This window comes from Taudactylus pleione, unplaced genomic scaffold (genome assembly GCF_031769625.1).
Source record: "Taudactylus pleione unplaced genomic scaffold, aTauple2 ptg000699l, whole genome shotgun sequence".
Lineage (NCBI taxonomy): Eukaryota > Metazoa > Chordata > Amphibia > Anura > Myobatrachidae > Taudactylus > Taudactylus pleione.
The window spans coordinates 2,779,625-2,851,713 of NW_028285101.1; the positions used below are offsets into that span (position 1 = coordinate 2,779,625).

Genomic DNA, 72,089 nt, shown 5'->3' on the forward strand with positions numbered 1-72,089 from the left:
GGGTATGGCATGGCGTTGCAAAATGGAGTGATAGCCTTCCTTATTCAAAATCCCTTTTACCTTGTACAAATCTCCCACTTTACCAGCACCAAAGCAGCCTCAGACCATCACATTACCTCCACCATGCTTGACAGGTGGCATCAGGCACTCTTCCAGGATCTTTTCACTTGTTCTGCATCTCACAAATGTTCTTCTGTGTGATCCAAACACCTCAAACTTCGATTAGTCTGTCCATAACACTTTTTTTCCAATCTTCCTCTGTCCAATGTCTGTGTTCTTTTGCCCATATTAATCTTTTCCTTTTATTGGCCAGTCTCAGACATGGCTTTTTCGTTGCCAATCTGCCTAGAAGGCCAGCATCCCGGAGTCGCCTCTTCACTGTATACGTTGACATTGGTGTTTTGTGGGTACCATTTAATGAAGCTGCCAGTTGAGGACTTGTGAGGCGTCTATTTCTCAAACTAGAGACTCTAATGTACTTGTCTTCTTGCATAGTTGTGCACCGGGCCTCCCACTTCTCTTTCTACTCTGGTTAGAGCCTGTGTGTGCTGTTCTCTGAAGGGTGTCGAAGCTGTATCAGTGGCTGAGACGGAATCAGCGTAAAAATTAGCTTGCGCGACGCCATCTTGCGAATGGCAGCTAGACTCCATTTTAGAAACAAGAATCTGCAAGACGCCATTTTGCGAATGACCGCCCAGCGCCATTTTAGCTAAACTCACACTTAAGTACATATGGCGATGCTACTGTTAGCATCATGCGATCGCATATTTTACCATACCTCATACGCACATTAATACACACAGTTGCGCTGTTAATATGTCGCACATTAGTAAATACATAATAGCCTACATGCGAACGCTGTTTAGTAGCTGCATGCGTGCGCAATCACATAGCAAAGTAGCGTCTTTTTTCATATCCCTAATACTTACATAATGCACACTTACACAAAAGGTTCCATAGCTATAAAGTAAAAGATCCAAGTTTTATTCATTTATTACAAATGCTGTGAAATAAAGACTATTTGGTATATAAGGTTTAATACATGATAAGTAAGCCATGTTAGGTGTTATACTGATCTGCACTTTATCCACAGCTTCCTGGTATCATCGGGGTGAAGATCGCAACATGCATTCTCAACTTATGGACCGTAGAGAGTTAAAACACCAAAATGTACCTTGTAAAATGTTAGCAGCTTAGTTATGCATGCAGGGGGGCAATAAGGGGCAGCAAGCTTTTGCAGGCTGATCTGTGGCCATTTGAAGTGACCTGTTTAGCATTTGTATCACACTGGTGGGATAGTAGTTTCAAGGTGGGGGTTTGGAAAGCCCTTTTCACAGGTGAGGGGAGGAGTATGGCTTTTACACTGTGGACACCCTTACAGGGACACACTGGGAACACACATTCTTGCAAGGAGACACCAGAGACACAGGCAGAGCAGCCCCCCCCCCAGAAGGAGGCCAAAATGCAGCTTCATTTCCCAGGAGGCCTGGAGATATCTACTCATAATGGCTAAGTAAACTGTACATTAGTTAGCCTATTTGGATATTTGTAACAAGTTTGTATTAATCTATATATAGCTTATATAGATTGTGTGTAGTGTTTAATATGGTGATTAACAGCAAGGTTACCAAGCTGTAATGCTTTGAATATCCCTTGGGTAGTTAGTGTATTTGTAGCAAGTTTGTCTCAATCAGTAGTAGACTTTGAGGGGTAATCAATATGAAACGTTAACTTCACTGCCGAAGTTAACGTTTCATATCGGAGTTTTTACCTACGTTAAAGTCTGGTGCGCGCTCCCGCTTATCCCCGTATTCTATATAAAATTAACGAAAACGGGAAACTCCGAAGTTGGATTTGCTTAAAATAATTGTAAGACCCCCCTAAAGTTGTAAAAACATGGGGGAACACCATGGGTACCCCCGTTTTAGCCTTTAATTGAAAGTCGGGGATTTAAATAGCCGCAGCAGGTGTTTTTTTCCCGACATTGAAGAAGTGTTGCAGAAGAGCACTTAGGTTTTTTTTTTCGTTTTTTTAAGTGGTCCCATCAAATTTGGGGTACATGAGAATCGGTACTAGCGTATTTTGATGTCCCTAAATTAAGTTTTTAAAAATTCTGCATTTGTGCACCTGCCGCTATAAATCTATTCTAGAAAACACCTGCCGCATACTTGCAGAATAGCCCTGAACCTATTTCCCTATTGTTAATAATTTTTTTCCCTTTTTTTTTTTTCACCCCAATTTTTAAACTAATTTTTTGGGATGTCCCTATTTTTTTTTAAAACTTTTTTTGACACAGTTCTTTTTTAAATGTCAGTCCCAGGGGTGCAGGCTATTTTCTTTAAGCCTGCGCCCCTAAACCCCAATTCTGCACTTTTTTTCAACATTCAATGGTGAAAAGTTATCCCCGTTTTATATCAAAGACTTTTCAAAACTGCGATAAGTCTTTGATATTGAATACAGTGTAAAACTAAAACCTGCGATAATGACGTCATAGCTCCGATATTAACGCAAAAACGATGTTATCGCTCACATATTGAATACCCCTGTATATGTGTAACTCGTTTGTATTGTAGTCTGGTAAAGGCTGTGTTAACATTTAATAATGAAGTGAATTTGTAATAGTAGTATTCAATATGGGTCTGACTGAGATATACATACATACTTGGTTCCATGTGTTGTTCCTTTTGTGATATGGGCCTGGTACCATGTACTTGATTCATTGGAATGGTGAATTATTAATAGTGTGATTATGGCAATAAGACTGGCATGGGTTTGGTGTTATTTCAGTATTATGATAGAATTGTGTATTGTGAGTACTGGTATTTTGGCTACTATATGATAATTACTATCTGAATAAGTTTGTATAGTATCATGAATGTAACCATAGGCTGGTATCAGTGTTATATCATGGAAGTTTAATTAATAACAGCTTTGAATGGTACAAGTAATAATCGTGTATAAGATAGACACTGCAGTTTTTGTTAAAGATGGCTACCAGCACGTGGGTTAGACAATGGCATTACATGTGATACTCCCCTCCCCCCCCATTGAAACGTGCTTGATTCATGGAAGTTGTCAATTAATAGTTTTGTTATTATAGTTATAATTCTACTCAGTTTTGTTGTTGTATAGTACAAATAGGTTGTTGTAGTTATTATAAGTATGATCATTAATGGATATATGATTTACAGAGTTACAACATTATGTGAGTTTTCTTACATTCAAAATGGAGTTTGTGTTCGGAGACCATGCGGTTTGAACAATAGGACGGGCCCTAACAACCCCCCCCAAACACACCCCCTCATCAGCCATCTTGGAAATGTGCTCACAGCAGACATCTCTCCCTCTCTCCCTCTCTCATTGTTTGAAGTTTAATCACTGTTTTTTTGCATATGTAATAACTGTATCGTGGGTCTGTATAATTTCTTTGCACTAAATTGTACTTAGATCACAGCGTGTATTATCTGTACTTTGGTTTAATAATACTTTGTGCTTTGGAAACACAGGTTCAAGGTCTAAAGTCTTTATTTTACTGTATGACTGCGTATGCAAATAGCGTCAATTTTAGAGGTTTATAGGCAGGTTTTAGAAGGTATAGGTAGGAGCGTATAGAGTTTGAAATCCAGAATCCTTAAGGGTGTAGCACACAACGTTGTAGGAAATGTTCCGTTTCTTGGCAATTTCTCGCATGGAATAGCCTTCAATTCTAGGAAGAAGAATAGACTGTCAAGTTTCACATGAAAGTTCTCTTTTTCTGGCCATTTGGAGAGGATAATCGAACCCACAAATGTCGTGCTCCAGATACTCAACTAGCAAAAAGGGAGGCCAGTTTTATAGCTTCTCTAACGAGCAAACCCATTTTCAGCTGTGCTAACATAATTGCACAAGGGTTTTCTAATCATCCATTAGTCTTCTAACGCGCTTAGCAAACACAATACACCATTAGAACACAGGAGTGATGGTTGCTGGAAATGGGCCTCTATACAACTATGTAGATATTCCTTTAAAAACCAGAAGTTTGCAGCTAGTATAGTCATTTACCACATTAACAATGTATAGAGTGTATTTCTGATTAATTTAATGTTATCTTCATTGAAAAAACAGTGCTTTTCTTTCAAAAATAAGGAAATTTCTAAATGACCCCAAACTTTTGAACGGTAGTGTATATGTGTAAGAGCAAAGACTAAGAAGAAGTAGGAGTCAGGAATAGTAAGTTGAGGATTCTACACCTGGGGCCAAATGCTGACGCCAAGGTGGGCCAGTATGCTTTAAATGCCAGGGCCTATTTTTATTCCCTGTCTGGCCCTGGTGGCATTTTACGTATAAGTGCATTATTGTAAGGCATTTTGGGCAAAGGACAAAGGACCTCATTCAGACCCGGTCGCAAGTGCTGAGCGCTCGCAACCGGGTCGATGTTTAGGCCCTGCGCATGTGCAGCGGTCGCACTGCGCCAGCGCAAGCCCTGGAGCGAGAGAGAAATTCTCTCGCTCCGGAGCTCACTACAAAAGGGCCAGCTGTCGATGTTGATTGACAGCTCGGCCCATTTTGTAGGCGGGGCCGGGGTGTGGTTTCACAACGCCTGCCGTTTTGTGGGCGAATGCACTGACATCAGCAGTGATGTCAGTGGGGAGCTTCCTGCTCGATCAGAGCAGGAAGCTCCCTGGCGCTTGCGGCTGCCGAGACCCAACCTTAGGGTCTCGTCGCAAGCCCCGATGGTCGCGATGGTCTTGACCATCGCGACCATCAACCTGGTCGGTCGCTAAAGCTGTGGGTGGTACTTATAAATAGAAGCGGCCGTCCTCATTCAGAATGAGCCGTCGCTTCTTGCGAGCGCCTCTGAATGAGGGCCAAAATGCCACATCGTAATGCACTTATATGTATAATGCCACACATTATATGTCCAGCGTTGGCATCTTATTCCACACAATACTGCACTAAACAACAACACGGCACACAAAAAAGATGCGATTCTAAAATACCTTTTGCATCACCAGTTTATCTGACCTACTTGCAATTTATTTTCAATATATAAATGTGTTACCTATGAGACTGCAAGTGTGCTTTTTTTACTTAAATCATGTGATTTTATACATTTATTCATATATTTAAAACAAATAACAAGTATGTCAGATAAACTGGTGATGCAAAAGGTATTTTAGAATCACATCTTATGTTGTGTGCCTTGTTGTTGTTTAGTGCAGTATTGTGTGGAATAAGATGCCAAAACTGGGCATATATAATGTGTGGCATTATATGTATAAATGCATTGTGAGCCATTTTGGGCAAAGGACAACCACCTTTGCCCAAAATTCCACACCGTAATGCACTTATATGTATAATGCCACACATTATATGCCCAGCTTTGGCAACTTATTCCGCACAATACTGCACTAAACAACGTCACACAAAATAAGATGTAATTGTAAAATACCTTTTGCATCACCAGTTTATCTGACCTACTTGCTATTTATTTTTAAATATATGAATGCATTACCTATGAGACTACCAATGTATAAAATCTCATTATTTAAGTAAAAAAAACACATTTGCAGTCTTATAGATAACACATTCATATATTTAAAATAAATAGCAAGTAGGTCAGATAAACTTTTATTTTAGAATTACATCTTTTTTGGTGTGCCATGTTGTTTAATGCAGTATTGTGTGGAATAAGATGCCAACACTGGTCATATAATGAGTGGCATTATACGTATAAGTGCATTACTGTGAAGCATTTTGGGCGAACGACAACCACCTTTGTCCAAAATGCCACACCGTAATGCACTTATATGTATAATGCCACACATTATTTGCTCAACGTTGGCACCTTATTCCACACAATACTGCACTAAACAACAACATGTCACACAAAATAAGATGTGATTCTAAAATACCTTTTGCATCACCAGTTTATCTGACCTACTTGATATTTATTTTAAATATATGAATGTGTTACCTATGAGACTGCAAATGTAAAAAAATTAGAGAAGTGCGCCCACCCTCGTGTTTTGGTTTTGGGTCTTGATTCTGAATCTGGTTTTGGATTTTTTTCCTTGGTGTTTTGTTTTTCGGTTTTGGTTCTGGATTTTCTCTTAAAATATCATAAAAACCACTAAAATCACATAAAATGGGCCTGTTTTTGTTCCTACAGTATTATTAACCTCAATAACATTTATTTCCAGTCATTTCCAATCACATTTGACCACCTCACAATATTCTTTTTTTCATCTAGTTAAGGCCTAAAGGTTTCATCCAGCTAGCTAGCTGACTAAGCTAAGCGACAGAGTGGGCGGCACTATCATGTGGCAGTTCAGCTTCCAATTTCCAACATACAGTGTGCTATACAGTGTGGGTTGGATACACCAATAATGCACTTACTGTGACAACAGTGTCGGCAGAGCAGGGTTGCTGACGGTGTCCTTAGTACATTGAATGGCAGTGCTGCGGTGCTGGCATTGTCCTCAGTGCACTGTACCGGCGGTGTCAGCAGAGCGGGGGTGCCGGTGGTGTCTTCAGTGCAGGTTTGCTGGCTGTGTCGGCAGTGCGGGGTTGCTGTCGGTGTCCTCAGTACATGGAATGGCAGTGTAGGAGTGCTGGCAGTGTCCTCAGTGCAGGGTACAGGTGGTGTCAGCAGATCGGGGGTGCCAGCGGTGTCCTCAGAGCAGGTTTGCTGACTGTGTCAGCAGTGCAGGGGTGTTTTCAATGCAAGGTGCCGGCGGTGTCGGCAGCATGGGGGATTCAGTGGTGTCAGCAACGAGGCTGCCGGCGGTGGGGGTGCCGACAGCTGGTGTGTTGGCAGCGGAGGGTGATGGCCGCAGGAACCAGCACCATCTTCTTTTTTCCCTGCATTCAACGGGCTTATGCAGATTGGCTGAGAGCCGTGACAGATGGCTCTGTCAACCTATCAGTGCTTTGCCCATTGAAGGCAAAAGGATTTTTAAAGATGGGCGCTCGAGGCAAAACCTCGAGATCGGACAGAGGATCGTGAGGTTTTACCTCGATTAGGGATCCATGGCAGAAGGAGAGATCCGAGGGGCGCCTCTGATCACCACGGATCTCCGAAGTTCGGGTGCCGAACCCGCTCATCTCTTAAATCATGTGATTTTTTTATTTGATTTTTTTTTTTTTTAAGTAAAAAAACACATTTGCAGTCTCATAGGTAACACATTCATATATTTAAAAATAAATAGCAAGTAGGTCAGATAAACTGGTGATGCAAAAGGTATTTTAGAATCACATCTTATTTTGTGTTACATGTTGTTGTTTAGTGCAGTATTGTGTGGAATAAGATGCCAACGCTGGTCATATAATATGTGGCATTATACATATAAGTGCATTACGGTGTGGCATTTTGGGCAAAGGTGGTTGTCCTTCACCCAAAGTGCCTCACAATAATGCACTTATATGTATGATGCCACACATTATATGCCCAGCATTGGCATCTTATTCCACACAATACTGCACTAAACAAAAACATGTCACACAACTAAGATGTGATTCCAAAATACACAAAGCTCCGCCCCTTTTTGGATGCACGCTCCTACGGCGCCCCAAATAGATAGACTTAAAAGTTGAGAGGTATGGCTGTCTGAGGAAGAGACATGTTGGCAGGAACAAGGAGAAGCCATCGATATCTGTGCACTTGCCTCACTGATGCTGCCCCATTGTATTATCAGTCAGGCAGCACGTTGTCAGACAGCGGGAGCTGGCATAGCAGCAACGGGAGCATTGAGGCAACTTTACACAACTTATACACTGGATCCCAGACAAGTAACCTCAGGGACTGGTTTTTATTCCCAATATACCATGGATATTTATACATATTGCACTACTTTTATATTGTATACTGAAAACAAAATAAGGTATCGTGCATGACTTTGGCTTATTAGGCCAATAGATAGCACTTTCCTCTTTACCAACAGTATATTAATTGTCCCACATAAGTTCTGCCATAGTATGTGATCTTCTACATGAGCAGCTTTGAATGTTGTATGATGTATTTTGGCAATTTTCCAGTCTATATATTTAGTGGCCCTATTACATGTTGTTTCTGTTGTATAATTCCTTTGTACCATGTCCTTTGCAGCATTGACAAAATCGCCAAGGTGACCTGTCCTGTGCTCATCATACACGGCACTGATGACGAGATTGTGGGCTTCTCCCATGGACTGGCACTCTACGAACGCTGCCCACAGGCTGTGCGGCCACTCTGGGTGGTAGGAGGAGGGCACAATGACTTAGAGGAATACGAACAATACCTAGAGAGACTCCAGCATTTTATCTCTGAGGAGCTGCCCAATATCTGAAGATCCCTCCGTCCTTCCCCAGTAATATCCAGCATCACAGGTACATGTGATTTCACTGATACACAACTGAAGGCTCTTACTGTAAGCCAGGGTTTCTCACACCAGCCATCAAGTGCCACCAACGGGTCATGTTTTGTGGATTTCTTTAATCTTGCACAGGTGAGTTAATCAATTTTGCTGGGTCATTAATTATTCAGCCTTCTTCCACACATAGAAATCCTTAAAACATGACCTGTTGGGTAAACTTGAGGACTGAGGATCAGAACCACTGCTATAGAGTAATGCAGACGACGCATCTAAAGCCCTAATTCCCCGTTCTTCCTATCCGCAATCCATCGTTGGATTGGGGAAAAACAGCATGTGAAAAATCCCTGACCCCAATCATTTTTCAGTCGGGATCAGTGAATCGAGGATTTCTAACATGATAAATTTTCCCTAATTCCCCGACCCCACCGTTGGACAGAACGGGAAATTGGGGCGATACAGTGCAGATGTATGGACCCCATAACACTGACTTTTTCCTGTGTTATGTTGATATAAGAGAAAATAGCACCAACTTCTATGAGCTGCCTGTGTGAATAAGAGCATCATTTAATCCGTCCCTGAGTGCAGCACTCGGGTCCTGTCACTGAGGGGAAGTTGGCACTCTTGGTGTCACCCCTCGGCAGGCCCACCCTCCGCACCCCCCTTGTGTCGCCACTGTGTATAGTCAGTGACAGGATGGCAGCGTTTTCTTTAGAAACTACTGGATGTGAACATGCTGCTGTCTTTATGACGTTCTGGCATAAAGTACAGCAAAGTGGATCTGACAACCTGTGTATGCATTGTCTGACTAACGCGCCTATTACACTATATAGCTATAATAAAGGGTGATTGCTATAAGTGGGTGCTACTGCTATAGTTAATAAGCCATATAGATCATTCTAAGGCCCCCATTTACTAACGAGTTTTATCACCAAAACGAGTGATAAATTTCACTAACAGTTGACAGTTGGGAGCTGATTGGCTGGATCCCCATTTATCATACACAGTGAAATGTATCACTCGTTTTGGTGATAAAACTCGTTAGTAAATGGGGGCCTAAATTTGCTAAGGAGTAAAGTTGAATTGCTGTAATACAAATGACACTGACTCTGTGCTGCGCTAACAATTACATGGAATATTTAATTAGTATGCCATGTGCCACTATTAGCAACAGCATACCTCCCAACATGACCCTCTCCAGGAGGGACACAATGCTCTGGTCCTGGACTTCCCTGCTAATTTATGATTGGTGGAGGCTCCAGAGGTGGGGCTGCAGCACAGTCCAAAATTCAAATAGGGGAGTCACACCAACTGCCAGTGAGTCCCAGCCAGTGATGTTGGGCAGTGTGTGAAATCACAGTTGGTGAGGCTCCCCTATTTGAATTTTGAACTGTGCTGCAGACCCTCCTCTTACCAGGGAAGTCCAGGACCAGAGCATTGTCTCCCTCCTGGAGAGGGTCATGTTGGGAAGTATGCAACAGTGTATAATATTTGGAAGTGGGTGCAGGTGTGTGCCACCAGCGATTACCTGCAATTAGGGTTCCAAGCGCCGATGGGGAAATGAGGGGCGCAGGGAAGCCATAGTCTTTACATGTATGACAATAATTATAGGGGTGTCATTTATTACATGGTTGCTACATTTATTCTACATATAAACATTATGTACAACAGTTATAGAGGTGCCCAATACATATGTAATCTGGTAATATAACAATGATAGCTGTGTGCAGGGTGCTGAGGCAGCAGCCCTGTAGTGTCTGTGATGTCACCTCCATTGTAGTGTCTGTGATGTCACCTCCATTGTAGTGTCTGTGATGTCACCTCCATTGACACATTACCTCATGTCTACTTGGATATCTCTCAGAGAGAGTAGTGGCTTTGCTGTGTGTGGAGTGGATTTTTTATTAGTGATCTTAGTATTAGTGTAGTTATTAGTGTTAAGTATTTTATTTTGACTTATATTTAGGATTAGTATTATAGTTAGGAGTAGGGTTCATAGTATTATATTATTTATTAGTATTAGTTTTATTGTAGTTATTAGTGTTAAGTATTTTATTTTGACTTACATTTAGGATTAGTTGCTATAGTTTTAGTGTAGTTATTAGTGTTAAGTATTTTATTTTGACTTATATTTAGGATTAGTATTATAGTTAGGATTAGGGTTATATTATCATTAGGAATAGTAGTATTAGATTAGTATTATATTATTATTAGGATTAGTATATTAGGACAGGGACCCACCACCACTGCTCTGCCAGAGGATGAGGAGGATATTCTCAACCCTTTGCGGCAGCATAACCGCCAGATTGGCCTTTCATCCCCCGAAGCCTACGTACACTCTGCGGGAGATTGAGGCCCCTCCATCCCAAGACCTGGCACAGGATGAGCAGGTGGACCCCACAGTTTGCCTACCTCCCCTATGCAGCCTGCACCTGTCAGAGAAGGCTAACTAGCAGTACTCTCAGCAGGAGCTGGATATGATCGATGTGTTCCGCTGCACCACCAAGCGGGGAAACAGCCTGGGCTGCATGTATGTCCGCTGTGCCCCTGGGAGCCGGTACACGCTGCTCTTTTCTCACGTCAATGCCGCTGACCTAGGCCAGATGTGCAGCCGCTACATTGCCCTGGGCTCCAGCATAAAATGCAACATTTTCTCGTATGACTATTCTGGCTATGGTGTAAGCAGTGGCAAGCCGAGTGAGAAGAACATGTATGCGGACATAGAGGCTGCCTGGCACGCCCTGAGGACCCGGTATGTATAGATGGGGTATATGGGTCTCCTCCAGCCCTCACACTGCCTCTGCCTGATGCACTGCGAGTGTTGTATGGGTGAGCAGTATGTATGCGGGGGATATGCTACACTAGAGGCACATGTGTATAGTTACTAGGGGTGTGCACCGGCCACTTTTCGTGTTTTGGATCTGGATCTTTCTTCGTGTTTTGGATCTGGATTGGTTTTGCCAAAATCACCCTTCCGTGTTTTGGGTTCTGGGTTTGGGGTTTTGTGTTGTGGATCTGTATTTTTTAAAAAAAAGAGCATAAAAACAGCTAAAAACACAGAATTTGTGGGTTTTTCTGCTCCTATGCTATTATTAACCTCAATAACCTTCATTTCCACTCATTTCCAGTCTATTCTGAACACCTCACAATATTGTTTTTAGTCCAAAAGGTTGCACCGAGGTAGCTGGATGACTATGCTAAGCGACACGAGTGGGCGGCACAAACACGTGGCCCATCTAGGAGTGATACTGCAGTGGCAGACAGGATGGCAGTTTGAAAAACTAGGCCCCAAACAGTACATACTGCAAAGAAAAAAAAGAGGCGCAAGATGGAATTGTCCTTGGGCCCTCCCACCCACCTCTATGTTGTATAAATAGGACATGCACACTTTAACAAACCAATCATTTCAGCGCCAGGGTCTGCCACAGGACTGTGGCTGAAATGATTGGTTCATTTGGGCCCCCACAAAACAAGCTGGCAATTAATGTGTCCCTGCACAAACTGGCTCTACGGAGGCAAGATGTCGTCCTCATCCACCGATTCCTTGGATAAAACAGGAAAAAGGGATTTAGGTGTCCCTGGACTGCTTACGGTCTTAGCCAAAGTTTCTGAACTTGACAGGAACTTTTTATGAACGCGCTGCAGGTGCCGTATAAGGGAGGATGTTCCTAGGTGGTTAACGTCCCTACCCCTACTTATTTCACCTTTACATATGGTACATATGGCAAGACAGTTGTTGTCCGGATTTGGATAGAAATATTGCCAGACCAAAGAGGTGGAATGTTTGGTCTTCTGCCCAGGCATGACCGTGATGGGCTTTTTCATCCCACGGACAACAACTGTCTCCCCCGGAGCCTGATTTAAACAAACCACATCACCTTCAGAATCCTCCTCGCCAACTTCCTCCTCAGCCCCAGCTACACCAGTATCCTCATCCTGTTGTACTTCAACAGTGACATCTTCAATTTGCATATCAGCAAGTGGACTGTGGGTGCTCCTTTCAGCACTTGCAGGGGGCGTGCAAATGGTGGAAAGAGCCACCTCTTCCCGTCCAGTGCTGGGAAGGTCAGGCATCGCAACCGCCACCACACTTGGACTCTCCTTGGGGATTTGTGATATCTTCTTAGAACGCACAGTTCTTCGCTGTGCTTTTGCCAGCTTAACTCGTTTGATTTTTTTAGCGGGAGGAGGGCTTCCATCGTCATGTGAAGCTGAACCACTAGTCATGAACATAGGGAAAGACCTTAGCCGTTCCTTGCCACTCCGTGTCGTAAATGGCATATTGGCAAGTTTACGTTTCTCTTCAGATGATTTAAATGTTTTTTCAAGGTCATTTTCCTGAACTTTGTCATTTGGGATTGTATGTGCCCTCTACTATGACATTGGGCATCGGCCTTGGCAGACGACGTTGATGGCATGTTATCGTCTATGTCATGACTAGTGGCAGCAGCTTCAGCACTAGGAGGAAGTGATTCTTGATCTTTCCCTATTTTATTTTTATCGGAGAAAGTTTGGTCCTCCATTTATGTTATATTGATATATACGTGCGGCTAAGGCGCACACAAACACAGAAAATAATTTTTTATTTTTGTTGGAGACTAGTGCACTTTGTGGGTTACACCACCCTTTAAGAAATGAGCCAGCCGGCCCTTTACTTATGGGACACAGGCACACGTTTGGAGCTGCTCCTTTGTTGATGCACGTGCAGCCACAGTGCACACAATTCACAAACACAGAAAAAAATGTTTTATTTTGTTTGGAGTGCCCTTTTGGGGTTACAGCACCCTTTAGCGGTCAATCCAGCCGGCCCTTTATTTATGGGACACAGGCACACGCTTGGCACTACTTTGTTGATGCACATGCGGCTACTGTGCACACAATTCACAAACACAGAAAATATTTTTTTATTTGGTTTGGAGTGTACTTTGGGGGTTACAGCACCCTTTAACGGTCAAGCCAGCCGGCCCCTTACTTATGACACAGGCGCACGCTTGCCACTACTTTGTTGATGCACGTGCGGCTACTGCGCACACAATTCACAAACACAGAAAATATATATTTTTTTGGTTGGAGTGTACTTTGGGGGTTACAGCACCCTTTAACGGACAAGCCAGCCGGCCCTTTACTAATGGGACACAGGCGCACGCTTGGCGCTGCTCCTTTGTTGATGCACGTGCGGCCACAGTGCACACAATTCACAAACACAGAAAAAATATTTTTTTTTTTTAGCACTTGGGGGGAGCACCCCTGACGGACAGAGCACCCCTTCAGGACTGGGACACTGCACAGGACTTTGGAGTGGACACAGCCCCTATGGACAACTGACTGCACAACACAGCCCAGCCAGCCCCTATGGACTTTGAAGTAGTGGACACAGCCCCTATGGACAACAACAGCAGCACAGCACAACACTACACTACACTACACAGCCCAGCCAGCCCTAACTCCCACCCTCCCTCTTCACTGTCCACAGCCGAGTGAAAAAATGGCGCCGACGCGGGTACCTTATATAGGATCCAAAACCCGCGAGACCCGGAAGGCGGGATGATGACGTTTTGCCTCGATTTCAGATCCGAGTCAGGCGGGAAAAGTCGAGCCTGACTCGGATCGGCCTCGGATCGGGGGGGGTTCGGATTTCAGAAATCCGAACCTGCTCACCCCTAATAGTTACTACATGGAGTGAGTGTATATGCTGTGTATTGTGTATTTATACATTCCACTTACACATAAAATACTTATATAAATGTAATTGGTGTATTGGGGGTTGCTTATATAGAGACAGTGGGTATATTATTGATGGCATTATAGTGTCTTAGCCAAAGGGTGTAACTACTATAGAAGCAGAGGGTGACATTTTCCTCTGCTCTTCTGCCTAATGTGAAGCGCTATATGTATTGTATTGTAAGAAAATGTTCCATCATTGGGCTCCCCCCTTCTATCTAGCATAGGCAATAAGCAGCCTCACAGCTTATGTAGAACTACACATCCCAGCATGCCCTGCCACAGTTTTGCTATTTGGCCATGCTAAAACTGTTGCAAGGCATGATGGGATTTGTAGTTCAACAACAACTGGAGGGCCGCTTATTGCCCACCCCTAATCTAGCAGCATGAAGGGGTTATGGCTCAAATCCCCAGGATGCCTGTATTTGGTCTGTGAGTGGGTTTTGTGCAGCCCTGGTACAAGGTAAATACAGTCACAATAGGAAATCTATTGCCAGTAACACAATGTGTACAGGCCTGGAACTATACCACAAAATGTACTTTGCTACTTTTCCTGACTATTGTGATAAGATGTTGAGTTCACTTAGGGTTTGACACCATTTATAGGGTCTTCAGACAAATACACAGTACTGGTTTCCTCAGTGAGCAGACATTTGTCATTATGTGAAAAATATGCCCAAAAGTAGCTGTGGCCGGGTTGTGGCTTCTGCCAAGCCCTGTATTACTGGGATGTTTTCCTCTCCTTGTCATATTATTTCACTAGTCATCAGTCTCACAATAATACTATAACTTCTTCCCACCTAATCCCAAGCAGACCCTGCCCCATTCTGTTTTCTGCCTCTGTATGTAAAACATGCTGCTGGCACCCAACGTTTGGGAGTTTTCCTCCCGATGTGAATGGACACACGCTGCCCCCAGCTCCTTAGATGTCCTTGCTTGCTGTAACTAGGTACATGTGTATTAAACTCCCCATCGCCTGATGAGTTTTCTCTCCTAACAGTGCAGGGTAAATCATCAATCATAATCATAATGACAGAGACTTGTATAAGGGGAGAGGAAGGTCAGCTTTATTTGATTTCAAACTAATTAAACTATTTAAATGTATAACTGAATTAACTAATAAAAGAAGAAAGACAGACAAAGCATGGTGGCGCAGAAAGAACGGCCCCACAATGCAACATCACCAACTGCATACTCACATCCATCTTCTAAATGGGAGGCGGGCAGCCAGCCCATTACCACACCCAAGGTATCCACCTCCCACCCCAATGACACGACGTGAGGCCCACCTGGTTAGGTGGTTGCCGCTGACCCCAGTAGGGTAAAAGCAGCCTAAGATAACCGAGGTTCGGATAGAACAGAGGGCACATAAACCCCTAGGCAGGGATGCGTGGGGTTAATAAAGTTACAGTAGGTAGGGGAGTGTTAGTGTTTTATGGTCAGATTGACATTAGGTTAGGATTGGTGGAGTGTTGTGTAAGGGGTGTGGTTAATAGGAGTGTGGGTAGGTCAGCAATGTAATACTGCCTCTTTGAAATCTGATCTGCAAGCTGCACAGTCACAAGGTTGTAATACTCTGGTCTTTGTTTTTGGTATTTTTCCCCCTTTTTCTTCTCATACATGTCTTTCCTGCCTTCATCTTTATCTCTTATTCTTCTTATTCTGATCTATTCTTTCCTGCTTTGCTGTTTCTTTATCCTATACATTCCTCTCTACAGTATACCTTGCCCCTGGCACGCCCATTTTTTCTCCCTGGATTATGCTGCAGATCTGGGTTTCATAGTCACCCCCCCCCCCCCTTCCCTCCTCACTGTGTGAGCTATAACTGCTTGATCTATCTTTAGATGAGCTATTACTGCATGGGCTATCTCTGTGTGAGCTATAACTGCCTGATCTATCTTTAGATGAGCTATTACTGCATGGGCTATCTCTGTGTGAGCTATGTTTATGTGAGCTATTACAGCCCTGTACCCCTCACAGCGTAGCAAGGCATGATTGCTGCCATGGGTTTCCCATTGCCTTCAATTGTAATATAGTTCCAGCTGGTCGCGCTGGTGCTGCCGCTCTGGATTCTGGGTCTATTGCCGGACAGTTGGTGGCAGTGGGGGTGCCCTGACACCCCTACGGTCTCCGCAGTCCTGGGGTGTGGGGGTAAGACTTAGCACCTCGACTGCACCTGCGGCATACATCACACGGGCTCAGCAGTTAAAAAAAAAAAAAAAAAATGTGTGCGGCCTCTCCCTCCTTTTCTTTTATACAAAGCAATAACTATTAGCAGTGCATGAATATTCAGTAATAACAGGCTGAATTATACGCACAGTGTAAGGGAGCTATTAAGTTGGTCCTTTCGGGCATTAGGTATATGGCTATGAATGTGGTAGGTTATGTATCGATAAGCTAACAGAACAGTTTAATATATTAGAAAATGACTTTAGGTAGGCAGCTGTATTCATATCTGAAAGCAGGCAAGAAGCAGTTCTCCAGCGCTCATGTCAGCCGCAGCTCCTGGGCTAGGCTGTGGGAATATGTAATGTACAGGACTGGGAGGTTCCCTCGCTGCTCTGTGTCAGGAGACGGCGGTCTTATGCTCGCTTGTTGTTTGTGTTATTGTGAGGGTTCATTTCATACATAACCCACGACTACAAGGCGTGGCGTATCTCGTTTATCGGCCATATGCCGTTTCCTCAGAAGCTTACCAGCCCACCTCCGCACATCTTTTTATTTGGTCTATTCACAGCGGCTGGTCATTGTCAACAAACCAGTTTTTATTCATCTAGTCATACAAAACAGTTTTATTAATCAATACTATTGGTAGAGCACTTATTTCATACATAAATGCAGTGCATATTTTATACATGTTAAATGCGTTACAGCACATGTTATCATTATTACCAGTTATTATTATTACCAGTTAGTTATGTAGCGCACACATATTCCGCAGCGCTTTACAGAGAATATTTGGCCATTCACATCAGTCCCTGCCACAGTGGAGCTTACAATCTAAGAACCCTACCACAGGCTCACACACATACACACTAGGGTTAATTTATGTTTGGAGCCAATTAACCTACCAGTATGTTTTTAGAGTGTGGGAGGAAACCGGAGTATCTGGAGGAAACCCACGCAAGCACAGGGAGAACATACAAACTCCACACATGTAGGGCCGTAAGCCAGCATGTCAGAAACCACGGTGCCTTTGGCCCTTTGTTCTTCGGTTCTTTCTGCATGGTTCCTTATTAGATTATTGCGTTAAGTTTTTGTAATATGACCTACATTTATTACAGCAAACATTCATGTTATAGTCATGCACATGGTTGACATTCGAAAATTATAAATCAGTACGCACAATGAAGTTATATAAAACATTCATGTTTAGTCATGCACATAGATAAGAAAATAAGTGCGGCAGAGAAGTGTGGATAAGGAAAATATGTATCATGGAGTATTCATCAGTTAATCGATCACAAATGTGTTCTTGCACACTAATACTAACATCACGCTATTACATACTTTCTATTTCATAAATGTACTAAATTACATTACATGGGTATCCCTAAGTTTCATAGAGTTTGGGAGTGTCTTGGGACCCTATGACCACGTAGGGACTTGAAGCGTGTGCCGCTCCCCCTCCCACCATGCACTCAAGTTGGAGTCAGCTTGTGAATGGTATCTTGGGCTCATAGTCTAAAATCAAGTATTAGGAGCCTATCATCTCCTATTCTGTTATTCTTCACTTGTTTACTCTCTTTCTCTGTTATAAAATGTTTGGACCACCCTTTTGGTCATAAGTGTGCATGCATACGAACACCACGTGTCAGTGCGTAATTTTTCTTTTGCCCATATGATTTACCCTTATACTTTCTGTAGTTGAATTGTATTAATCCCTGTACAGTAATTTATGCTCTTTACATGTAGCCGGTGCTCGTGCATGCATAGGACCACTTCGTTCTGGTATAATTTTTCTTTTGTCCGTATAATTTTCCCTTATACTTTAGTTTATTGCATTTTATTCACGTAGGATTTTCTGGCCCTTTCCCTATAGCCGGCGTCTGCGGTTGGTTTTTCTTACCCATGAGTGGGTGCTTTTCCATACCGTTTTAATTTGAGAGCTTTGTCTAATACATTGTGAAGTCATACATAAGGTACATTTATGCGATAACTGCTGGTGTGATTTCAATTATCCCCTCAGTGGTCCAGTTCCTCCTCAGACTCAGTATCTGGCCTTTGGGAATATTTGTTTTATACTTTACTTTTTGGTGTTGAAAATGTTTTATATGCCAAATATGGTTCATATGATTATGCGAGCTACACATTTTTGCATGGTAGTCTCATCCCTATTCCAATTGAGACCTATACATATATATTTATTTTATATACAGATACAGGTTCGAACCGAGTCCACCCCCACATGCAACGCTCTTCAAAATACACCATATCTTATACACGCACACCCCCCCCCCCCCTTTTATTTTACAAATACATGTTCATAGGATTTAGGTGAGCTACACATTGCATCTGATCCCCATTTATATATACCTAATCATATATTTTTATATATAAATCTTACATAGGGAAACAGGTTTGACCCGAGTCCACCACCCCCACATACAACGTTCTTCTAAGCACACCATATCTTATACACAGCCCTATGTAATAATGGGGCACGCCCCTGGCTTGGGTTTCCCCGGGCTGTGGGTTGTGGTCTCCTAATGGCTTAGAGAAGCTCGGTCAGTGTTTATGTGGGGTTGTCTATATCGGGGAATACTACATCCCTGGATTCAGGAGCCATCGCTGTGTTGCTTGTGTCAGTGGGGGTGTTTTTGAGGCCCCTGCTGTCATAACAGTCGGAGGCTCTGTTTACAACAAGGGTTTGCATTGTTTGCTCCCCCAGCATCCGATATGTCGGCGTGCTGAGTCCACTAATTAAGCAGCAAGGTATGATTTGAGGCTGTTGTTCCTTGTGCTCGTTTGCTCTTTACACTGCTGCGCCTGCGCATACGGTTCATTGCCTAATGCAAAGGACCCTGAATTTCGATACTGCCCATGTTTTTCTTTTGTTTCAGACATCGATGTGGCCGGATCCCCTCCTACCACCACCACAGGGATCGATATTGTCGCTTCTGTGGTTGCCAGGAATGGAGTCATCAGTGCAAATGATACCCTGTTCAATTCTCAAGCCGCCATGGAGAGTTTTTGCATGTCGGTCCTTGGCTCCTCAGTCCTATGATTGCCTATCAGACTTTGTGGCAGAATTGAGAGTCTTTCTGGCAGTCTCAGCTCGGCAGGAGATACAGGCTCTATGATGATGGAAGTCCTATTCCTATATTCATGTGGACTAATGATGTGTAATGTTTGTTGTGGACTTGAGTGCTCCGGCCAACTTGCCACCTTTCCGGTGGGGGTCTCGAGGGATTTGCCCTATTTTTTGCCCTGCTTAGGACAACGTTTGGCTAATGCTATAGTTTAACTTCGTGTAAACAAATAACAAAAATATGAGAATGACATTACTAAGCAATATAAAAAGATCCAGCAGGTTTTTTGTAGGTTTTTACCTCGGGTCAAGTCCTCCTTCCCCCCCTTTCCCTCCCCCATCACCTTCCTCTGCAAAATGTCATTATCACCATACTCATGTATGTTTCATGTATTGCAGGTGGTTTACAGGATTACAGCTCATTTTGTTTATCGGACACTTGTATATATTTTGGGCGGGTCAATCCCGCTTGGCTAGTATGGGTTGGGAGGCATTAGTGCCCTGTATGGATGTCAGCGGAGGACTTTGGTTCTCCTTTGGTCTTGGCAATTCACCTGGGAGGGAATGATTTGTGCCGGCAGATGTCGCATTACTTGCGGCGCACTATTTGTCATAATTTGGGTGGGTTGCCTGGCTTTGGCCAGATGTCGTGATAATTTTGTCTGATATTGTGCTAGCCTTTCCTGGTGATGTAGGTGCATGGTTGGGGGGTATATTTGTGGAGCATCACCCTTTAATGGGGTACAAGATGCCTAGCAGGGACAAATTTCATTCATAGAGTGTTTTTTTGTTCGGTGTTGGGAGGTTTTAGAGTGTAGGTTGTATGGTGGCGGGCATGTTCCATCATTGGGAACTTGCGTGGCGGGAAAGAACGGCAGTATCTATAAAGCGTCCACCTTGCTGCAGTATGAGCGGTGCGCCTCCTTTAATGCACTGGTTAGGCTGATTTTACCCTACTGGGGTCAGCGGCACCTCTCGTCGGAGAGGGCTAAAATAGTGCATTGGGATGGGGCTGGATACCGTCTCACTTGCCAGAGAGGGATATCGGCCCTTGCAAGTTTTATATCACTATTACACTTGAATTGGGATTTGGCCCGTTCAGTGAGTGTTTTACATCCTTGCATAAGTCAAGTGTGGGGCGTCAGATTACTGGCCGTTCTTTCTTATGCCACCATACTCTGATTGTAAAATAAATAAAGCTGACCATATATTTTTGATCGCATATATACTTGGTCTGTCTCTTTATTTTATTTAAGCTTGGTTTAATAACTTTGTGGTTGCAACCATTATCTGCCGATAGGGAGTTTAAGCCATGTATTGGAAGGGAGAACACCTCAAGCTCCAAAGACAGATGGCGACTGCTACCGTTCTTTCCCACCAACAGTGGTTCCCAGCTAAGAACCGCACCGCCACCCTAATCTACAGCACCTTGACTTCTTCCAACTAACTCCTCAATAACTCCATTCCAATGCACCATCCATCCTTTAAAGAGGACATCACAGCCGACCAGAGAAATTTCTATAAAATGGCTGCCAAGCAGCTACTCTGAAATAGCACTGACCCATCCTCTGCCAATCCTATAGGCTAACCAAACCTAACTCCACCCCACAACACTACCTCACTAAACAACTAGACCCTTCTTGTCCAGAGGCCGACACCCACAGGCTCGGGTGTGTAATGAACTCCTTGCATATGAAATGCACTTCGTCCTACAACCTATGTAGTCTTGTATTGTTCCACACATATACTGTGTATCACTGGCAGGTTCTTATTAGTGACCCATTCACTTATCTAGTTCATATATAAAGCCTTTATATAGTAGTATCTTGTAAGGAACTACATTAGAAGTGATGCAATTAGATTGTTCTACATTATCTGCTTTATCTGTACAGATATGGAGTCCCTGCAGAAAATATTATCCTGTATGGGCAGAGTATTGGGACTGTAGCTGCAGTTGACCTGGCCACCCGCTACAAATGTGCAGCAGTAATATTACACTCCCCGCTCATGTCAGGGGTGCGAGTTGCCTTTCCCAACATACGGAGGACCTACTGTTGGGATCCCTTCCCCAGGTAAGACAATGCTGTGTGTTTATCCTAAGCTGTGGGTTACCTCTGGAGTATAGTATGTGCTGGAAACCAGCACTGCAGGGGGCAGCTCACGTATAACTGAATCAGCCATGAAGTATGCTTTGTCAGACAGATACCAGCTGTGTAGGCCCAATCTGTCTGTATGCATTGAAATATTTCTTGCCACTATCCAAGGATAAGTGCGACATCTCATAGTAGTAATCAGGATTTCCATTCTAGTCCAGTGAGAAATTTGTTTTCCATTTACAGGATAATTCTCTAGCTAAAACCTCATCCCCAGAGCTTACTTTCTGGGGGCTGTCACCCTGTTTCTCCTGCCAGTCACCTAACACCCTGCATCTACCCCTCTCGCTGCTGCATGCTTTTATTGGTGAGCAATGTGCTACCTGTCCATATCTTCCAACTGTCCCGCATCCATGGGACAGTCCCATTTTTCTGGGACTATCTTGCTGTCCTACCTGTGGGCTGCAGTGGGTGGGAAGTTGGGGAGAGCAGAAATCACTGCTCCAGGCAAGATGAGGTAGAATAGATGCTGTGCATATGCACATGGCATCTATGCACTAATGTAGGGAGATCCTGGGGGTTGCCAAGCATCTTGGAGAGTGCTGGGCACCCCCCCATAGTGACACCAGTGGGGGTGCAGCGAGGCTCTGCCCCATTTCATTGCAGTTCTTCCCCTTTACACAAAGCTCCGCCCCTTTTTGGATGCTTGCTCCTACGGCGTCCCAAATATCCTAAATAGATCGACTTAAAAGTTGGGAGGTATGTCTGTCTGAGGAAGAGACCTTTTGGCAGGAACAAGGAGAAGCCATCGATATCTGTGCACTTGCCTCACTGATGCTGCCCCATTGTATTATCAGACAGGCAGCACGTTGTCAGACAGCGGGAGCTGGCGTAGCAGCAACGGGCGCATTGAGGCAACTTTACACAACTTATACACTGGATCCCAGACAAGTAAATTCAGGGACTGGGTTTTATTCCCAATATACCATGGCTATTTATACATAGGAAATATTGCACTACTTTTATATTGTATACTGAAAACAAAATAAGGTATTGTGCATGACTTTGGCTTATTAGTAGGGGTGTGCACCGGCCACTTTTCGTGTTTTGGTTTTGGATCTGGATCTTTCTTCGTGTTTTGGATCTGGATTGGTTTTGCCATAACCACCCTTCCGTGTTTTGGGTTCTGGGTTTTGTGTTTTGGATCTGTATTTTTTTTTTAAAAAGCATAAAAACAGCTAAAATCACAGAATTTGTTGGTTTCTCTGCTCCTATGCTATTATTAACCTCAATAACCTTAATTTCCACTCATTTCCAGTCTATTCTGAACACCTCACACCTCACAATAGTGTTTTCATGTCCAAAAGGTTGCACCGAGGTAGCTGGATGACTATGCTAAGCGACACGAGTGGGCGGCACAAACACGTGACCCATCTAGGAGTGACACTGCAGTGGCAGACAGGATGGCAGTTAGAAAAACTAGGCCCCAAACTGTACATAATGCAAAGAAAAAAAAGAAGTGCAAGATGGAATTGTCCTTGGGCCCTCCCACCCACCCTTATGTTGTATAAACAGGACATGCACACTTTAACAAATCAATCATTTCAGCGCCAGGGTCTGCCACACAACTGTGGCTGAAATGATTGGTTCGTTTGGGCCCCCACAAAACAAGCTGGCAATTAATGTGTCCCTGCACAAACTGGCTCTACGGAGGCAAGATGTCATCCTCATCCTCCTCATCCACCGATTCCTCACCCTCTTCAGTGTGTACATCCTCATCCTCACAAAGTATTAACTCGTCCCCACTTGAATCCACCACCACAGGTCCCTCTGTACCTTCTGGAGGCTGGTCTCCCTGGAAGAGCTGATAATTCATTTTGATGAACATCATCTTCTCCACATTCTGTGGAAGCAACCTCCTACGCCTTTCGCTGACAAGGTTCCCGGCTGCACTAAACACTCTTTCGGAGTGCACACTGGAGGGGGGGCAACTCAGGTAAAATAGAGCCAGCTTGTACAGGGGCCTCCAAATTGCCTCTTTTTCCTGCCAGTACAGGTATGGACTGTCTGACATGCCTACTTGGATGCTGTCACCGATGTAATCCTCCACCATTCTGTCAGTGGTGACAGTATCATATGCAGTGACAGTAGACATGTCAGAAATTGTTGCCAGGTCCTTCAGTCCGGACCAGATGCCCAAACTTGGTCCTGCCTGCCCTGCATCACCGCCAGCGGGTTGCTTAGGATACCTAAGTTTTTTCCTGGCAGCCCCAGTTGCGGGAGAAAATGAAGAAGGAGCCGTTGACGTGTCACGTTCCGCTTCAGCTGACAGTGTGTTCACCAGCAGGTCTTTGCACCTCTGCAGGCTTGTGTCGGCCGGAAAGAGAGACACCACATAGGCTTTAAACCTAGGATCAAGCACGGTGGCCAAAATGTAGTGGTCTGATTTCAACAGATTGACCACCCTGGAATCCTGGCAAAGCGAATGAAGGGCTTCATCCACAAGTCCCACATGCCGAGCGGAATCGCTCCGTCTTAGCTCCTCCTTCACTTTCTCCAGCTGCTTCTGCAAAAGCCTGATGAGGGGAATGACCTGACTCAAGCTGGCTGTGTCTGAACTGACTTCATGTGTGGCAAGTTCGAAGGGCTGGAGAACCTTGCACAACACGGAAATCATTCTCCACTGCGCTTGAGTCAGGTGCATACCCCCTCCTTTGCCTATGTCATAGGTGGATGTATAGGCTTGTATGGCCTTTTGCTGCTCCTCCATCCTCTGAAGCATATAGAGGGTTGAGTTCCACCGCGTCACAACCTCTTGCTTCAGGTGATGGCGGGGCAGGTTCAAGAGTGTTTGCTGGCGCTCCAGTCTTCGGCACGCAGTCGCTAAATGGCGAAAGTGGCCAGAAATTTTTCGGGCCACCCAAAGCGTCTCCTGCACGCCCCTGTCGCTTTTCAGAAAATTCTGCACCACCAAGTTTATTGTGTGAGCAAAACATGGGACGTGCTGGAATTTGCCCAGATGTAATGCCCGCACAATATTGGTGGCGTTGTCAGATATCACAAATCCCCAGGAGAGTCTAAGTGGGGTAAGCCACTGGGCGATGATTTCCCTCAGTTTCTCTAAGAGGTTGTCGGCGGTGTGCCTCTTACTGAAACCGGTGATACACAGCGTAGCCTGCCTTGTAACGAGCTGGCGTTTCTGAGATGCTGCTACTGGTGACGCTGTTGCTGCGTAAGGTGATACATCTACCCAGTGGGCTGTCACAGTCATATAGTCCTTAGTCTGCCCTGTTCCACTTGTCCACATGTCCGTGGTTAAGTGGACATTGTGTACAACGGCATTTTTCAGGACACTGAGGACACTTTTTCTGACGTTTCTGTACAGTCTCGGTATCGCCTGCCTAGTGAAGTGGAATCTAGATGGGATTTGGAACCGGGGACACACTACCTCCATCAATTGTCTAAATCCCACTGCACTAATGGTGGATACCGGACGCACGTCTAACACCAACATAGCAGTCAAGGCCTCAGTTATACGTTTTGCTTCAGGATGACTGCTGTCGTATTTCATCCTCCTCGCTAAGGACTGTTGGAGGGTCAATTGTTTAGTAAAAGTAGTGGTGTTCCTACTTCCTCTCTGGGATGATGAACGACTCCCAGCAACAGCAGCAGCGGCAGCAGTAGGCGTAGCAATGCAGGATCCTCCAGAGGAATCCCGGATAGGAGAGTCAGTCATGCCAGTGACATGGCCTGCAGGACTACTTCCGATCCTGACTAAGGAGGAAATTGACGAGGAGGGAGTTGACGGTGTGGTTTGCAGGCGCTTGGATACAACAGGACAACGGGATTTAGGTGTCCCTGGACTGCTTACGGTCTTAGCCAAAGTTTCTGAACTTGACAGTAACTTTTTATGAACGCGCTGCAGGTGCCGTATAAGGGAGGATGTTCCTAGGTGGTTGACGTCCCTACCCCTACTTATTTCACCTTTACATATGGTACATATGGCAAGACAGTTGTTGTCCGGATTTGGATAGAAATATTGCCAGACCAAAGAGGTGGAATGTTTGGTCTTCTGCCCAGGCATGACCGTGATGGGCTTTTTCATCCCACGGACAACAACTGTCTCCCCCGGAGCCTGATTTAAACAAACCACATCACCATCAGAATCCTCCTCGCCAACTTCCTCCTCAGCGCCAGCTACACCAGTATCCTCATCCTGTTGTACTTCAACAGTGACATCTTCAATTTGCATATCAGCAAGTGGACTGTGGGTGCTCCTTTCAGCACTTGCAGGGGGCGTGCAAATGGTGGAAAGAGCCACCTCTTCCCGTCCAGTGCTGGGAAGGTCAGGCATCGCAACCACCACCACACTTGGACTCTCCTTGGGGATTTGTGATATCTTCTTAGAAAGCACAGTTCTTCGCTGTGCTTTTGCCAGCTTAACTCTTTTGATTTTTTTAGTGGGAGGAGGGCTTCCATCGTCATGTGAAGCTGAACCACTAGTCATGAACATACTAGGGATCGACCTTAGCCGTTCCTTGCCACTCCGTGTCGTAAATGGCATATTGGCAAGTTTACGTTTCTCTTCAGCTGATTTAAATGTCTTTTTCAAGGTCATTTTCCTGAACTTTGCCATTTGGGATTGTATGTGCCCTCTACTATGACATTGGGCATCGGCCTTGGCAGACGACGTTGATGGCATGTTATCGTCTATGTCATGACTAGTGGCAGCAGCTTCAGCACTAGGAGGAAGTGGTTCTTGATCTTTCTCTATTTTATTTTTATCGGAGAAAGTTTGGTCCTCCATTTATGTTATATCGATTTGATATATACGTGCGGCTAAACACAGAAAATAATTTTTTTTTTGGTTTGGACTGGAGTGTACTTTGTGGGTTACAGCACCCTTTAACGGTCAAGCCAGCCGGCCCTTTACTTATGACACAGGCGCACGCTTGGCACTACTTTGTTGATGCACGTGCGGCTACTGCGCACACAATTCACAAACACAGAAAATAATTTTTTTTTGGTTTGGACTGGAGTGTACTTTCGGGGGTTACAGCACCCTTTAACGGTCAAGCCAGCCGGCCCTTTACTTATGACACAGGCGCACGCTTGGCACTACTTTGTTGATGCACGTGCGGCTACTGCGCACACAATTCACAAACACAGAAATTAATTTTTTTTTGGTTTGGACTGGAGTGTACTTTCGGGGGTTACAGCACCCTTTAACGGTCAAGCCAGCCGGCCCTTTACTTATGACACAGGCGCACGCTTGGCACTACTTTGTTGATGCACGTGCGGCTACTGCGCACACAATTCACAAACACAGAAAATAATTTTTTTTTGGTTTGGACTGGAGTGTACTTTCGGGGGTTACAGCACCCTTTAACGGTCAAGCCAGCCGGCCCTTTACTTATGACACAGGCGCACGCTTGGCACTACTTTGTTGATGCACGTGCGGCTACTGCGCACACAATTCACAAACACAGAAAATAATTTTTTTTTGGTTTGGACTGGAGTGTACTTTCGGGGGTTACAGCACCCTTAACGGTCAAGCCAGCCGGCCCTTTACTTATGACACAGGCGCACGCTTGGCACTACTTTGTTGATGCACGTGCGGCTACTGCGCACACAATTCACAAACACAGAAAATAAATTTTTTTTGGTTTGGACTGGAGTGTACTTTCGGGGGTTACAGCACCCTTTAACGGTCAAGCCAGCCGGCCCTTTACTTATGACACAGGCGCACGCTTGGCACTACTTTGTTGATGCACGTGCGGCTACTGCGCACACAATTCACAAACACAGAAAATAATTTTTTTTTGGTTTGGACTGGAGTGTACTTTCGGGGGTTACAGCACCCTTTAACGGTCAAGCCAGCCGGCCCTTTACTTATGACACAGGCGCACGCTTGGCACTACTTTGTTGATGCACGTGCGGCTACTGCGCACACAATTCACAAACACAGAAAATAATTTTTTTTTGGTTTGGACTGGAGTGTACTTTCGGGGGTTACAGCACCCTTAACGGTCAAGCCAGCCGGCCCTTTACTTATGACACAGGCGCACGCTTGGCACTACTTTGTTGATGCACGTGCGGCTACTGCGCACACAATTCACAAACACAGAAAATAATTTTTTTTTGGTTTGGACTGGAGTGTACTTTCGGGGGTTACAGCACCCTTTAACGGTCAAGCCAGCCGGCCCTATACTTATGACACAGGCGCACGCTTGGCACTACTTTGTTGATGCACGTGCGGCTACTGCGCACACAATTCACAAACACAGAAAATAATTTTTTTTTGGTTTGGACTGGAGTGTACTTTCGGGGGTTACAGCACCCTTTAACGGTCAAGCCAGCCGGCCCTTTACTTATGACACAGGCGCACGCTTGGCACTACTTTGTTGATGCACGTGCGGCTACTGCGCACACAATTCACAAACACAGAAAATAATTTTTTTTTGGTTTGGACTGGAGTGTACTTTCGGGGGTTACAGCACCCTTTAACGGTCAAGCCAGCCGGCCCTTTACTTATGACACAGGCGCACGCTTGGCACTACTTTGTTGATGCACGTGCGGCTACTGCGCACACAATTCACAAACACAGAAAATAATTTTTTTTTGGTTTGGACTGGAGTGTACTTTCGGGGGTTACAGCACCCTTTAACGGTCAAGCCAGCCGGCCCTTTACTTATGACACAGGCGCACGCTTGTCACTACTTTGTTGATGCACGTGCGGCTACTGCGCACACAATTCACAAACACAGAAAATAATTTTTTTTTTGGTTTGGACTGGAGTGTACTTTGGGGGTTACAGCACCCTTTAACGGTCAAGCCAGCCGGCCCTTTACTTATGACACAGGCGCACGCTTGGCACTACTTTGTTGATGCACGTGCGGCTACTGCGCACACAATTCACAAACACAGAAAATAATTTTTTTTTTGGTTTGGACTGGAGTGTACTTTCGGGGGTTACAGCACCCTTAACGGTCAAGCCAGCCGGCCCTTTACTTATGACACAGGTGCACGCTTGGCACTACTTTGTTGATGCACGTGCGGCTACTGCGCACACAATTCACAAACACAGAAAATATTTTTTTTTTTGGTTTGGACTGGAGTGTACTTTCGGGGGTTACAGCACCCTTAACGGTCAAGCCAGCCGGCCCTTTACTTATGACACAGGCGCACGCTTGGCACTACTTTGTTGATGCACGTGCGGCTACTGCGCACACAATTCACAAACACAGAAAATAATTTTTTTTTTGGTTTGGACTGGAGTGTACTTTCGGGGGTTACAGCACCCTTAACGGTCAAGCCAGCCGGCCCTTTACTTATGACACAGGCGCACGCTTGGCACTACTTTGTTGATGCACGTGCGGCTACTGCGCACACAATTCACAAACACAGAAAATAATTTTTTTTTGGTTTGGACTGGAGTGTACTTTCGGGGGTTACAGCACCCTTTAACGGTCAAGCCAGCCGGCCCTTTACTTATGACACAGGCGCACGCTTGGCACTACTTTGTTGATGCACGTGCGGCTACTGCACACACAATTCACAAACACAGAAAATATATTATTTTTTTAGCACTTGGGGGGAGCACCCCTGATGGACAGAGCACCCCCTGGACAACACTACAGCACTCCTTTAGGACTGGGACACTGCACAGGACTTTGGAGTGGACACAGCCCCTATGGAGAACTGACTGCACAACACAGTCCAGCCAGCCCCTATGGACTTTGAAGTAGTGGACACAGCCCCTATTAACAACAGCAGCACAGCACAACACAGCCAGCCCCTATGGACTTTGAAGTAGTGGACAACAGCAGCACTACACTACACTACACTACACTACACAGCCCTAACTCCCACCCTCCCTCTTCACTGTCCACAGCCGAGTGAGAAAATGGCGCCGACGCGGGTACCTTATATAGGATCCAAAACCCGCGAGACTCGGAAGGCGGGATGATGACGTTTTGCCTCGATTTCAGATCCGAGTCAGGCGGGAAAAGTCGAGCCTGACTCGGATCGGACTCGGATCGGGGGGGCTCGGGGGGGTTCGGATTTCAGAAATCCGAACCCGCTCACCCCTACTTATTAGGCCAATAGATAGCACTTTCCTCTTTACCAACAGTACATTAATTGTCCCACATAAGTTCTGCCATAGTATGTGATCTTCTACATGAGCAGCTTTGAATGTTATATGATGTATTTTGGCAATTTTCCAGTCTATATATTTAGAGGTCCTATTACATGTTGTTTCTGTTGTATAATTCCTTTGTACCATGTCCTTTGCAGCATTGACAAAATCGCCAAGGTGACCTGTCCTGTGCTCATCATACACGGCACTGATGACGAGATTGTGGGCTTCTCCCATGGACTGGCACTCTACGAACGCTGCCCACAGGCTGTGCGGCCACTCTGGGTGGTAGGAGGAGGGCACAATGACTTAGAGGAATACGAACAATACCTAGAGAGACTCCAGCATTTTATCTCTGAGGAGCTGCCCAATATCTGAAGATCCCTCCGTCCTTCCCCAGTAATATCCAGCATCACAGGTACATGTGATTTCACTGATACACAACTGAAGGCTCTTACTGTAAGCCAGGGTTTCTCACCCCAGCTATCAAGTACCACCAGAGGGGCATGTTTTGTGGATTTCTTTAATCTTGCACAGGTGAGTTAATCTATTTTGCTGGGTCATTAATTATCCAACCTGCTTCCACCCAGAGAATTCCTTAAAACATGACCTGTTGGGTAAACTTGAGGACTGAGGATCAGAACCACTGCTATAGAGTAATGCAGACGACACATCTACAGCCCTAATTCCCCGTTCTTCCTATCCGCAATCCATCGTTGGATTGGGGAAAAACAGCATGTGAAAAATCCCCGACCCCAATAATTTTTCAGTCGGGATCAGTGAATCAAGGATTTCTAACATGATAAATTTTCCCTAATTCCCCGACCCCACCGTTGGACAGAACGGGAAATTGGGGCGATACATTGCAGATGTATGGACCCCATAACACTGACTTTTTCCTGTGTTATGTTGATATAAGAGAAGATAGCACCAACTTCTATGAACTGCCTGCCTGTGGCTCCGTAGTGGCCTAAGGAGAGAGGACAAGTGACATAGGACTATGGGCAGGATGCAGCAATGGGAGAAATTTGAAAATACGGGTTTGACCGCATTTGTCATATGCACCAAGCCTAGAAATGCGATGCTGTCCAGGGCTTGGATGCAGTGGGTAATAGATACTGTCTGTAGCCTATGGCCATGTGCATTTGGATAAATCAATCTTGCAATTGGTGCCCAACTAGATTTACATTATTTTCCTTATGTGACTTAGAATGGTGATGCACACATGTCAACGTGGTGTTTTATGGCCACGTGCATAGTGTTATTGGTTCACAGAAAAGATTACACTTGGGTTTTGCTTTGCTAATAAATCATCTTTATGTTTTATTTTTTGTTAAGTGATATCTGCTAAAAGTATAAGAGAAATTGGGTAATGGCATATTAAACGGTTATAAAAACCTTTTATTCCATTCTGTTCAGAAATCTTGTGACAACCACCATCTAGTGGCGAGAACATCACCAACATGCTGAACCAGGGTGACACGATCAGGCAGCAGTCAGACCCCTCGGCTAAGGACTAGGCTGACCCAAGGCACGATCCAGCTAGAGAGTTACTGTGAATAGCAGACATCACGTCCCACTGCTTTAGATGTGAGTATGTTCATATCTTTCTCCACCTAGAGGGCACTGTGTGATATAATGCTAAACTGAGGGCTCTTTGTGGTATAATGCCAACTAAGGGCAGTCTGTGGTATAATGCCTACTGATGGCAATGAGAGGGATAATCTAAAACTGAGGGCCAAGTGTGGTAAAGTTTTACTGAAGGCCCAGGGAGGCATAATGTCTACTGAGTGCCCAGGGAGGCATAATGTGTACTGAGGGCCCAGGGAGACATAATGTGTACTGAGTGCCCAGGGAGGTATAATGTGTAATAAGGGCCCAGGGAGACATAATGTGTACTGAGGGCCCAGGGAGGTATAGAGTTTAGTGAGGGTCCAGTGTGGTATAATGTCTAGTGAGGACCCAGGGAGGTATAATGTCTAGTGAGGGCCCAGGGTGGTATAATGTGTAATGAGGACCCAGGGAGACATAATGTCTACTGAGGGCACAGGGAGGTATAGAGTTTAGTGAGGGTCCAGTTAGGTATAATGTCTAGTGAGGGCCCAGTTAGGTATAATGTCTAGTGAGGGCCCAGTTAGGTATAATGTCTAGTGAGGGCCCAGTTAGGTATCATGTCTAGTGAGGGCCCAGGGAGGTATAATGTCTAGTGGGGGTCCAGGGTGGTATAATGTGTACTGTGGGCCCAGGGAGACATAATGTCTACTGAGGGTCCAGGGAGGTAAAATGTATACTGTGGGCCCAGGGAGACATAATGTCTACTGAGGGCCCAGGGAGGTATAGAGTTTAGTGAGGGTAGAGTGTGGTATAATGTCTACTGAGGGCCCAGTTAGGTATAATGTCTAGTGAGGGCCCAGGGAGGTATAATGTCTAGTGAGGGTCCAGGGTGGTATAATGTGTAATGAGTGCCCAGAGTGGAATAATGTGTACTGAGGGTCCAGGGAGACACAGGACCTCATTCAGAGTCGGTCGTTGCGGCCGCACGGTCGTACGCCACCGATGTTCGCTGAACTGCGCATGCGTAAAGTTCGCAATGCGCATGCGCAAACTTGCTGTTACGATCTGAAATTTTTCTCTCCTTGAACACAGCCAGGTCGGTAGTTTGAGTGACAGATTGAGGCGTTTGTGGGTGGTAACGGGAAGGTGCTTGAAAACGGGGGAGTGGAGATCCGAACGCAGTCGTGCCTAATTATGCGAACGGCGTTTTATGGGAGTGCATACGGTTTATGGGAGTGCATAATTAACAAAGTAGCGTCATGGCACATGTGACATGGGAGGTTTTTACATTGACATGATCGTAGAACTTAAGAGAGGGTATGGTCAACCTTAAGCTTTACGACCAGTTCCGATGGTTCTCGATGGTCTCGATTAATCCTTATATGCCCGGAGATGACGTGTATTGCATACGAGAAGGGGGCATATTTTTTGTCTTCCGGCCGCTTCCTCCCCTTGGTCGGCCAGCTAACGATCTGAACTTAGGGACGCAACTTGCGAGGGAATCATTTGCATATCCAGACCCTTTTCCCATAAGACCATGCAGCCGCAACGACCGAGTCTGAATGAGGTCCATAATGTCTACTGAGGGCCCAGGGAGGTATAATGTCTACTGAGGGCCCAGGGAGGTATAGAGTTTAGTGAGGGTCCAGTGTGGTATAATGTCTAGTGAGGGCCCAGTTAGGTATAATGTCTAGTGAGGGCCCAGTTAGGTATAATGTCTAGTGAGGGCCCAGGGAGGTATAATGTCTAGTGAGGGTCCAGGGTGGTATAATGTGTACTGAGGGCCCAGGGAGACATAATGTCCACTGAGGGCCCAGGGAGGTATAATGTCTACTGAGAGCCCAGGGAGGTATAATGTTTAGCAGGGGCGTATCTACCCATTGGCCAGGATGGCACTCGCCAGGGGTGCCGACCAAAGAGGGGGCGCCGTCCGGCAGTGCCACCAGCAGCCAAGGGGTGGACAAGTCCCCTGGCCCCACAAGTGTAGGGCAGACCATAGTGATAGCGATCTGCCCTACACAGTTTACAAACACACGACTGTGTGTTTGTAATAGCAGCCAGCTAATGAGAGTCAGACAGACTCTCATTTGCTGCTGCGTCGTACGCGGAGGGAGCCGGCTGGAGCTCACTAATGAGCTCCGTGTGCCGGCTCCCCCCTGCAGCATGTTATGGGAGGGACGTCATGACGTATGACATCTCTCCCATGCTGGAGAAGAGTGGGCGGGACTCTGACTGAACAGCGGCGGTCACGTCAGGAGCGGGGATCAGGTAAGTTGCATTTTTTTTCTTTGTGTGTGTGTGTAGGGGGGGCACTGAAATAGGGGATGGCCGCTACTGGGGGCAATTTATGGGGGGGGTGCCCGCTACTGGGGGCTCTGTATAGGGGTGGCCACTACTGGGGGCACTATAGGGGTGGCCACTACCGGGGACACTGAAATAAGGGGTGACCACTACTGGGGGCACTTTATGGGGGGTGCCTGCTACTGGGGGCTCTGTATAGGGGTGACCACTCCTGGGGGCAATTTAGGGGGGCTGCCACTACTGGTGCCACTGTATAGGGGGGGACTACTACTGGGGGCGCTGTATAGGGGGGACTACTACTGGGGTCAATGCAGCATAGGGGGGACTACAACTCGGTTCTACTACTGGGGGCACTGTATAGGGGGGACTACTGTGGGCAATGCAGCATAGGGGGATTGCTACTGGAGGGTTACTACTACATTGCCAGGGGCACTTGGATCCCTAGATACACCTCTGATGTCTAGTGAGGGCCCAGCTTGGAATAATGTGTACTGAGGGCCCAGGGAGGTATATAATGTCTATTGGGGGCACATTGTGGCATAATGTGAACTATATGTTAATGTTTTCTTGTGTGCGTGCAGTACAACTCATCTGTCAGGCCACCACATCTCCCTAATTTTTCAGAGTGCCCCATTAAAAGTAATAGTGTAGATGATCTTTAGGAAGGACCTTTGAGATGTGATTATTATAATCTGCTATTTGTCATTTTGTGAATCATCTTTATAAGAATAGTTAAAGAAATCTGGCATTATTATATTATAAGGTTATTAAAAAAAGTTTTATTCCATTTAGTTGTGAAACAGGATGGATCACATGCACCACTCCTGTGCCCACTACCAGCTGTGCCACGTAGCTGAGAGACCAACACCAGACGCTGAGTGACAGGACCAGCACAGCTCAGGCAGCAGTCAGGCCCCTCGGCTGAGGAATAGGGTGACCCTTGTAACCAAGGCACGCTCTGGCTGGAGAGTGACCATATATAGCTATAATGAGTATAGCAGTCATCAGTAACATCACACTGCTACTAGCAGTACCACACGCCAGCAACACCTTCATTACATCTTACTGGCTACAATAAAATCCCATGAAGCTGTGAGAGTTTTTTATTTGCTTTTCAGGAATACAGCAGCCCAGTCTCACAGGCAGCAACACGTTATTTCCCCTCACACAACAACATTTATCAGCCAACCTGGTGCAGATGGAAATTACACATTCCTCTGGCATCTAATCTTTACCATATATATCACGTAGTCTAATACACACTCTGAGCCTCATTCTAATCGCACACATCCGTGGTCACCTTTCTGTATGGCCGTGGCAGCCTGCTACTGCAAGTGTCCACCCGTCTATGCTGATTATCTGTCAGCATATTCTGCTAATTGTACCATTCTGCAATGGATGCTGAGTAATAGTTTAATAAGACTCTGCTACTTTCAGGAGGATAAACCATGGATTAAAGAATGAGTCAAAGTGAAGAATCCCTCTCTATAAGCTCATCCCTTCTAAAATGTCTTTATAGCAGGACAGACAGTGACCCATATATACAGATGTTTCCTCATACATCTAGCCTCCTTGTGCATTAAGCACAAAAGACGCTTGGCGCTAGGAAGTCACACGGCGCTCACCCGTTATGTGTAACGTGACTTGTAGCGCACAGAGGATAGATGTATGTGGACACATCTGTATGTTGCTCTGGTAGCGCATGTGAGACACAACACAGTGAAAGTGTAGAAAAACGACATCTTCCATGCTGGCCTGACATTTATGGCTACAGTTAGACGGCGAATTGGTGGGGAGACCCGAAGATATTTATTCACAAACCCTTTTGCATGACTGTGCTCTAGTTTCAGGATACCCAGAATACAGGAGAGAAAAGGGAACAGCCAGGGACAAAAAAAAGAGACCAAGATGGGGGGATGTGCAGGCAGTTCCTAGAGAGATGGGGCAGAGTGATGGATTCCTCCTGGGGAGATCTCCAGAGAGAAGAGGGGAGAAAAGAGAGTCCCCTTAAGCTGGGTACACACTGACAGATATATTGGCTGATCAATTGATCGGCCAATATATCTGCTGCGTGCCGGCCAGTTTGTACCCGCGATATGTCTGTGAACAACGTCGTTCACAGACATATCTCATTGGCTGTGCTGCACAGCCAATGCTCACAATTGTCTGCAGACCACCCGTACACACACAGCGGCAGCCTCGGAGAGGGGGGCTGGACACGTCCAGACCCGCCCCCCGTCCGCAGGGACCCGTGGGCAGAAGCAGATGATGGCCTTTCAGTGTGTATGAACGACCATCATCTGCATATACATCTGTAGAGTGTGTACCCACCTTTAGAAGAGACCAAAGACAGAGACAGAGTGGAATGCTTTGGTCCAGAGAAGGGAGAGATAAGAGGCAGCCTCGGTCAGCTGGAGCAGACTATGAAAAGAAAGGAAACAGCGACACATAGTGGTGAGGGCAATACACTAATGTGCTCTCTAAGCTTGGAGCAGCATTAAGGAAAGGAGGAAGGCTCATAGGTGACGGAATTAGATTGGAGCATAATAGACATACAGGCAAATGGTGGGTATGGAAGAGAATATGGGGAAGGGTAAATCAGTAGCTGCCCCTCCCCATAGAGTGGGTGCCTATATAAGCAGGGGCAGAACAGAGCAAACCACATTGGAATTTGGGAATACACATGCAGATAGGTACAGCCAGGCTAATGAGGGGAACTGATGTTAGTATGTTGTAGAAATGCAGCAAGTGTGTGATAGTAACAATGGCGGTGATTCAATTAAGGATGGAATTACAAAGCTGCATGCAAGCAACTCTGCAATTCCTTCCTTGCTAATATGCAATTGCTACAGGAGGTGTCTGACACCCTCTGCTGCATTTGCGATCCCAGCTGCAACTGAGGTCGCAGGCTGGAATAACCATCGTGATCATCGGTCGTGATGGTGGACAGCACCAGCCAGCTGAGTAGACTTTAGCTTACTCAGACTGGCCAGCTTGTGAGGCCAGGTAACTGCATCTGTGGACGCAGATCCTGGCCCTGGAACTCCCGGAAAACGGGGATGCCGCGCCCCTGTTTCCGGGAACACCGGCCATCCCCGCCCCTGCATCGCCCCGTAAATGCCTCCGCATTTACAATCAGGTAGAGGCAATCACGTAGGACCTGTTCTGCACATGTGCAGAATGAGTTCAGCACACGTGCAGATTCCTGATAATCGGGAATCTGCGTTTAGCTTTGCACACAATGCTAAATCAGGCCCAATGTTTTTGAGGCTGGGGCTGTGTGTGTATGTGTGAGCAAGTGTAGCATACAGTACGTGTTGTGAGTCGCAAGCATCCATCACAGCTTGATACCTCTACAAAGGTGAATGGAGGATGATTTATCACTGGTATAACTTGGAGATGTTTGAGGGAAAGTAGTCAGAAATGAAACACCCAGAGTCTCATAGGTAGGTGGTAGCTGCAGAGCACAGGAGAGAGTCAGATAAGGAATGACAGCATTGTCTCACAGCCATACGCCAGTATAAGTGTGTGTTATATATGTATATGGGCATAGGTATGTATACATATATGTATAATACCCAGAGTCACAGAGGTAGGTTGTAGCTGCAAAGCACAGAAGAGATCATGTAAGGAATGGCAGCATTGTCTCACAGCCATACACATATATAAGTGTGTTAGCATTATATATTATATATCTATATGGGCATAGGTATGTATACATATATGTATAACAGCCAGAGTCACAGAGGTAGGTTGCAGCTGCAGAGGATAGGAGAGGTCAGATAAGGAATGGCAACATTGTCTCACAGCCATACACATATATAAGTGTGTGCATTATATATTATATATGTATATTGGCATAGGTATGTATACATATATGTATAACAGCCTGAGTCCCAGAGGTAGGTTGTAGCTGCAAAGCACAGAAGAGATCACATAAGGAATGACAGAATTGTCTCACAGCCATACACATATATAAGTGTGTTAGCATTATATATTATATATGTATATGGGCATAGGTATGTATACATATATGTATAACAGCCAGAGTCACAGAGGTAGGTTGCAGCTGCAGAGGATAGGAGAGGTCAGATAAGGAATGGCAACATTGTCTCACAGCCATACACATATATAAGTGTGTGCATTATATATTATATATGTATATGGGCATAGGTATGTATATATATATATAGGTATAACAGCCAGAGTCCCAGAGGTAGGTTGTAGCTGCAAAGCACAGAACAGATCACATAAGGAATGACAGCATTGTCTCACAGCTATACACAGATATAAGTGTGTGTGCATTATTTATTATATATGTATGGGCATAGGTATGTATACATATATGTATAATAGCCAGAGTCACAGAGGTAGGTTGTAGCTGCAAAGCACAGAAGAGATCACATAAGGAATGACAGCATTGTCTCACAGCCATACACATATATAAGTGTGTTAGCATTATATATGTATATGGGCATAGGTATGTATACATATATGTATAACAGCCAGAGTCCCAGAGGTAGGTTGTAGCTGCAGAGCACAGAAGAGATCACATGTTAATTTTTTATTAATGAAAAAACACAATTTTGGCTGTATGCTCATTGAGGGGAATTCAGTTAGAGGCGAAAAGCCTTTTTCACTTGGTTTATTTTAGCGAAAATCTTGCCTAAATTCTTTTCTCCTAATTCAATTCCAGGACAATTTTGCCTAAGCAGAAACTCGATGCACTAAATTCAGCAAAAAAGATTCTCCAATCAATAGCAGGTGAAAAGATGTGCAAAATCTTTATTTTGGGGTGCAAACGTGGGGAAACAACTCAGAACCCTTGGGACAGCCCCTCAAAGGACAAATCTACAAAAAAAAGAGTACCCCAAAAAAGAAATGTCATTTTTGGGGTGAAAATTTAAAAAGTGGGGGGATAAACATAAAAAGTAGCGAAATAGACTTCTTGGGGGTCCCCAAGTATGGGTCAGGTGTTTTTGGGATTGCAGGTGCATGCAGCAGGTGGATTTTACATGTTTTTAAAAAGTTCACTTTAGAGACATAAAAATATGCTAGCACCCATTTTCAAGTACCCCAAATTTGACTGGACTACTTATTTTCACCAAAAAAATACTTATTTATGCCATTCTTCACCACTTTTACAAAGACACTAATAGCAAGCAATTTACACAACTTAAGTACCCAAAATAGTCTTATTAGGGCTATTAGTACACATCTACATTGATTCCCTATGTTAGTGTATCTTTTTCTGGGGTACAGACTGATTTCCCCAATTCTTTCAGTACTTTTCGCCTGATCCGCATTCGCCTATTTCCATTTTCGCCTGTTTTGCAATTGAATTAGGCGAAAAGCGGGGACGCTCACGGAATGAATTTGCTTCTGAAACAGGCAAATGAGGCGAAAATTTCCCGACATATCACCTCTAATTGAATACTCTTCATTGTGGGGCCTCACAGCATTTGGGTAGGGCCTCGAAGCGAGCATTTTGTGTTGTCATGATCTTAATGTTTATTATGGAAGATAGCTTTAGCAGGCTTACCCAGCATTCTTAGCTCTCTGACTATACCAAATATGCTTTGCGATCGGAGGTTGTATGTAAACAAACTTCCTTATACCATTTTGCATGCTTTTTTATACTATGTTATTTATACTGTGTGTTTAATATTTCAATTGATTTTTGTAAACAAATATTCTTAAAATCCCGGGCAACGCCAGGTACTCCAGCTAGTAATCAATAATTATGCATAATTTCCAACGGCTCTCTATGGGCTCTATTTACTACAATCCGCATATTGAATGCGGATTGTAGTGTGATATTACCGAGTGAATTCGCATTGCGAATTCAGGCAATATCACAGGGATTTATTATAAATCCCTTGCAGGGACAGAGCTTGCGATAAAGCTCTGTCCCTGCGGATCCCATCCGCACTCTAGTCGCGGTATTTTCGGAAAAAATACCGCGACTAAGAGCCTGCGCATGCGCCGACCCACCGTCGCTGCTACCCCCCACCGACGCTAAGCCCCGCCCCCCGCGTTCGCGGACCCCCCCTCCCTTCATTACACTTACCTGCATCCTCCTGGCCTCCGGTGATCTTCTCCGGGCTTCCCGATCAGGTGATCTCCCATAGTGCACTGGGGCCCGATCACCTGATGACCGGGCTGCAGTGCACTGTGGGAGACCAGCTGACCGGAGAGGAGCCATCACCGGAGGCCCGATCACCGGTCCCTGTATTCAGGTAAGTGAAAAAAAAATGTTTAAATGTTTTTTTTCTTTTTTTACAGCAATCAGCTTGCGGTCTGTTTAGACCACACAGCTGATTACTGGTACCGGCTCCCGCCTCTGCTCTCCCCGTGAGTGGGAGCCCGGTAACCGGGGGAGACCCTGGATAACGCCACCTCCAGGTGGCGTTATTATCACAGGACTTCCCCCGCTATTTTTTACAATTTATTTTTAGTAACTATGGTCGGATCACATTTCCCATTACAATTATGGGAAATGCGATCTGCTTTACTAAAAATAAGTGATACTAGGGGTTGGAGTAGAATTTTACTAATTCTACTCCAATTGCCCTATAGTAACTACAGGTGAAACTAAAATAATGTGAAAAGGGTGTGAAAACACCCTTTTTCACTTTATTTTAGTTAAAATATTGTTAATAAATAGAGCCCTTTAACACAAAAGTTTTTTATCCTACATTATCTCATTTCCATTATTAGAGAGTTTTGTCTGATTCCACCTAGGACTAGAGTCACCAGCTGTCTGTCTTACTAGGTGCATTCCTGTACCTAGGGATAAATTAACAATGGGGCGGATGGGACTACAGCTCCAGTCCTCCACATAAAAATAGGCCCATCACCATGACACCAGTCGCCCAGCTGGCCAAATTGTTGGCCACAAAGTAATACAATTGTATTTCTAGTATCCTCACAAAATTATACAAGGTTTCTACTTCTACATATTTAGGTCAACTTTGGGGCTGATAGTGTAGGGGCTGTACACGCCCACATGCCACTGGTCACACCCACACAGCACTGCTCATAGGTGCTCTGCCTCTAACAATAGGCCTTTGATCATTTTCAGGTCCAGGCCCATGTGACCCTTAATCCGGCCCCACCTGTACCCATCAGGAGAGTAGTGACAGCTTCTACTCCAGCATCAGATCCACTTTCAGGGCTTGCTTGGAGCCTTGGACAGCCAATGGTGGATGCAGTGTTTTCCATTATGAGGGTTTATCCAGCCACAGACATTTAGAACACAGGTATACATTCACAGATGTGGATTGTGAACTAAGATACCATTGCTTAACCTGACTTTGGGCCTGATTCAGAGCCGGACGCAATTAGCGCTCGCTCATCCAGAAAATAGGGGTGGCTATTCAAATCAACCGTTCGCTCTATGCGGCCTGTTCACGCCTCTAGGTCTGAATGAGCGAACAAAACTTGCGGTCGTTTTTTGAAAAAATACGCCCCCTGGCCGCTCGCATCCTACGTCATGTCCGCTATTTATTAGATTAATCGAGTACATCGCCCAGCGTATGAACTGCTCGCTATTGTTGGGGTTGGTTTTTGCTACCACAATTTTGCGAGCAGTTCTGGCTATAAAATAACCCAATGACGCTGCTGTTTTAATTATGCACACCCATAAAACGCCCGTTTTGACCTTTAAGCACACCTGCGTTCGGATATCCACTCCCCGTTTTCAAGCACCTTCCCCCATTACCACCCACATACGCCTCATCCTGTCACTCAAATTATCAGGCATTCGCTATTTTGCGAGCACATGAATTTCGACCGCACTGACTGGTTCGCGCATGCAAACAAAGAAAAAAGGTATGTGACTTGCGCTAAAAGAACTGCAGCCGGGGTCCAACCCACAGAATCACCAGCTCTTAACCTTGCAAAACATATACAGAAAATAAGAGAAGGCCACCCAGCGCTGCTCTGAAAAACAATTATTTGTTAAAAAGATTAATAAAATATATTATGAAAGGTTCTTCTGTCCGATAACACCAATCCAAGTCCTTAGGGAACTTCAAGCAATCGATGTCAACTGATATATCCCAATGAGAGTATGCTCACCACAAAATGGTGAAAAATGTGCACATAAAGGTATCTTTAAGGAGATCTTCTAGATTTATTCAGGGATAACCTTTGTCCTACTGTAATCGATGTTCCATGGACCCTCAAATAGAATCACAGAGAGCGCACTCCCATCGTGTAAAGCAGTAAAGCAATTTATTCACAATAAACACGTAACAAACAGCACAGGACAAAAAGATATGTATAATAATAATAATTTTAAAAATCCCCCTTCGGGGTATCCTGCGTACCGGAATGGGCCTAGAGATAGGCACTGTAAAGAACGTGGGTGGATAGATGTTAACCCGGGTACATCTCCTCCCCGATCAGTCCAGAGAAAATCCTTTCCTAGGTCCAGCCAGGCAGCAGTAATTTCTCCCACACCACCAACGCGTTTCGGAAACCTGTTCCTTCCTCAAGGTGTATTATACGCATGGTTCGCGCATGCGTATAATGATCCGTACGCATGCGCAGTTGGTCAAACATCGCTCGGAGTGAACGAGCGGCCGCTTACGAGCGGCTCTGAATCAGGCCCTTTGTTCCTAATATGCAAGCTATCAACTAGGCACATTTAGTGCATTTGTTCACCATTGCTATTATTCGTATGCACTTCAATTTTTTTTTTCATCTGGGTTCATAAAAACAATCGACTTCCCATATTGTCTTATAATTCTGAGTGAGATCACTTGCTGCTGCTATTGATTAATATACTGAGCCAACTATTGGATTTAATCTGACAATTTTTTCACCAAGTGTGGCCACAGCGTTTCTCATTTATTCTCTGGGATTTCCCTTATTGGACTGAATTTAGTTCTATTTTTCACTTATATATGTTAAGGATATCTAGTATATGCTGTTTTTAGATGTCCTAGTACATGCCCCAAAGGGTTTGTTATATGTTTATTGGTTATAACATTATTTTTCAATTATTATCTTAATGAGATATTAAACTACATTTTGGTTATTTTAGCACTCCTAGCCTCCTTTGTCCTTTTGTTAATGTATGTTGGTTAAAAACATATCTGCCGCTGTCCCTCCATTTTCATTCGCAAATGCAGCCTCCATAGGCTATAGGGGCTGCTGTGCTGCCAGATTTACCCTTGTCCTTGATAAGTAAGCCGTCTTCAGATAGGTTTATGGGTTATTATTTTGCTACTTTTTTTTAAAGAGGCGCAGTGTGGGCCGGGGACCCCAACCAGGAAACAGTGAGATAGCTGTACACTATCACACTACTCCCAGCTCTTCTCCAGGATGGCTCTTATCGGAGCCCGTATCCTGGCAAGAGAAACATAGTAAATATTTTCATATAATGAATGTATGCAAAAAATATTTATCTCATCCACATTAAAAATGAGGATTGTGATACATATGCCACGTTACACGGCAGCAGGACACCTATGTGCCCCTCGTCCCATGGTGACTTCCGGGTACTGGATCTTGTGATACTGTGTGGTGCTAGTCAGCGCGATCATACTGCCTGTTCTCTGCTGTGGGAGAAGGATGTTGTATTGGTGAAGCAGGTATATGTAGGGGTCAGGGCCGGCGCTACCACTAGGCTGCCTAGAGCGCCAGCCTCTTGAGGGCGGCGCCTAACAAAAAAAAAAAAGAAGGATGTCTTTCAAAGAGACCTCCTTCTTTTACCTGGAGCTGGCAGCAGTCGCGGCCCGCGGGACTTAGCAGATCCAGTTCACCCAGCGGCGCTATTCCTGTTACCCAGCGGTGCAATCTCATTGCAGGTGTGCATTCTTCTGTATGGCTGCTGGTGATGTGATATTGAAGGTTTGTTGTGCACAGGACAGGTGAGCATATATCTGTTTGGAATGGTAAATCCTGTGTTATCTGGGGGATGAGGGTTGGGAATAGCTGAAATGCCTAAGCCATCACGTCAGGACCCTATTGCGGTAAGACTACAGGAGGACAGAGACGCAGGACGCAACTCTTTGCTTCTAACGATACTGAATTAGAACCTCTATATACCCCTGCCTATACCTTCTAATATCCTACCTATAAACCTCTAAGGATGACGCTATTTTGCGTACACATGTTCTTGGAAACGTCACCTGTAAAATAAGTCCCCCTATCATTTTTTTAAATAATTCTAGGGATATAGTATCTGCATACAGGTTCCTGCATTTAAATCTTGTTATTAATAGCTACTGCTCTAAATAATGCCTGGGCCACTGGGTTGGATAGTATTCCGAGTACTCGTCCTTAGCCTGGCATGGCTGCCGTTTATCCTTAGCAACCTTATGTCCTATGAGTGAGAGATAAAGCACAACAGTTTAATATCATTTAAACATGACCTAAATCGTCCACATTTTACATTATAACAGATCCATTGGCCGGTTGAAAAGATTGTAAACAGTCATATAAGGCCTGGGAGAAGATACTGGGGTTGCCTATGAACCCATGGGAAACTCGTGTTCATGTGTGGTGTTTTTCACTTTGCAGTACTTATGTGTCCCACTTGGTGACAGTTAAAACATCTTTTTGAACGGGGTGGATGAAAGGATTGTTGTGGGAGTTGAGCAAGAGGAAAAGATGGTGGGTATGGGTAAGGATATGGAGGATAAGGGTATAGTGGGAGGTATGAAGTTTGTGGGTAGCATGAGACCTGTGGTTGTGTATGATATGTAGGGTAAGGATGTGTTTGCTGTGGTGTGGGATTACTAAGGACGTGTAACTGTTCAGGTGCAGGTGTTTCTACTGGCTGTGATGTTACCGTCATTCCTTCCAGAGCTTGGATACTGACAGCCATTAGTTTTTCGCTCTGGGTCTCTCTCTTCTTTCAGATGTTTTTATCATGTTCTATGGCAGATTCTATGAGTGTATCTATTGTGACTCCCCTCCAGTCAGGTTGTGAGGTCTGAACCCGAGTCTTTAAGTCGTCTTTCAGACCGTCCATGAGTACCGTGACTATCATTCCCCTGTGGTGAGTGCTATCTTTAATATCTTCTATCCCAGTGTACTGGGTGATAGCGTGCAGTGCCCGGTCGATCTTCTGCAGATTCACTCTCCTTTTGCTTAATGGTGAAAATTTTGTTCCAGTTAACTACTACTGGAAAATATATATACCCAATTGAGTTATGATGCGGGAAATATTATCTTGGTTTACTTGGTCTGTTAAGGGAACATCACCATCCAATACACAATCCGTGATACATTTTGTCACGTCGGTATTGCGTGGTAGACAGGCCCTTAACACCACACGTCAATCTTTATTAGTTGGCTCATGAGAACTACCCAAATTCCTCCAAAATCTTTGACATTTGGCTAGTTCCTTTTTGGGATCGGGGATATCATTTATGATGGAATTTAGTTCTGCTCTTGTCCAAGGACAATGCATTACTACTTCCCTCGTGGGCACTACACCGTTTGCATCTACGTTTCCATTCGGAACAGTTATCGTCCGAATGGGATGCAGACCGGTAGCGCTGCTACCTTTGACCTGGTCACCTGGCTGGGGGTTTAATCTGCTGCTGCTACGTATGGTATTAACAACTTCCTCTACGGGTGCAGAGTGTATTAGCACTTCCCTTGCTGTTACCGATGAAGATGGCGGCACCACTCGTGATTGTGGTGATGCAGCATCTATCATTTGTACATCATGGGAAATGGCAGACATTACAATAGGCTCATCATCCACATCATAAACATTTTCCTTATGGTTGCTTAAGAGAGCTTACAAATTACTTGTTACATTTTTATGGGTATTTTTGGTAACTGTACTTGCACCTCCATCCACATAAGGTGGGGGAGGTGAGTTTGAACTGCTGGGAATACTCTCCACAACGCTACCTTGCTGCATGTTCACGCCATTTTGCGGCTCGCCCGTATTGCAATTCAGCGTTGCGGATGCATTCTCTGGCAATGCGCTCGCAACGCTAGTTTGCGTCGCTTGCACATTTTTAAGCCACGCATTCCCTTCATGCTGCCACAATTTTAAACATTCATAATATTTTCCCTTTTTCTCTCGGAAGCGCATCAAACTGATGTGATCCCGGACATTATCTAATACATCCTTATCAAAACTACCAATTCTGGGAAACGGTCTAACACTCTTCGTCATTTTAAACCATACATCACAATACCTTATTGCATAAGTACCGTACTTAGTATGCATAATACGACGAGCCGATCCGATCGGCGCCTCCATTAGCAGCACATCATTGTCTAACATCTCTATTGTTTGCGCGGCTCCCATTTTGAGACAAATCCTACACTTTTCAATAAAGATTTAAACTGGTGAAAGACAATCAAGATACTTTCACTTACCTGTGGACGATATTAACAGGATGCGCCCACACACCTGGATAAGATTTGAAAAAGGCAACTTCCACACCCGGATAAGATTTAGAAAGGCAACTTCCACACCTGGATAAGATTTAAATAGGCAACTTCCACACCTTCTCTGCAACTAAGACAACATGTACACCTGCTACTGTGTATAGAACGGTAAGCTGCTTACCGAGCGACTAGCACTTAGCCCTTAAAGGTCATATGGTACCTCTAACTGTAGGGAACAAGTTACCCTTACCAACAAATACTCACTGTTACACACTTTTTCCTGCGCAGAAAAATACACGTTAACCCAGATATTGATAACAATTGAAAAATGTAAACCTCAGCGGCTTTGTTTAAACACCGTGGAAGCACAACCGGAAGTACGTACACGCTATGGTGCGACCAGTCGCATACACAATAATGCAACTATCACACAACCGTATGACAACTTTTTAGCTGCATACGCAAAAGTGCATCTTTACTGTGCGCAAAACTACTACTCAGCCGTGTGTTCAATACTGCGGCACCCCTTTAAACATTAGGTTCTATCAACAAAGGAAAACTAACTTTTTCCTCTCTTGTCCCTGGATTCAAGTCAGCTTCCTTGGCTCACACGAAAATGGATAGCGATTTTTCAGCACAAAGCGGTTGCAGGTAAACCCTGCATGTGGCCACTCCAACCTTTGCTGAGATATCGATAACAGTATGTGCCGTGTGAGTAGGTAAGTGACTTCACTATGAGCCCCCAACTAACGATACTGAATTAGAACCTCCATATACCCCTGCCTATACCTTCTAATATCCTACCTATAAACCTCTAAGGATGACGCTATTTTGCGTACGCAGTCATACAGTAAATAAGGACTTCAGACCTAGAATCTGTGGTTCCAAAGCACAAAGTATTATTCAAGTAAAAGTACAGCAGTTACACGCTATGATCCTCATATAATCTAAGTGCAAAGAGATTATACAGACCCAAGTACAATTATACATACGCAGCGCTCACTGGTCCAGATGTTAGGCATCAGCAAGAAACCCCTCATCAGTCAGCATTCAGCAAGAAGACTAAGACCCAGTGTTGGAGCACACATATTTATACCCCCCAGAAATAGACAACACAATAGAGAAGTTTGTTGCTGATACCATTGGTCCTCAAGGGGGATGCATCTGTTACAGAGCATTTAACAGGCTGATTCAAATAGACACAACTCAGCCTCCAACAACTGAGGGTCTCTGGCTTCCCGCCCCATGCAACATCCTACCAGTTGTTCATATAATATACATTTTGTTGCTTGAAGTCTCTGCGGTCCATAAGTTGGGAATGCATGATGCGATCTCCACACCGATAATACCGGAATTCTGTTGAAAGAGTACGCATCAGCACAATACCAAAAACTGCTTACTTATCATGTATAAAACCTTAATTACCAAATAATCTTTATTTCACAGCAGTTATACTAACTGAACAAACTTAAATCTTATACCTTAAAGCTTATTAAACCTCTTATGTGAATATGTAATGTGTAAGTATGCGGGGTGTGATGTAAAGACGCTAGTTAACTTGGGGCAGATGCGTGCGCATGAAGCTAACAAACAGCGTTTTCATACAGGATCTTATGCATTCGCTAATATGCGATTAGTTACCAGCGCAATTGTGCGTATTAATGTGTGTATGAGAAATGGTGCACTTAAATCTCACTTAAACTAAGTGAACACCTAGCAGTGTGGAATGCTGAGCCTTATAGTTCCACACGCCCCCCTCTCTCAGCAGCCGCCACCCTTCCCAGGCTCAAAAGTAAAGTCCTTTGTTCTCCCAGGCTCTTGTGTAAATGCAAATTAGCACAGCTACAAGACCCAAACCTAAGATAACACTCTTGGCTTTGAAGGTATTTTATTGCAGGAAGCCTTCTAATGTAAGGTGTGTATTCGAGCAGGACCACCTGGAGTGAGAGCACACTTTATATCCAGGAAGCTTGTCTACACAGGCTAGTTGTCACGTGGCCATTTGCTCTGTTGTTGCTAATGCAATCCAATTTTGACATACTGTAAAGCCATTTCTGAAATATATCCTTTAGGGGAATTATAATAATATACACTTTATCCAGAGCACCCAAACTACGTAAAGTAATGAAATGGGCTTTTGGTGAATCGCCGTAAGTTATGGCGATGGTCACAGATGCAATCGCATGATGCTAATAGTAGTATCGCCACATGTACTAAAGTGTGAGTTTATCTAAAATGGCGCTTAGGCGGCCATTCGCAAAATGGCGTCTTGCGGCCAGTCGCAAGATGGTGTCGCTGCGATTCAATTTTAAACTGATCTGGTCTCAGCCAATAATCCAGCTTCTACACTTCACCACCAACAGAGCCGGATTATGGGGGGGGGGGCAAAGGGGGCAAGTAGCCCCGGGCCCCCCTCTCAGAAGGGGCCTCCTGGAGCTGTAGAAAACTTTGTGGTCAGGTCCAGCACTGCTGCTCTGTGTTGAGCAGTACTCTTTCCCCTGTATGCAGTAAACTATGCAGTGTGCACTGCAGGGCTGTGAGTGCGCTGAAGTAAGCAAGCCTCTTTCTCCTCTGAGGCCTCCCGGCTGAGACTCCGCCCCTTTGCCTCCGTTAAGCCCCGCCCTTTTCCCCCACTCTACCCTGTGTTTAGCCTTCGTCTCCACCCACCACCCAGTCCTCTTCTCTCCCTCGAGTCCCCTGTCTGTGTAGGGCAGCCTGTCTCTCTCCTCCTCCGAGCTCTGCAGTGACAGTCTGCTGAGACCAGGACACATGATCTTCTTGCTGAGGTAAGTACAGTGGATGAGAAGTTGTATCATGTATGTTAATACAGTCTGGGGGTTGGGTGCATTAATGTTATCTGTGGGGGTACTGTTAAGGGGATGGGGGGTGTATTAATATTATGGGGGGTATATTACCATCTGGGTGGTGGGGTGGGAGTGCAGATATATTATGGGGGGTATATTACTGGCATCTGGGTGGTGGTGCAGTAATATTATGGGGGGATATTGCTGCCTTCTGGGTGGTGGGGGTGCAGTAATATTATTTATGGTATATTATTGCCATCTGGGTGATGGGGTGGGGGTGTAGCAATACTTAGCCTGATTCAGAGGTGGATGGAACTGCAGTAGCAGCTGCGACGAAGTCGCAGCCACTACAGCATCTTGATGCTAATGCCGCGGTCGGTAGGCATCTTATTGAGACACCCACCGGCAACAAAACAAATCCGCCGATGCGCACATGAAGACGCACCATCAATCGAACATCAACTGCTCCATCAGACATTAGAGCAACCTTATGGTTGCTCAGAATGTCTGCGGCGGTGCCAGTGGAACTGCGTCCGACACCAACACGCCCATCGCCATTTAAGTCCCCGTCCAGGAACACCTATTGAAATTGCATAGATCTCCGTGCAATTCCAATATGCGTCCCCCGTCGGTAACCATAGCTGCACCCACCTCAGAATCAGGCTCACTATGTGGGGTGAGGGGTATAGTAATACCATCTGGGAGCATCTGCTGCAGAACATACACACACACACACACACACACATTATATGGTAACAAAATATATTTTATATAGGGAGAGAGGGGCCTATTCATCAACACTAAAATAAAGTTTTTAAGGACATTTTCCTTAAATAACGTTATTTTGGTATTCATGAACAGACTTAGCACAGGAGATATCACAGATATCTCCTTGCTAAGTTCCCCTGCGTTAATTTCCACACAAATTGTGGTATTCATCAAATTCCGAAAATTATGAATTTTCGCAATTTGATGCAGTTACTATTCGCCACTGTGAGGTGGTGAATAGCAGAATCGACTTACCTGTATACGCGTGTGCAGGTCCCCCGACGAGTCCCTACGGCGCTCTGCTCCGTCCTCAGGCTCTGGAGGTTTTTTTTTTTTCTAATCTGTCGTGGTCTGCTGGGAAACCACATGACAGACCAGCAGGACGGAGCCGGAGGCTGCTGTGCGGACAGGTAAGTCGGGGTGGGGGGGGGGGTCGGGGGGTACACAAACTTAACACATCTGTAGGCAGTGCTGCACATGCGCTGGTTTTACAGATGTAACAGCGCATGCGCAGCACTGTTTCCAGATGCGATAAGGTAGTGTAGGCAGGGAAAAGTATCTATTTCCCGAAAAGCTGTCATCGCAAAAATGACAGCTTTTCGGAATAGATACTTCTGGAGAGGTGGAATGATGAATTCCACCTATAATTAGGTAGAACTCCATGCGAGTTCTAAACCTAATTATCTCTAGAGAATTTTTAGGTTTAATGAATAGGCCCCAGAGTGAGAGAGAGAGAATTCATCTGCCTACCTCTGTAATAGGGCCCCCTGTCTGATGTGCCCCGGGCCCCCCATAGCCTTAATCCGGCCCTGGAAGAGCATAGTTGCTGACTTTCTGGTAGGTAGGCGATGCAAGGGGCGTAGCGTAGCCAAGTAGGTCTTGGTTGGGGTAGCCTTCAAATCTATCTAGATTAAAGGTTGGTGTTGCTGTAGTTGAACAGACATTGAAAACTGTGTGGCCTAATGTGTAAGGGGCATTACTACTGTGTGTGGCCTAATGTGTAAGGGGCATTACTACTGTGTGTGACCTAATGTGAAAGAGGCATTACTACTGTGTGTGGCCTAATGTGAAAGAGGCATTACTACTGTGTGTGGTCTAATGTGTAAGAGGCATTACTACTGTGTGTGCCTTAATGTGAAAGAGGCATTACTACTGTGTGTGGCCTAATGTGTAAGAGGCATTACTACTGTGTGTGCCCTAATGTGAAAGAGGCATTACTACTGTGTGTGGCCTAATGTGAAAGAGGCATTACTACTGTGTGTGGCTTAATGTGTAAGGGGCATTACTACTGTGTGTGGCTAATGTGAAAGAGGCATTACTACTGTGTGTGGCCTAATGTGAAAGAGGCATTACTACTGTGTGTGGCCTAATGTGTAAGGGGCATTACTACTGTGTGTGGTCTAATGTGTAAGGGGCATTACTACTGTGTGTGGCCTAATGTGTAAGGGGCATTACTACTGTGTGACCTAATGTGAAAGAGGCATTACTACTGTGTGTGCCCTAATGTGAAAGAGGCATTACTACTGTGTGTGGCCTAATGTGAAAGAGGCATTACTACTGTGTGTGGCCTAATGTGAAAGAGGCATTACTACTGTGTGTGGTCTAATGTGTAAGAGGCATTACTACTGTGTGTGCCCTAATGTGAAAGAGGCATTACTACTGTGTGTGGCCTAATGTGTAAGAGGCATTACTACTGTGTGTGTCCTAATGTGAAAGAGGCATTACTACTGTGTGTGGCCTAATGTGAAAGAGGCATTACTACTGTGTGTGGCCTAATGTGTAAGGGGCATTACTACTGTGTGTGGCTAATGTGAAAGAGGCATTACTACTGTGTGTGGCCTAATGTGAAAGAGGCATTACTACTGTGTGTGGCCTAATGTGTAAGGGGCATTACTACTGTGTGTGGTCTAATGTGTAAGGGGCATTACTACTGTGTGTGGCCTAATGTGAAAGAGGCATTACTACTGTGTGTGGCCTAATGTGTAAGAGGCATTACTACTGTGTGTGGTCAAATGTGTTAGAGGCATTACTACTGTGTGTGGTCAAATGTGTTAGAGGCATTACTACTGTGTGTGGCCTAATGTGAAAGAGGCATTACTACTGTGTGTGGTCTAATGTGTAAGAGGCATTACTACTGTGTGTGCCCTAATGTGAAAGAGGCATTACTACTGTGTGTGGCCTAATGTGTAAGAGGCATTACTACTGTGTGTGCCCTAATGTGAAAGAGGCATTACTACTGTGTGTGGCCTAATGTGAAAGAGGCATTACTACTGTGTGTGGCCTAATGTGTAAGGGGCATTACTACTGTGTGTGGCTAATGTGAAAGAGGCATTACTACTGTGTGTGGCCTAATGTGAAAGAGGCATTACTACTGTGTGTGGCCTAATGTGAAAGAGGCATTACTACTGTGTGTGGCCTAATGTGTAAGAGGCATTACTACTGTGCGTGGTCTAATGTGTAAGAGGCATTACTACTGTGCGTGGCCTAATGTGTAAGGGGCATTACTACTGTGTGTGGCCTAATGTGAAAGCGGCATTACTACTGTATGTGGTCTAATGTGTAAGGGGCATTACTACTGTGTGTGGCCTAATGTGTAAGGGGCATTAGTACTGTGTGTGGCCTAATGGGAAAGAGGCATTACTACTGTGTGTGCCCTAATGGGAAAGAGGCATTACTACTGTGTGTGTCCTAATGTGAAAGAGGCATTACTACTGTGCGTGGCCTAATGTGAAAGAGGCATTACTACTGTGCGTGGCCTAATGTGAAAGAGGCATTACTACTGTGTGTGGCCTAATGTGAAAGCGGCATTACTACTGTGTGTGCCCTAATGTGTAAGGGGCATTACTACTGTGTGTGGCCTAATGTGAAAGAGGCATTACTACTGTGTGTGGCCTAATGTGAAAGCGGGTTACTGTGTGTGGCCTAATGTGTAAGAGGCATTACTACTGTGTGTGGCCTAATGTGTAAGAGGCATTACTACTGTGTGTGTCATAATGTGTAAGGGGCATTACTACTGTGTGTGGCATAATGTGTAAGGGGCATTACTACTGTGTGTGGCCTAATGTGAAAAAGGCATTACTACTGTGTGTGGCATAATGTGTAAGGGGCGTTACTACTGTGTGTGGCATAATGAGTGTGCAGCATAATGAGTAAGGGGCATTATTGTTTGTGGCAAAATGTTTTATAATGCACTACTACTGCGTGGCATAATGGGGTCTATTCACTAAGCCTTGGCGAGAGACAATATAAAGAGAAGTCCCAGACAATCAACTCCTGTCATTTTTTAAACATAGCCTGTAAACTGACAGGAGCTAATTGGCTGGGACTTATCTTTCTCCATTTTATCTCTCTCCAAGGCTTTGTGAATAGACTCTAATGTGTGATAAGGAACTACTACTGTGTGGTGTAACGTGAATAAGGGGCACTACTTTGCTATGTAATGTGACTGAGGTTGAACTGGCGTTACTATTGAGTGGTCACGTCCCTACGTCTCTTTGGCACGTACTCTCTACTTTACAATGTGTAGGGGAACACCAATGCTCATTATATACACAGGGGACCAAAATGGTGATTAAGGCTCTGCTTTAGTGTGCGCAGATGTGTCCTCCTCTTGGTTGGGCACCCCTGTCCTAAAAATTCCTACAGTGAACACTAACTACTCCTCTACAACTGCTAAGCTAAGGCTTGGTCAATAGAGGAAATGCCTTCCGTTTTCTTGGTGTGTGACCTAAATCAATGTAGTGCCAACTTTACATAACAGAACAAACCAAATACCAAATTTCTGATTATGGCACATGTTTGAATCCCCTGCAGGATGAGCTCTATTGTGTGTATTTTAATACAGAAAATGAAGTACACTTGTATGTTGTTAATTATTAATGATATTATTACTTACAGAATACCAGCTGCCTGCTTCTTCCCTAATTAGTTCTTGAATAATTTGGAGGTGTCATTTGGGTCATTGTCCTGTTGGAGGAGGAAATTGGCTCCAATCAAGCGCTGTCCACAGGGTATGGCATGGCATTGCAAAATGGAGTGACAGCCTTCCTTATTCAAAATCCCTTTTACCTTGTACAAATCTCCCACTTTACCAGCACCAAAGCAGCCTCAGACCATCACATTACCTCCACCATGCTTGACAGGTGGCATCAGGCACTCTTCCAGGATCTTTTCACTTGTTCTGCATCTCACAAATGTTCTTCTGTGTGATCCAAACACCTCAAACTTCGATTAGTCTGTCCATAACACTTTTTTTCCAATCTTCCTCTGTCCAATGTCTGTGTTCTTTTGCCCATATTAATCTTTTCCTTTTATTGGCCAGTCTCAGACATGGCTTTTTCGTTGCCAATCTGCCTAGAAGGCCAGCATCCCGGAGTCGCCTCTTCACTGTATACGTTGACATTGGCGTTTTGTGGGTACCATTTAATGAAGCTGCCAGTTGAGGACTTGTGAGGCGTCTATTTCTCAAACTAGAGACTCTAATGTACTTGTCTTCTTGCATAGTTGTGCACCGGGCCTCCCACTTCTCTTTCTACTCTGGTTAGAGCCTGTGTGTGCTGTTCTCTGAAGGGTGTCGAAGCTGTATCAGTGGCTGAGACGGAATCAGCGTAAAAATTAGCTTGCGCGACGCCATCTTGCGAATGGCAGCTAGACGCCATTTTGCGAATGACCGCCCAGCGCCATTTTAGCTAAACTCACACTTAAGTACATATGGCGAAGCTACTGTTAACATCATGTGATCGCATATTTTACCATACCTCATACGCACATTAATACACACAGTTGCGCTGTTAATATGTCGCACATTAGTAAATACATAATAGCCTACATGCGAACGCTGTTTAGTAGCTGCATGCGTGCGCAATCACATAGCAAAGTAGCGTCTTTTTTCATATCCCTAATACTTACATAATGCACACTTACACAAAAGGTTCCATAGCTATAAAGTAAAAGATCCAAGTTTTATTCATTTATTACAAATGCTGTGAAATAAAGACTATTTGGTATATAAGGTTTAATACATGATAAGTAAGCCATGTTTGGTGTTATACTGATCTGCACTTTATCCACAGCTTCCTGGTATCATCGGGGTGAAGATCGCAACATGCATTCTCAACTTATGGACCGTAGAGAGTTAAAACACCAAAATGTACCTTGTAAAATGTTAGCAGCTTAGTTATGCATGCAGGGGGGCAATAAGGGGCAGCAAGCTTTTGCAGGCTGATCTGTGTCCATTTGAAGTGACCTGTTTAGCATTTGTATCACACTGGTGGGATAGTAGTTTCAAGGTGGGGGTTTGGAAAGCCCTTTTCACAGGTGAGGGGAGGAGTATGGCTTTTACACTGTGGACACCCTTACAGGGACACACTGGGAACACACATTCTTGCAAGGAGACACCAGAGACACAGGCAGAGCAGCCCCCCACCAGAAGGAGGCCAAAATGCAGCTTCATTTCCCAGGAGGCCTGGAGATATCTACTCATAATGGCTAAGTAAACTGTACATTAGTTAGCCTATTTGGATATTTGTAACAAGTTTGTATTAATCTATATATAGCTTATATAGATTGTGTGTAGTGATTAATATGGTGATTAACAGCAAGGTTATCAAGCTGTAATGCTTTGAATATCCCTTGGGTAGTTAGTGTATTTGTAGCAAGTTTGTCTCAATCAGTAGTAGACTTTGAGGGGTAATCAATATGAAACGTTAACTTCACTGCCGAAGTTAACGTTTCATATTGGAGTTTTTACCTGCGTTAAAGTCTGGTGCGCGCTCCCGCTTATCCCCGTATTCTATATAAAATTAACGAAAACGGGAAACTCCGAAGTTGGATTTGCTTAAAATAATTGTAAGACCCCCCTAAAGTTGTAAAAACATGGGGGAACACCATGGGTACCCCCGTTTTAGCCTTTAATTGAAAGTCGGGGATTTAAATAGCCGCAGCAGGTGTTTTTTTCCCGACATTGAAGAAGTGTTGCAGAAGAGCACTTAGGTTTTTTTTTCGTTTTTGTAAGTGGTCCCATCAAATTTGGGGTACATGAGAATGGGTACTAGCGTATTTTGATGTCCCTAAAGTAAGTTTTTTAAAATTCTGCATTTGTGCACCTGCCGCTATAAATCTATTCTAGAAAACACCTGCCGCATACTTGCAGAATAGCCCTGAACCTATTTCCCTATTGTTAATAATTTTTTTCCCATTTTTTTTTTTCACCCCAATTTTTAAACTAATTTTTTGGGGTGTCCCTATTTTTTTTTTAAACTTTTTTTGACACAGTTCTTTTTTAAATGTCAGTCCCAGGGGTGCAGGCTATTTTCTTTAAGCCTGCGCCCCTAAACCCCAATTCTGCACTTTTTTTCGACATTCAATGGTGAAAAGTTATCCCCGTTTTATATCAAAGACTTTTCAAAACTGCGATAAGTCTTTGATATTGAATACAGTGTAAAACTAAAAACTGCGATAATGACGTCATAGCTCCGATATTAACGCAAAAACGATGTTATCGCTCACATATTGAATACCCCTGTATATGTGTAACACGTTTGTATTGTAGTCTGGTAAAGGCTGTGTTAACATTTAATAATTAAGTGAATTTGTAATAGTAGTATTCAATATGGGTCTGACTGAGATATACATACATACTTGGTTCCATGTGTTGTTCCTTTTGTGATATGGGCCTGGTACCATGTACTTGATTCATTGGAATGGTGAATTATTAATAGTGTGATTATGGCAATAAGACTGGCATGGGTTTGGTGTTATTTCAGTATTATGATAGAATTGTGTATTGTGAGTACTGGTATTTTGGCTACTATATGATAATTACTATCTGAATAAGTTTGTATAGTATCATGAATGTAACCATAGGCTGGTATCAGTGTTATATCATGGAAGTTTAATTAATAACAGCTTTGAATGGTACAAGTAATAATCGTGTATAAGATAGACACTGCAGTTTTTGTTAAAGATGGCTACCAGCACGTGGGTTAGACAATGGCATTACATGTGATACTCCCCTCCCCCCCCATTGAAACGTGCTTGATTCATGGAAGTTGTCAATTAATAGTTTTGTTATTATAGTTATAATTCTACTCAGTTTTGTTGTTGTATAGTACAAATAGGTTGCTGTAGTTATTATAAGTATGATCATTAATGGATATATGATTTACAGAGTTACAACATTATGTGAGTTTTCTTACATTCAAAATGGAGTTTGTGTTCGGAGACCATGCGGTTTGAACAATAGGACAGGCCCTAACAACCCCCCCCAAACACACACCCTCATCAGCCATCTTGGAAATGTGCTCACAGCAGACATCTCTCCCTCTCTCTCTCTCTCATTGTTTGAAGTTTAATCACTGTTTTTTTGCATATGTAATAACTGTATCGTGGGTCTGTATAATTTCTTTGCACTAAATTGTACTTAGATCACAGCGTGTATTATCTGTATTTTGGTTTAATAATACTTTGTGCTTTGGAAACACATGTTCAAGGTCTAAAGTCTTTATTTTACTGTATGACTGCGTATGCAAATAGCGTCAATTTTAGAGGTTTATAGGCAGGTTTTAGAAGGTATAGGTAGGAGCGTATAGAGTTTGAAATCCAGAATCCTTAAGGGTGTAGCACACAACGTTGTAGGAAATGTTCCGTTTCTTGGCAATTTCTCGCATGGAATAGCCTTCAATTCTAGGAAGAAGAATAGACTGTCAAGTTTCACATGAAAGTTCTCTTTTTCTGGCCATTTGGAGAGGATAATCGAACCCACAAATGTCGTGCTCCAGATACTCAACTAGCAAAAAGGGAGGCCAGTTTTATAGCTTCTCTAACTAGCAAACCCATTTTCAGCTGTGCTAACATAATTGCACAAGGGTTTTCTAATCATCCATTAGTCTTCTAACGCGCTTAGCAAACACAATACACCATTAGAACACAGGAGTGATGGTTGCTGGAAATGGGCCTCTATACAACTATGTAGATATTCCTTTAAAAACCAGAAGTTTGCAGCTAGTATAGTAATTTACCACATTAACAATGTATAGAGTGTATTTCTGATTAATTTAATGTTATCTTCATTGAAAAAACAGTGCTTTTCTTTCAAAAATAAGGAAATTTCTAAATGACCCCAAACTTTTGAACGGTAGTGTATATGTGTAAGAGCAAAGACTAAGAAGAAGTAGGAGTCAGGAATAGTAAGTTGAGGATTCTACACCTGGGGCCAAATGCTGACGCCAAGGTGGGCCAGTATGCTTTAAATGCCAGGGCCTATTTTTAGTCCCTGTCTGGCCCTGGTGGCATTTTACGTATAAGTGCATTATTGTAAGGCATTTTGGGCAAAGGACCTCATTCAGACCCGGTCGCAAGTGCTGAGCGCTCGCAACCGGGTCGATGTTTAGGCCCTGCGCATGTGCAGCGGTCGCACTGCGCGTGCGCAAGCCCCGGAGCGAGAGAGAAATTCTCTTGCTCCGGAGCTCACTACAAAAGGGCCAGCTGTCGATGTTGATCGACAGCTCGGCCCATTTTGTAGGCGGGGCCGGGGTGTGGTTTCACAACGCCTGCCGTTTTGTGGGCGAATGCACTGACATCAGCAGTGATGTCAGTGGGGAGCTTCCTGCTCGATCAGAGCAGGAAGCTCCCTGGGGCTTGCGGCTGCCGAGACCCAACCTTAGGGTCTCGTCGCAAGCCCCGATGGTCGCGATGGTCTTGACCATCGCGACCATCTACCTGGTCGGTCGCTAAAGCTGTGGGTGGTACTTAAAAATAGAAGCGGCCGTCCTCATTCAGAATGAGCCGTCGCTTCTTGCGAGCGCCTCTGAATGAGGGCCAAAATGCCACATCGTAATGCACTTATATGTATAATGCCACACATTATATGTCCAGCGTTGGCATCTCATTCCACACAATGCTGCACTAAACAACAACACGGCACACAAAAAAGATGCGATTCTAAAATACCTTTTGCATCACCAGTTTATCTGACCTACTTGCTATTTATTTTTAAATATATGAATGCATAGTGTTCACTCTAGCTCCGGCGGCAGGCAGGGTGCCGGAGCTAGAGAGGGCAACTTTGTGCGCGCGGGCGAAAAGGGGGCATGGCCATAAAAGGGGGCGTGTCTATAAGACGCGTCCCCTTTTTCATCATACTTGGGGGCATGCCCGGCACTTACGGACATGCCGAGCAGCCCCCAAGCGCTGCAGACAGGGAGAACAGATGCCGAGCGCATGCGCCCGGCATCTATTCTCCGGCGGTGACCGGGTCACCGCACATTTCTCCACCCGCAGGACACTGCGTCCCGCGGGTGAAGACTGCACCCGCAGCCTGTGAGGGCAGGGTGCTTTTTGCCCTCCTTCTGGAAGGCAGGGTGCTTTTTACCCTCCAGAAGGAGGGCAGGGTGCCTCACCCTGCTAAAACAGCCTAGCGGGAATGCTAAATGCATTACCTATGAGACTACCAATGTATAAAATCTCATTATTTAAGTAAAAAAAACACATTTGCAGTCTTATAGATAACACATTCATATATTTAAAATAAATAGCAAGTAGGTCAGATAAACTTTTATTTTAGAATTACATCTTTTTTGGTGTGCCATGTTGTTTAATGCAGTATTGTGTGGAATAAGATGCCAACACTGGTCATATAATGAGTGGCATTATACGTATAAGTGCATTATTGTGAAGCATTTTGGTCGAACGACAACCACCTTTGTCCAAAATGCCACACTGTAATGCACTTATATGTATAATGCCACACATTATTTGCTCAACGTTGGCATCTTATTCCACACAATACTGCACTAAACAACAACATGTCACACAAAATAAGATGTGATTCTAAAATACCTTTTGCATCACCAGTTTATCTGACCTACTTGATATTTATTTTAAATATATGAATGTGTTACCTATGAGACTGCAAATGTAAAAAAATTAGAGATGTGCGCCGACCCTCGTGTTATGGTTTTGGGTCTTGATTCTGAATCTGGTTTTGGATTTTTTTCCTTGGTGTTTTGTTTTTCGGTTTTGGATCTGGATTTTCTCTTCAAATATCATAAAAACCACTAAAATCACATAAAATGGGCCTGTGTTTGTTCCTACAGTATTATTAACCTCAATAACATTTATTTCCAGTCATTTCCAATCACATTTGACCACCTCACAATATTCTTTTTTTCATCTAGTTAAGGCCTAAAGGTTTCATCCAGCTAGCTAGCTGACTAAGCTAAGCGACAGAGTGGGCGGCACTATCATGTGGCAGTTCAGCTTCCAATTTCCAACATACAGTGTGCTATACAGTGTGGGTTGGATACACCAATAATGCACTTAATGTGACAACAGTGTCGGCAGAGCAGGGTTGCTGACGGTGCCCTTAGTACATGGAATGGCAGTGCTGCGGTGCTGGCATTGTCCTCAGTGCACTGTACCGGCGGTGTCAGCAGAGCGGGGGTGCCGGTGGTGTCTTCAGTGCAGGTTTGCTGGCTGTGTCGGCAGTGCGGGGTTGCTGTCGGTGTCCTCAGTACATGGAATGGCAGTGTAGGAGTGCTGGCAGTGTCCTCAGTGTAGGGTACAGGTGGTGTCAGCAGATCGGGGGTGCCAGCGGTGTCCTCAGAGCAGGTTTGCTGACTGTGTCAGCAGTGCAGGGGTGTTCTCAATGCAAGGTGCCGGCGGTGCCGGCAGCATGGGGGATCCAGTGGTGTCAGCAACGAGGCTGCCGGCGGTGGGGGTGCCGACAGCTGGTGTGTTGGCAGCGGAGGGTGATGGCCGCAGGAACCAGCACCATCTTCTTTTTTCCCTGCATTCAACGGGCTTATGCAGATTGGCTGAGAGCCGTGACAGATGGCTCTGTCAACCAATCAGTGCTTTGCCCATTGAAGGCAAAGGGATTTTTAAAGATGGGCGCTCGAGGCAAAACCTCGAGATCGGACAGAGGATCCTGAGGTTTTACCTCGATTAGGGATCCATGGCAGAAGGAGAGATCCGAGGGGCGCCTCTGATTGCCCCGGATCTCCGAAGTTCGGGTGCCGAACCCGCTCATCTCTAAAAAAAAAAAAAAATCAATTAAAAAAATCACATGATTTAAGTAAAAAAACACATTTGCAGTCTCATAGGTAACACATTCATATATTTAAAAATAAATAGCAAGTAGGTCAGATAAACTGGTGATGCAAAAGGTATTTTAGAATCACATCTTATTTTGTGTGACATGTTGTTGTTTAGTGCAGTATTGTGTGGAATAAGATGCCAACGCTGGTCATATAATATGTGGCATTATACATATAAGTGCATTACGGTGTGGCATTTTGGGCAAAGGTGGTTGTCCTTTGCCCAAAGTGCCTCACAATAATGCACTTATATGTATGATGCCACACATTATATGCCCAGCATTGGCATCTTATTCCACACAATACTGCACTAAACAAAAACATGTCACACAACTAAGATGTGATTCCAAAATACACAAAGCTCCGCCCCTTTTTGGATGCACGCTCCTACGGCGCCTCAAATAGATAGACTTAAAAGTTGAGAGGTATGGCTGTCTGAGGAAGAGACATGTTGGCAGGAACAAGGAGAAGCCATCGATATCTGTGCACTTGCCTCACTGATGCTGCCCCATTGTATTATCAGTCAGGCAGCACGTTGTCAGACAGCGGGAGCTGGCATAGCAGCAACGAGAGGATTGAGGCAACTTTACACAACTTATACACTGGATCCCAGACAAGTAACCTCAGTGACTGGGTTTTATTCCCAATATAGCATGGATATTTATACATATTGCACTATTTTTATATTGTATACTGAAAACAAAATAAGGTATCGTGCATGACTTTGGCTTATTAGGCCAATAGATAGCACTTTCCTCTTTACCAACAGTATATTAATTGTCCCACATAAATTCTGCCATAGTATGTGATCTTCTACATGAGCAGCTTTGAATGTTATATGATGTATTTTGGCAATTTTCCAGTCTATATATTTAGTGGCCCTATTACATGTTGTTTCTGTTGTATAATTCCTTTGTACCATGTCCTTTGCAGCATTGACAAAATCGCCAAGGTGACCTGTCCTGTGCTCATCATACACGGCACTGATGACGAGATTGTGGGCTTCTCCCATGGACTGGCACTCTACGAACGCTGCCCACAGGCTGTGCGGCCACTCTGGGTGGTAGGAGGAGGTCACAATGACTTAGAGGAATACGAACAATACCTAGAGAGACTCCAGCATTTTATCTCTGAGGAGCTGCCCAATATCTGAAGATCCCTCCATCCTTCCCCAGTAATATCCAGCATCACAGGTACATGTGATTTCACTGATACACAACTGAAGGCTCTTACTGTAAGCCAGGGTTTCTCACACCAGCCATCAAGTGCCACCAACAGGTCATGTTTTATGGATTTCTTTAATCTTGCACAGGTGAGTTAATCAATTTTGCTGGGTCATTAATTATTCAGCCTTCTTCCACACATAGAAATCCTTAAAACATGACCTGTTGGGTAAACTTGAGGACTGAGGATCAGAACCACTGCTATAGAGTAATGCAGACGACGCATCTAAAGCCCTAATTCCCCGTTCTTCCTATCCGCAATCCATCGTTGGATTGGGGAAAAACAGCATGTGAAAAATCCCTGACCCCAATCATTTTTCAGTCGGGATCAGTGAATCGAGGATTTCTAACATGATAAATTTTCCCTAATTCCCCGACCCCACCGTTGGACAGAACGGGAAATTGGGGCGATACAGTGCAGATGTATGGTCCCCATAACACTGACTTTTTCCTGTGTCATGTTAATATAAGAGAAAATAGCACCAACTTCTATGAGCTGCCTGTGTGAATAAGAGCATCATTTAATCCGTCCCTGAGTGCAGCACTCGGCTCCTGTCACTGAGGGGAAGTTGGCACTCTTGGTGTCACCCCTCCGCACCCCCCCTTGTGTCGCCACTGTGTATAGTCAGTGACTGGATCGCAGCGTTTTCTTTAGAAACTACTGGATGTGAACATGCTGCTGTCTTTATGACGTTCTGGCATAAAGTACAGCAAAGTGGATCTGATAACCTGTGTATGCATTGTCTGACTAACGCGCCTATTACACTATATAGCTATAATTAAGGGTGATTGCTATAAGTGGGTGCTACTGCTATAGTTAATAAGCCATATAGATCATTCTAAGGCCCCCATTTACTAACGAGTTTTATCACCAAAACGAGTGATAAATTTGACAGTTGGGAGCTGATTGGCTGGAGCCCCATTTATCATACACAGTGAAATGTATCACTCGTTTTGGTGATAAAACTTGTTAGTAAATGGGGGCCTAAATTTGCTAAGGAGTAAAGTTGAATTGGTGTAATACAAATGACACTGACTCAGTACTGCGCTAACAATTACATGGAACATTTAATTAGTATGCCATGTGCCACTATTAGCAACAGCATACCTCCCAAGATGACCCTCTCCAGGAGGGACACAATGCTCTGGTCCTGGACTTCCCTGGTAATTTATGATTGGTGGAGGCTCCAGAGGTGGGGCTGCAGCACAGTCCAAAATTCAAATAGGGGAGTCACACCAACTGCCAGTGAGTCCCAGCCAGTGATGTTGGGCAGTGTGTGAAATCACAGTTGGTGAGGCTCCCCTATTTGAATTTTGAACTGTGCTGCAGACCCTCCTCTTACCAGGGAAGTCCAGGACCAGAGCATTGTCTCCCTCCTGGAGAGGGTCATGTTGGGAGGTATGCAACAGTGTATAATATTTGGAAGTGGGTGCAGGTGGGTGCCACCAGCGATTACCTGCAATTAGGGTTCCAAGCGCCGATGGGGAAATGAGGGGCGCAGGGAAGCCATAGTCTTTACATGTATGACAATAATTATAGGGGTGTTATTTATTACATGGTTGCAACATTTATTCTACATATAAACATTATGTACAACAGTTATAGAGGTGCCCAATACATATGTAATCTGGTAATATAACAATGATAGCTGTGTGCAGGGTGCTGAGGCAGCAGCCCTGTAGTGTCTGTGATGTCACCTCCATTGTAGTGTCTGTGATGTCACCTCCATTGTAGTGTCTGTGATGTCACCTCCATTGTAGTGTCTGTGATGTCACCTCCATTGACACATTACCTCATGTCTACTTGGATATCTCTCAGAGAGAGTAGTGGCTTTGCTGTGTGTGGAGTGGATTTTTTATTAGTGATCTTAGTATTAGTGTAGTTATTAGTGTTAAGTATTTTATTTTGACTTATATTTAGGATTAGTATTATAGTTAGGAGTAGGGTTCATAGTATTATATTATTTATTAGTATTAGTTTTATTGTAGTTATTAGTGTTAAGTATTTTATTTTGACTTACATTTAGGATTAGTTGCTATAGTTTTAGTGTAGTTATTAGTGTTAAGTATTTTATTTTGACTTATATTTAGGATTAGTATTATAGTTAGGATTAGGGTTATATTATCATTAGGAATAGTAGTATTAGATTAGTATTATATTATTATTAGGATTAGTATATTAGGACAGGGACCCACCACCACTGCTCTGCCAGAGGATGAGGAGGATATTCTCAGCCCTTTGCGGCAGCATAACCGCCAGATTGGCCTTTCATCCCCCGAAGCCTACGTACACTCTGCGGGAGATTGAGGCCTCTCCATCCCAAGACCTGGCACAGGATGAGCAGGTGGACCCCACAGTTTGCCTACCTCCCCTATGCAGCCTGCACCTGTCAGAGAAGGCTAACTGGCAGTACTCTCAGCGGGAGCTGGATATGATCGATGTGTTCCGCTGCACCACCAAGCGGGGAAACAGCCTGGGCTGCATGTATGTCCGCTGTGCCCCTGGGAGCCGGTACACGCTGCTCTTTTCTCACGTCAATGCCGCTGACCTAGGCCAGATGTGCAGCCGCTACATTGCCCTGGGCTCCAGCATAAAATGCAACATTTTCTCGTATGACTATTCTGGCTATGGTGTAAGCAGTGGCAAGCCGAGTGAGAAGAACATGTATGCGGACATAGAGGCTGCCTGGCACGCCCTGAGGACCCGGTATGTATAGATGGGGTATATGGGTCTCCTCCAGCCCTCACACTGCCTCTGCCTGATGCACTGCGAGTGTTGTATGGGTGAGCAGTATGTATGCGGGGGATATGCTACACTAGAGGCACATGTGTATAGTTACTAGGGGTGTGCACCGGCCACTTTTCGTGTTTTGGATCTGGATCTTTCTTCGTGTTTTGGATCTGGATTGGTTTTGCCAAAATCACCCTTCCGTGTTTTGGGTTCTGGGTTTGGGGTTTTGTGTTGTGGATCTGTATTTTTAAAAAAAAAGAGCATAAAAACAGCTAAAAACACAGAATTTGTGGGTTTTTCTGCTCCTATGCTATTATTAACCTCAATAACCTTCATTTCCACTCATTTCCAGTCTATTCTGAACACCTCACACCTCACAATATTGTTTTTAGTCCAAAAGGTTGCACCGAGGTAGCTGGATGACTATGCTAAGCGACACGAGTGGGCGGCACAAACACGTGGCCCATCTAGGAGTGATACTGCAGTGGCAGACAGGATGGCAGTTTGAAAAACTAGGCCCCAAACAGTACATACTGCAAAGAAAAAAAAGAGGCGCAAGATGGAATTGTCCTTGGGCCCTCCCACCCACCTCTATGTTGTATAAATAGGACATGCACACTTTAACAAACCAATCATTTCAGCGCCAGGGTCTGCCACAGGACTGTGGCTGAAATGATTGGTTCATTTGGGCCCCCACAAAACAAGCTGGCAATTAATGTGTCCCTGCACAAACTGGCTCTACGGAGGCAAGATGTCGTCCTCATCCACCGATTCCTTGGATAAAACAGGAAAAAGGGATTTAGGTGTCCCTGGACTGCTTACGGTCTTAGCCAAAGTTTCTGAACTTGACAGGAACTTTTTATGAACGCGCTGCAGGTGCCGTATAAGGGAGGATGTTCCTAGGTGGTTAACGTCCCTACCCCTACTTATTTCACCTTTACATATGGTACATATGGCAAGACAGTTGTTGTCCGGATTTGGATAGAAATATTGCCAGACCAAAGAGGTGGAATGTTTGGTCTTCTGCCCAGGCATGACCGTGATGGGCTTTTTCATCCCACGGACAACAACTGTCTCCCCCGGAGCCTGATTTAAACAAACCACATCACCATCAGAATCCTCCTCGCCAACTTCCTCCTCAGCCCCAGCTACACCAGTATCCTCATCCTTTTGTACTTCAACAGTGACATCTTCAGTTTGCATATCAGCAAGTGGACTGTGGGTGCTCCTTTCAGCACTTGCAGGGGGCGTGCAAATGGTGGAAAGAGCCACCTCTTCCCGTCCAGTGCTGGGAAGGTCAGGCATCGCAACCGCCACCACACTTGGACTCTCCTTGGGGATTTGTGATATCTTCTTAGAACGCACAGTTCTTCGCTGTGCTTTTGCCAGCTTAACTCGTTTGATTTTTTTAGCGGGAGGAGGGCTTCCATCGTCATGTGAAGCTGAACCACTAGTCATGAACATAGGGAAAGACCTTAGCCGTTCCTTGCCACTCCGTGTCGTAAATGGCATATTGGCAAGTTTACGTTTCTCTTCAGATGATTTAAATGTTTTTTTCAAGGTCATTTTCCTGAACTTTGTCATTTGTGATTGTATGTGCCCTCTACTATGACTTTGGGCATCGGCCTTGGCAGACGATGTTGATGGCATGTTATCGTCTATGTCATGACTAGTGGCAGCAGCTTCAGCACTAGGAGGAAGTGATTCTTGATCTTTCCCTATTTTATTTTTATCGGAGAAAGTTTGGTCCTCCATTTATGTTATATTGATATATACGTGCGGCTAAGGTGCACACAAACACAGAAAATAATTTTTTATTTTTGTTGGAGACTAGTGCACTTTGGCCCTCATTCAGAGCCGTACGCTCTGAGCAGAGCGCACGCTCTGAATGAGGGCCGGGCTCCATTTTCATGGAGCGTCCTCCTGGACGCTCGTATAGCTGTGGGTCACCACCCACAGGCTATACGAGCGTGCTTTGTGATGGCCGCGATGGTCGAGACCATCGCGACCATCGAAATTGCGAGCCGGAGCCTGCGGTTGAGGTTTTCAACCGCAAGCTCCGGAGTGATTTTGGCTCTATCAGAGCCAAAATCACTCCCACTGACATCACTAGTGATGTCAGTGGGCCGGCTTCTGACGGGAGGCGTTCCCGTGGAAACGCCCCCGTCAGGGAGGCACGCCCCCGGCACGCCCACCAAAGGGGGCGTGCTGTCAATCAACATTGACAGCACGCCCCCTTTGATCGGACACAACGAGCGAAGGACTTTCCTTCCCTCGTCGCGTCTGGCGCATGCGCACGACGGAGCTCCCTCCGTCGTGCGCATGCTCAGTGCATAACATCGACCCACTTGCGAGCGGACAGCCGTTCGCGAGTGGGTCTGAATCAGGCCCTTTGTGGGTTACACCACCCTTTAAGAAATGAGCCAGCCGGCCCTTTACTTATGGGACACAGGCACACGTTTGGAGCTGCTCCTTTGTTGATGCACGTGCAGCCACAGTGCATACAATTCACAAACACAGAAATTTTTTTTTTATTTTGTTTGGAGTGCCCTTTGGGGGTTACAGCACCCTTTAACGGACAAGCCAGCCGGCCTTTTACTTTTGGGACACAGGCGCACGCTTGGTGCTGCTTCTTTGTTGATGCACATGCAGCCACAGTGCACACAATTCACAAACACAGAAAAAAATGTTTTATTTTGTTTGGAGTGCCCTTTTGGGGTTACAGCACCCTTTAGCGGTCAATCCAGCCGGCCCTTTATTTATGGGACACAGGCGCACGCTTGGCACTACTTTGTTGATGCACGTGCGGCTACTGCGCACACAATTCACAAACACAGAAAATATTTTTTTATTTGGTTTGGAGTGTACTTTGGGGGTTACAGCACCCTTTAACGGTCAAGCCAGCCGGCCCTTTACTTATGACACAGGCGCATGCTTGCCACTACTTTGTTGATGCACGTGCGGCTACTGCGCACACAATTCACAAACACAAAAAATATATATTTTTTTGGTTGGAGTGTACTTTGGGGGTTACAGCACCCTTTAACGGACAAGCCAGCTGGCCCTTTACTAATGGGACACAGGCGCACGCTTTGCGCTGCTCCTTTGTTGATGCACGTGCAGCCACAGTGCACACAATTCACAAACACAGAAAAAATATTTTTTTTTTTAGCACTTGGGGGGAGCACCCCTGACGGACAGAGCACCCCCTGGACAACACTACAGCACCCCTTCACGACTGGAACACTGCACAGGACTTTGGAGTGGACACAGCCCCTATGGACAACTGACTGCACAACACAGCCCAGCCAGCCCCTATGGACTTTGAAGTAGTGGACACAGCCCCTATGGACAACAACAACAACACTACACTGCACTACACTACACTACACAGCCCAGCCAGCCCTAACTCCTACCCTCCCTCTTCACTGTCCACAGCCGAGTGAAAAAATGGCGCCGACACGGGTACCTTATATAGGATCCAAAACCCGCGAGACCCGGAAGGCGGGATGATGACGTTTTGCCTCGATTTCAGATCCGAGTCAGGCGGGAAAAGTCGAGCCTGACTCGGATCGGCCTCGGATCGGGGGGGTTCGGATTTCAGAAATCCGAACCTGCTCACCCCTAATAGTTACTACATGGAGTGAGTGTATATGCTGTGTATTGTGTATTTATACATTCCACTTACACATAAAATACTTATATAAATGTAATTGGTGTATTGGGGGTTGCTTATATAGAGACAGTGGGTATATTATTGATGGCATTATAGTGTCTTAGCCAAAGGGTGTAACTACTATAGAAGCAGAGGGTGACATTTTCCTCTGCTCTTCTGCCTAATGTGAAGCGCTATATGTATTGTATTGTAAGAAAATGTTCCATCATTGGGCTCCCCCCTTCTATCTAGCATAGGCAATAAGCAGCCTCACAGCTTATGTAGAACTACACATCCCAGCATGCCCTGCCACAGTTTTGCTATTTGGCCATGCTAAAACTGTTGCAAGGCATGATGGGATTTGTAGTTCAACAACAACTGGAGGGCCGCTTATTGCCCACCCCTAATCTAGCAGCATGAAGGGGTTATGGCTCAAATCCCCAGGATGCCTGTATTTGGTCTGTGAGTGGGTTTTGTGCAGCCCTGGTACAAGGTAAATACAGTCACAATAGGAAATCTATTGCCAGTAACACAATGTGTACAGGCCTGGAACTATACCACAAAATGTACTTTGCTACTTTTCCTGACTATTGTGATAAGATGTTGAGTTCACTTAGGGTTTGACACCATTTATAGGGTCTTCAGACAAATACACAGTACTGGTTTCCTCAGTGAGCAGACATTTATCATTATGTGAAAAATATGCCCAAAAGTAGCTGTGGCCGGGTTGTGGCTTCTGCCAAGCCCTGTATTACTGGGATGTTTTCCTCTCCTTGTCATATTATTTCACTAGTCATCAGTCTCACAATAATACTATAACTTGTTCCCACCTAATCCCAAGCAGACCCTGCCCCATTCTGTTTTCTGCCTCTGTATGTAAAACATGCTGCTGGCACCCAATGTTTGGGAGTTTTCCTCCCGATGTGAATGGACACACGCTGCCCCCAGCTCCTTAGATGTCCTTGCTTGCTGTAACTAGGTACATGTGTATTAAACTCCCCATCGCCTGATGAGTTTTCTCTCCTAACAGTGCAGGGTAAATCATCAATCATAATCATAATGACAGAGACTTGTATAAGGGGAGAGGAAGGTCAGCTTTATTTGATTTCAAACTAATTAAACTATTTAAATGTATAACTGAATTAACTAATAAAAGAAGAAAGACAGACAAAGCATGGTGGCGCAGAAAGAACGGCCCCACAATGCAACATCACCAACTGCATACTCACATCCATCTTCTAAATGGGAGGCGGGCAGCCAGCCCATTACCACGCCCAAGGTATCCACCTCCCACCCCAATGACACGACGTGAGGCCCACCTGGTTAGGTGGTTGCCGCTGACCCCAGTAGGGTAAAATCAGCCTAAGCCATGTATTGGAAGGGAGAGCGCCTAAAGCTCCAAAGACAGATGGCGACTGCTACCTTTCTTTCCCGCCAACAGTGGTTCCCAGCTAAGAACCGCACCGCCACCCTAATCTACAGCACCTTGACTTCTTCCAACTAACTCCTCAATAACTCCATTCCAATGCACCATCCATCCTTTAAAGAGGACATCACAGCCGACCAGAGAAATTTCTATAAAATGGCTGCCAAGCAGCTTACTCTGAAATAGCACTGACCCATCCTCTACCAATCCTATAGGCTAACCAAACCTAACCCCACCCCACAACACTACCTCACTAAACAACTAGACCCTTCTTGTCCAGAGGCCGACACCCACAGGCTCGGGTGTGTAATGAACTCCTTGCATATGAAATGCACTTCGTCCTACAACCTATGTAGTCTTGTATTGTTCCACACATATACTGTGTATCACTGGCAGGTTCTTATTAGTGACCCATTCACTTATCTAGTTCATATATAAAGCCTTTATATAGTAGTATCATGTAAGGAACTACATTAGAAGTGATGCAATTAGATTGTCCTACATTATCTGCTTTATCTGTACAGATACGGAGTCCCTGCAGAAAATATTATCCTGTATGGGCAGAGTATTGGGACTGTAGCTGCAGTTGACCTGGCCACCCGCTACAAATGTGCAGCAGTAATATTACACTCCCCGCTCATGTCAGGGGTGCGAGTTGCCTTTCCCAACATACGGAGGACCTACTGTTGGGATCCCTTCCCCAGGTAAGACAATGCTGTGTGTTTATCCTAAGCTGTGGGTTACCTCTGGAGTATAGTATGTGCTGGAAACAAGCACTGCAGGGGGCAGCTCACGTATAACTGAATCAGCCATGAAGTATGCTTTGTCAGACAGATACCAGCTGTGTAGGCCCAATCTGTCTGTATGCACTGAAATATTTCTTGCCACTATCCAAGGATAAGTGCGACATCACATAGTATTAATCAGGATTTCCATTCTAGTCCAGTGAGAAATTTGTTTTCCATTTACAGGATAATTCTCTAGCTAAAACCTCATCCCCAGAGCTTACTTTCTGGGGGCTGTCACCCTGTTTCTCCTGCCAGTCACCTAACACCCTGCATCTACCCCTCTCGCTGCTGCATGCTTTTATTGGTGAGCAATGTGCTGCCTGTCTGTATCTCCCAACTGTCCCGCATCCATGGGACAGTCCCATTTTTCTGGGACTATCTTGCTGTCCTACCTGTGGGCTGCAGTGGGAGGGAAGTTGGGGGGAGCAGAAATCACTGCTCCAGGCAAGATGAGGTAGAATAGATGCTGTGCATATGCACATGGCATCTATGCACTAATGTAGGGAGATCCTGGGGGTTGCCAAGCATCTTGGAGAGTAATAGTAATAGTGTAGATGATCTTTAGGAAGGACCTTTGAGATGTGATTATTATAATCTGCTATTTGTCATTTTGTGAATCATCTTTATAAGAATAGTTAAAGAAATCTGGCATTATTATATTATAAGGTTATTAAAAAAAGTTTTATTCCATTTAGTTGTGAAACAGGATGGATCACATGCACCACTCCTGTGCCCACTACCAGCTGTGCCACGTAGCTGAGACCAACACCGGACGCTGAGTGACAGGACCAGCACAGCTCAGGCAGCAGTCAGGCCCCTCGGCTGAGGAATAGGGTGACCCTTGTAACCAAGGCACGCTCTGGCTGGAGAGTGACCATATATAGCTATAATGAGTATAGCAGTCATCAGTAACATCACACTGCTACTAGCAGTACCACACGCCAGCAACACCTTCATTACATCTTACTGGCTACAATAAAATCCCATGAAGCTGTAAGTGAGAGTTTTTTATTTGCTTTTCAGGAATACAGCAGCCCAGTCTCACAGGCAGCAACACGTTATTTCCCCTCACACAACAACATTTATCAGCCAACCTGGTGCAGATGGAAATTACACATTCCTCTGGCATCTAATCTTTGCCATATATATCACGTAGTCTAATACACACTCTGAGCCTCATTCTAATTGCACACATCCGTGGTCACCTTTCTGTATGGCCGTGGCAGCCTGCTACTGCAAGTGTCCACCCGTCTATGCTGATTATCTGTCAGCATATTCTGCTAATTGTACCATTCTGCAATGGATGCTGAGTAATAGTTTAATAAGACTCTGCTACTTTCAGGAGGATAAACCATGGATTAAAGGATGAGTCAAAGTGGAGAATCCCTCTCTATAAGCTCATCCCTTCTAAAATATCTTTATAGTAGGACAGTGACCCATATATACAGATGTTTCCTCATACATCTAGCCTCCTTGTGCATTAAGCACAAAAGACGCTTGGCACTAGGAAGTCACACGGCGCTCACCCGTTATGTGTAACGTGACTTGTAGCGCACAGAGGATAAATGTATGTGGACACATCTGTATGTTGCTCCGGCAGCGCATGTGAGACAGAACACAATGAAAGTGTAGAAAAACGACATCTCCCATGCTGGCCTGACATTTATGGCTACAGTTAGATGGCGAATTGGTGGGGAGACCTGAAGATATTCATTCACAAACCCTTTTGCATGACTGTGCTCTAGTTTCAGGAGACCCAGAATACAGGAGAGAAAAGGGAACAGCCAGGGACAAAAAAAAGAGACCAAGATGGGGGGATGTGCAGGCAGTTCCTAGAGA

At 44.8% G+C, this 72,089-nt stretch overlaps 1 protein-coding gene and 1 pseudogene across 1 annotated transcript in view; both read left to right on the plus strand.

The window, feature by feature from the left end:
- Positions 1-10,591: 10,591 nt before the first annotated feature.
- LOC148477702 (alpha/beta hydrolase domain-containing protein 17C-like) lies at positions 10,592-29,939 on the plus strand (annotated as a pseudogene).
- Positions 29,940-63,866: 33,927 nt separating this feature from the next.
- LOC148477703 (alpha/beta hydrolase domain-containing protein 17C-like) overlaps positions 63,867-72,089 on the plus strand; it is a 32,254-nt gene continuing 24,031 nt past the window's right edge. The window contains exons 1-2 of the mRNA XM_088456350.1: positions 63,867-64,357; positions 69,987-70,166. Coding sequence (XP_088312476.1) covers positions 63,867-64,357; positions 69,987-70,166 — 671 coding nt within the window. The remainder of the gene's footprint in view (positions 64,358-69,986; positions 70,167-72,089) is intronic.